Source organism: Eubalaena glacialis, chromosome 5, assembly GCF_028564815.1.
Source record: "Eubalaena glacialis isolate mEubGla1 chromosome 5, mEubGla1.1.hap2.+ XY, whole genome shotgun sequence".
Taxonomy (NCBI): domain Eukaryota; kingdom Metazoa; phylum Chordata; class Mammalia; order Artiodactyla; family Balaenidae; genus Eubalaena; species Eubalaena glacialis.
The window spans coordinates 52,328,499-52,389,446 of record NC_083720.1 but is presented as its reverse complement, the minus strand read 5'-3'; the positions used below and the strand labels follow the sequence as shown (position 1 = coordinate 52,389,446).

The 60,948-nt window shown below is 38.3% G+C and overlaps 2 protein-coding genes across 2 annotated transcripts; both read left to right on the top strand.

Moving 5' to 3' along the window:
- The first annotated feature begins 2,082 nt into the window (after positions 1 to 2,082).
- On the top strand, positions 2,083 to 2,492 carry LOC133092059 (tumor suppressor candidate 2-like). The gene has a single exon (XM_061191285.1). It carries the CDS (start codon positions 2,150 to 2,152, stop codon positions 2,480 to 2,482), a length of 333 nt encoding a protein of 110 aa, XP_061047268.1. The 5' UTR covers positions 2,083 to 2,149; the 3' UTR covers positions 2,483 to 2,492.
- Positions 2,493 to 12,595: 10,103 nt separating this feature from the next.
- On the top strand, positions 12,596 to 46,522 carry SEPSECS (Sep (O-phosphoserine) tRNA:Sec (selenocysteine) tRNA synthase). Its single transcript, XM_061191284.1, has 11 exons — positions 12,596 to 12,778; positions 13,608 to 13,762; positions 15,922 to 16,040; positions 16,369 to 16,527; positions 18,820 to 18,973; positions 22,816 to 22,918; positions 29,071 to 29,200; positions 29,334 to 29,425; positions 42,894 to 42,987; positions 44,439 to 44,529; positions 46,209 to 46,522. Exons 1-11 carry the CDS (start codon positions 12,665 to 12,667, stop codon positions 46,510 to 46,512), a joined length of 1,515 nt encoding a protein of 504 aa, XP_061047267.1. The 5' UTR covers positions 12,596 to 12,664; the 3' UTR covers positions 46,513 to 46,522.
- Positions 46,523 to 60,948: the final 14,426 nt, after the last annotated feature.

The following is a 60,948-nucleotide window of genomic DNA, read 5'->3' as shown; positions in this document are numbered from 1 at the left end:
TAATCATATGCTTTTGGCAACCTGTCCTCTCTCCCCTTCTGGCAATATTTTTGTTACTCCATCCACATCCCATTGGATAGATCTTTGAGGATGCATATTTACCTATCTAAAGCATGGACCATGCAGTGCCTCTTGGCTCTGACACTGTGGGGGGATGGGGGGGGTGGTTGGTTAAGAGCACAGTCTCCAGAGCCAGACAGCACGGTCAGAATCCTGGCTATTTCCCTTGACTACTGGTGCAATCTCACCTGGCTTCTTTGAGTCTTAGCTTTTTCGGTTATAAAATGGGGTGAGGATAATAATACCTGCCTCATAGGGCCACTGGGAAGACTGGATGAGCTACTGCAGGTGAAGTCCTCAGAGCAGCACCTGGCACATGGGCTCGGTGTTAGCTCTTATTAGAGCTAGGGACCAGATGCTTTTGAACTGCCTTTATTTCACTCTGCACCCACGCTAAGAGCAGGATTTAGTGCTTCAAGACATCCCCAAAGTAGATCCAATCCCATAATGGATTAACAAGAAAAGACTATTTTACTAAGTGTTTCACAGGGAGATGGAGGATGGGGGTTTCCTCTAGAATGTACAGCACTTCACCTCAAAATCCCCGTTGAAAATCTGGCCCCTTCTCTCCCTCCCTGGCCACTTGCTGTGTATCTACGTTCCCCCGCTACCCCTCACACTTCATTCTTGTAGTTTCCCTGGTCTTTGGACCTGGACCCTGCTTCCCACCTCATCCTTAGTTTTTTCATAGAAACCATTATTGCTTTTGCTAATCCTCTCTTTGTTTCCTATTTCCTTAATTTCCAGTCTTACCTTTATTATTTCTTTCCTTCTATTTTCTTCAAGTTTATTTTCTATTGTTTTACTAATTCTTGAGATAAAAGCTAAGAAAGGTTTAGCTTTTTTTTTCCCCTTTCTACTATATGCTTTTTTCCTTCCATGCCCCCTCCCTTTTGCTTGTTAAAAAAAAAAAAATTTATTTATTTTGGCTGTGCTGGGTCTTAGTTGTGCCCCCTGCATTGGGAGCACAGAGTCTTAACCACTGGACCACCAGGGAAGTCCCCTCTTTTGCTTTTAAAGTCATATATTTCTCCCAAGCATGGTTTTAGCTTCTTCCCATAAGCCTTGATATGTGGTATTTTTATTATCATTCAGTTCAAAATACTTTCTAATTTCTATTATAACATTTTCTTTGATGTATGGAGTACTTACAATATTGCTTAATTTCCAAATAGTCTTGTTTTTGTTATCGATTCTTAGCTTAGTTGCACTGTGTCAGATGAGGCACTCTGCATGATTTTACTGCTTTGAAATCTGTTGTGACTTGTTTTATGACCCAGGATGTAGTCAATTCTGGAAAATGTTCCACGTGACCTTGAAAAGAATATGTGTGGCTCTGCAGTTGTTGGGTACAGGGCTCTATGAACGTCCATTAGGTCAAGTTTACTAAACATAGTGTTTCTTAATCTTTACTAATTTTTTGTGTTAATTTGACCTATTAGTTCCTAAAACGTGTTCTGTAATATCTCAAAATGACTATAGATTTATCTATTTTTCCTTTTATCAGTTTTGACTTATGTATTTTGAAATTATGTTATTTGGTGTATACAAATTTAGAATTATTATATTTTCCTGGTGAGTTGAGTCTTTTATCATTATGAAGTATTCCTCTTTATGTTTAGTAATGCCATTTACCTTAAAGTCTACTTCATCTAATATTAAAAATCTATGTCAGCTTTCTTTTTGTTAGTATTTGCATGTTATATTTCTTCCCATTCTTTTACTTTCAATTCTCAATCTTTGTATAGTCTTTTGTTTTAGATGTGTTCTCAGTACAAAGCATATAATTGTTTGAAAAAAATTGTCTGATAATTTACTTCACTTATATTTAATATGGTTTCTATGTGTCCTACCTGTTGTTTCTTTTTTCACTCTTTTCTGCCTTATTTTGAACTGATTATTTTTTGTTATCCCACTTTTCCCCCGTGTTAGATTGGAAATTACACACTTTTAAAAACTATTCCTAGGAGCCTGCGGAAGGCGGCGCCGGCGGCACCTGCGAGCGGAGGCCTAGGTGGGGCATGGCGGCGCCGACGGCCCTGTGAGAGCAAAGCTGTCGCGGGGCCCGCCATGCGCCGGCGGCCCTGACATGGGCGCCAGCGGCTCCAAAGCTCGGGGCCTGTGGCCCTTCGCCTCGGCGGCGGGGGGCGGCGGCCTGGAGTCAGCTGTCGCTGAGCAAGCTTTGGTGCGACCGCGAGGCCGAGTCGTGCCCCTCTTCGTATTCACGCGCCGCGGCTCCATGTTCTATGACGAGGATGGGGATCTGGCTCACGAGTTCTATGAGGAGACAATCGTCACCAAGAACGGGCAGAAGCGGGCCAAGCTGAGGTGGGTACATAAGAACCTGATTCCTCAGGGCATCGTGAAGCTGGATCACCCCCACATCCACGTGGATTTCCCTGTGATCCTCTATGAGGCGTGAGCCTGGGGGGTGGCAGGCATAAACACCCCCTGCCCCAGCAAGAAACCCCCCAGGCTCAAGGTGTGGCTTCCATTGAGGAACCTAGGCTGGGGCCACAACCGTGAATAAACTCCACTGGCCCGGAACCTTCAAAAAAAAAAAAAAAACTATTCCTTTATTGGTTACCCTAGAGATTATAAAATAAATTCTAGATTTGCAAAAATCTAATATCAATTGGTAGTTTTACTCTCTTTTTGAGATAATGCAAGCACCTTTGGAACAATATTTCCCAAACTTTAATGTGCATGTGAATCACAGGGGAGCTTGTTAAAATGAAAATTATGATTTAGTAAGTCTGGGGAGAGGCCCAAGATTCTGCTTTCTAGTAAGTTCATGGGCCACTCTATGACTACAAAACCCTCAGAACACTTTAACTGTATTTACTCTATTTATCTCCTCCCTACTTAAATGCCAACTATGTACTTTAATTCTATATATAGTTAAATCCCTCAACACATTACTGTAGTTTTTTATGTAGACAATATTAACCTAGATTCACCCATATATTTACATCCATATATTTTTGTTGCTCCTTATCCCTTCTTGCATCTTTGCTATCTCATCTGTAACTTTTTCTTTTTGCCTTGAGGACACTCTTTAGCATTTCCTTGAGTGGTGTTCTGTTGTTGAAAACTCTCTGTTTTTGCCTGAAAATGTGTCCTTTTTTAAAAAAAATAAATTTTTAAATTTTGGAACAATTTTAGATGTACAGAGATGGATAAAGTTTCCCATATATCCTTCACCTAGCTTCTCCTAATGTTAATGTCTAATATTACCATAATACATTTGTCAAAACTAAGAAACTAATACTGACACATATTGTTGACCACACTTCAGACTGTTATTTGGATTTTTCTGGTTTTCTCACAAATGTCCTCTTTCTGTTCCAGGATTCAATCCAGGAAACCACACTGCATTCAGTCACCATGCCTTCCCTAGTTTCCTTCGGTCTATGATAATTTCTCAGATTTTATTTTTTTCCATGATTATGACAGTTTTGAGGAGTACTGGTCAGGTATTTCCTAGAATGTTCCTCAATTAGGGTTTGTCTGATATTTTCCCATGGTTATAATGGGGTTATTGGTTTTGGAGAAAAATATCGTGGAGCTGAAGTGCCCTTCTCAATTGCAATTGAGGCAGGCAGGGCAGTGGGAAAGCTTTAAAATGGAAAAAAAGAGAAGGCATCAGGTATGCTCCGATTGTAGGCTGTTGGCATGAGGAAGCTAGAGATGGGTTAACTAGAAATGAGGTATCTTATGTGACTGGTGTGAAGAATAGCTTTTTGGAATCGGTCCTGCTTTGGAAGTGGAGGCAAATTAAACGGATGCTTTTGGTGCTTGACCAAGTCCTGACTATTCTAGGATGATTGCTGCAGAGACTGTGGTTTGCCTTCCTGGGCTGGTTGCTGCAAGGCTTTGGGTCAGAGTTCTATCATCATATATGGTCTGGCTAGTGTTCCTTTGTATAGTCAGCTCCTCAGACCCTGCCCTTTTGGGTCATTTTCTCACTTGAAAGAGGTTGGCCAATGTAGGGAAGGCTAGAGATCCAGATCTTCACCTCCTAGGGATTGCTCAGTTGCCTTCATAGTCAATTTTATTGTGAGATCTTCTTAAACTTTTTGTTGTTTTATTATTATGGTAATAATCTGATGAAAGAGTGAGTGTACAGAAGAATTTAAGACTCTACATAGAATGCAAAGACCAGCATCATGACCATTATGACAAAAACAAAAACAAGTAGAAGTTCTTTTAAGATGCTTTAGAACCAGGAACCCAATAGATCCAACTCAGGCCAAGACAGCAAATCCTACAGGCCATTAGTATCAACTCAAGACAGCTAATTAGCTTTTTCCTTAAAACAATGTATAGCCTTTTCTATCTTGGATTTTTTATTGATCTAAGTACAGCAAGAATTTTAGCAATGGCACAGATGCCACCATGACTGGCCAACAAGAAACCTAGAAAAATGCATTTGTCCATTACTACTCATGCCAATGAACTGCAACTAATTTGTATTCCATCTAGGGCAGAAATGGTATCATTGAAAAATTCTGCTTTAGTTAGCAACAAGTTTCTTATAGTCTTTTCTCTTTGTATGATTCTCACCACTGGGGACCCTGCCTGAGCAATGAATCAGTAATTCTCCCAGGTAGAGAATAAGCAAGCAGATAAAAAACAGGAATAGGGCAGGGATCTTGGTTCAATATCTTGGGAGGAAGCTGTATACTATTTGAGGTCATCTGCTTTTTCTGAAGGTCTTGAGTCAGCTGTCAACTTCCAAAGATTGGCTTCTTCTAGAAGATCCCTGAGAATCTTCACTTTGAGCTGCCTTATTGGAGTAATCTTCTAATTGCATGGAATTCTGAATTGATTCTTTAGTTGTGAAACTTGAATCCCATGATTGACTCTCTGGAGTAACACTGTTGTACTTGTTGTTAGCAGTTCCTGATAAGGTCCTTACCAATGAGGTTCAAGAACAGTTTGTCTCTTATATCTCTTCCAATAGCTGAAATCTCCTGGCCAAAGATCACAAAGAGGCTGCTTAGGAAGATGTTGTGGGAATAATGGCAAAATGATCTTGATGATAGGATGGGGTATAGTACATGAGTCCCTGCAATATTTTCTCATGTCTGTGTGCAGCAGGACAGAGACTATTATTAGAGGTGAAATCCTTAAATGCTTGGGCCTTCCAGTTGCCAATTCATAGGGGAATAACTGATGTGATGTGTGATGTGTCCCCAAGGGGATGGACCATATGGCCATAAAGGCTAGTGGGAGTGGGATTACCTTTGGCCAAGTGATGGCAAACATTTCTGAAAGTTTTGTTAATTTAAATTTAAGGATGCTATCGGTTCTTTCAACATTTCCAGAACATTGTAGGTGGTAAGGACAATGTAGTTTTTGAGTAAGGGGTAATGCATTACAGAATCCTTTTATAATGATTACCATAAAGTGTGTGCTTGGTCACCTGATGCACAAATTGGTATGCCCCAGGTGAGAAATAAAAATCAAGCAGATTTTTAGTAGCTGTGAAGCCTATAGCTTTTTGGCAAGGAAATGCTGCAGCTCATCCTGAAAGTAGACATACAATCACTAAAAAATATTTTAAAATAGACATACAATAACTAAAAAAAATTGAAGGTGTTCAAAAGGCTATTGAGGCTTTGGTTCCAGGCTACATCCCACCTTTATGGTTTTTTTCAGGATTACGTTGTTGATTGGTGACACATGACCTGAAAATAACCTCAGCTAACCTTTTAGAGTTTCCTGATCAGTCCTGATTTAAGAGAGCAACTGATCTGTCTCTATCAGACAAATCTATCTATTTCATGGAGAAATTTAGCTAATTTCCATTTGAAGTCATCTGATGCCACCAAGCAGCCATCTTGGGAGTTCCAGAGACTATCTGAGTGAAAGATACAACCAGAGTTTTTCCATTTTTACCTTTCAAAATCAGGGGTTAAACACTGATATTTATAATGGTCTCTTTGAATACCTCCATAGATTGATGCTTTGAGGTTTAGATAGGATCACAGCGTTGGTTAAGGCTGCTTGTTTGGCACAATGATCTGCTAGAGCATTTTCTTTACCATATTATCCCTTTTTGCATGAGCCTCCATTTTCATAACAGCCACCTCTCTAAGATGTAGGAATGCACCTAAAGTTTCCTAACTCGTCCATTTTTTAAATGAGATTTCCAGTATTGTTTTCAAAGTCATGAACTATTCCAAAAGCATACATTCTATCTTTCTATACTTGCTTACTCTCTGGTCTTTGGTTAATTGACTAGCTCCATTAAGTGCAATAAGTTCTGCCATCAGGGCTGATTTTTACTTTGGGCAGAGGACTGCATTCCAAAGGAGAGCTTAAACTAGTGATAGTATATTCTGCTTGATAACCTCCAGTTTCAGTTTTGAGGTATGAGCCATCAACAAATAATATTAGTTTGTGGTTCTCAGTGGCATTCTCTAATACATTTGAATGCGTACACAACATTCCCTAGCAAAGGTAAGACAATTGTGAGGTTCACATTCGTCTGGCAAAGTGGCAAATTCAGTGTTGGAGTGGTGAATAGTTAGCAATGCAAGACTACAAGAGTAACAATGTCATAGGAGGTTAATCAGCTGGCTGAAAAGTGTTACATGTTCTTAGCCAGTAGTAATGTCTGTCCTGTATGAGGAACCATGACGTCAAGCAAGGAGCCTAGAACTAGCTCAGCAGAAACCTCAACAATTATTTATTTATTTATTTTTAGCAGCAGCTATTACTATAAGACATGGGGAATAAATCTTTGCAACCAGGTCAAAGGTCTGGCAATAGGTTTTTGATGGTTCCCATGAAGTTGAATTAAAATCCCAAGGGCTTGTCCAGATCACTTATGCACATATAGACAAAAGGGAATTTTGTAGTTAGGAATGCCCGTGAATGAATCTACTGAAGAATTTTCTTCATGTTACAGAAGGCCTGTTCCATATCTGGGCTCCCAGAAAAGAAGGTCTCTTACTGAGAACTTAGTCAACTCAAAAAGAGGCATTGCAATCTTATAAAAATTTGTCTGCAATATCCAGTTAAACCTAGAAATCCTGTCATACTGTTATTTTGTGAGAGGTCTAAGGTAAGTTTGGATAGTCATTAGTCTATCAAGAGAGAGCGTTTTCCCCTCCTTAGATATCCCATGACCTAAATAATGGACTGTGCTTTGGAAAAACTGCAGTTTATCTGTTGAAACTTTGTCCCTTTTCTTCTAAGACTGAGAGCAAGTAAATGGAATCCTTTTTCAAGTTTTCTTAATCTTTGAATAAAGTAAGGCATCATCTACATATTGTATCAGAACTTAATAACACGGGAAATTTAGATCTGTTAAGACTTGTTTGAGGAACTGAGAAAAATAGGAGGGGGCTTCAGTGAACCTCTGGGGCATGACTGTCTAGGAATACTGTTATCTTCTTCAGGTGACGGCTAAAAGGTATTGACTGTCCTAGATGTGATCTAGAGGCACATCAAAAAAGACAAAGCAAAGGTCCACTACAGTAAAGCAAGTAGCTTCAGGTAGAATTGATGCCAAGATAGTATTTGCGTTAGGTATCACTGGGAAGTGAGGGATAAAAGTTTTGTTGATTGTCCTGAGGTCTTGAAGAAATTGATATCCTTATCCATTTGGTTTCTTTACTTAGTGTTACAAGGGCTAGTGAAGGATATAAGAAGACCTTTGGATATAAGGCATTCAACTACAGCTTTGAAACCTTCCTTTGTTTCTGGCTTCAAGGGATATTGGGGATATTTGGTAGGATCTATTTACTGCTCTAATTAGTTTTCTATGTCAGGAGACTTAAGGTCATAGAATGTCATGTATGATGTCAAGACCTTTATCTGGGATATACATCAAATATAATAGAGAAGGCAAAGGTATATCCAGAACAGACACAACTTGATTATGAATAGAAGAGTCCTCTGGAACTTTAATAGTCGTTCTGTTGTGTATTTAATATTACAATTCCATTTGCAAAGTAAGCCTCTCCCTATTAAATTTGCAGGGTGGTATCACAGAGCAGGAAGGAATGTTTTTTATTCAAGGGCTCAAGTGTTACAGCTAAGGGCTGGGAGATAGGAAATATCTGTGGGTTATTTGAAAGAATTGTCACTTGTGTGTATGGTTACTCTGAGGAAGAGGTTGAGCAAAGATGGTGTTTAATGTAGTAAGAGTAGCATCCCTATCTACCAGGAATTGATGAGGTTGACCATCTGTATGTATTCAACTTGAGTGTTTAAGGGTAAGTCAGGATACTGAAAGTGTTTTCCTTTTTCAGAGCACCCCCACTGATCAGAATTGAGGGATTTTCTTCATCTTGGTTTTTCTTTTATAGGATGGGACATTCTTTTTTTCCAGTGTCCTTTTTGTTTACAATGTCTACCTTGTCAAAAATAGTTGCTTGGGAAGTGGGCCACCTAGCTGCTGAGTCTGCATGATTATAGTTTATTTTGGATTCTGTCTTATTTTTATCTAAAGCTGTTCAAAATGTTCTGACAGGTGTTTTAGTTCAGGCAAAGGAGCTATTTCCCATTCTAATTTCTACTTTTGAATTAGGCTTCCAGTTTCAGGTTTAACCCTGTTGACAAAATGAGATGTAAGGACTACTTTTACAACTGGCACCTTCATTAACTCCTGAATGTTGTCAGAAGGTATTTTCTACTAGAAAATCATGGAAATCTCCTATATTTTCATCATTTTTCTGTTTGTATGGTTCAATTATGGTCCAATAAATTTTTATTGGAAATGTTTGGGGATACTACAGTACTTTTAGGAGACTTTGTCCTGCTTTTCAAATATATATATTTTAGATCCTTTTTTTTGGACAGGTTTATTGTAGAAAGAGAGATTCTGTAGATGCCTTTCTGGGTCAATCCAATCAGCTTTGCCATCCAAGATTTAGCTGAGGTTCTGAGGTTTGGACCAACATGTGTACAAGTTGATATAGGTTAGGTAACCCTGAATCATATGCACCCAAACTAATTTAAAATTCTCCTATGAATAGTTGCTGGTCTTATATGGCAGCAGAGATGCTTAATTATAGCTCTTAATTCATCTTGGGGCCAAAGTTTAAATTATGCAGTTGCCCATGTATCTGGCTCATAGGAGGGATGGATCTTTAGAGGCAACTGGCATTTTGTACTCTGAGAGTTTCTGGGAGTAGGGAGGGGGTGTGGACAAGAGGAAGAGAAGGGAAGAGTTGATGAGGTCACAAGGACAAGGAAGAAGAGGGGCATCTGGATGTAGGGAGGCAACAAGGATGAGGAGGATTTACTAGGAAAGGAGTCTAGTTTATTGTTGCTTAAGTTTGTTAAATTGGGACTTCCCTGGTGGCACAGTGGTTAGCAATCCGCCTGCCTATGCAGGGGACACGGGTTCGAGCCCTGGTCCAGGAGGATGCCACATGCCACGGAGCAACTAAGCCCGTGCGCCACAACTACTGAGCCTGCACTCTAGAGCCCGCGAGCCACAACTACTGAGCCCATGTACCACAACTACTGAAGCCCACGTGTCTAGAGCCCATGCTCTGCAACAAGAGAAGCCACCGCAATGAGAAGCCTCCGCACCGCAACGAAGAGTGGCCCCTGCTCGCTGCAACTAGAGAAAGCCCACGTGCAGCAACAAAGACCCAATGCAGCCAAAAATAAATACATAAATAAATAAATTTTAAAAAAAGATAAAATCTTAAAAAAAAAAGAAGTTTGTTAAATTGCTCGTTGGCTTTGGCTAAAGAATCTTTTAGTGAAATACTTTTCGAACCAGAATTTCCTTTGGAGGCTTCTGCATACTAATCAAACACAGCTGCCCATTGGGCCTGAGAAATCTTAATTCCCTTTCTTTTCTAAGGTGCCTATCAAATAAAATATGTATTATTTTAGAAAGGGAATCTTAATTCCCTTTCTTTTCTAAGGTGCCTTTCAAATAAAGTATGTATTCAAGTCAAATGTTCCCCAGAGTGGCCACTGAAGGCCCAAATACTCACTGCTGAAGTTATGCCATTTAGAGAACTAGGCACCAGTACTAGGATTGTAATAAAAATACACATAAGAAGCAGCCATTTTCCCAGAGGAGGAGAGGTTTTAAGCTTTGATGACCTCAGGAGAGCTGGCAATGGTTGGTTAAAAGTGATGTTTGTTCTCTTCATGTTTCAAGACCCCTTTGAACACAGACCCAACAATCTCTGCCCCTTGGCAGGTGGAAAATTAGAGTGAACTCCCTCTTGATCAAAGGCAAGCTCTCAGGACAAAAAATCAAGAGGAAAGGAGAACCTCATCCAGTTTTACTGGTGACTCGCAACGAAGTTTGTCCAAATGTATGCCGGTCTGGTAAGAACAGCAAACTCATCAGTCTGTGAGGCTGGCTCAAACAAGCCATAGGCTTATAGGGCCTATGCCTGTGTTCTACCCCATGATTCTTCTTCTTATGACCACACTTTCCGACAGCTCAATACAAAATAGAAGTACAAAAGAGAACCAAAAAGCATGAAAAGGAATGGTCTGATTCCACCAAGGATGTCAAACAAAATCGGAACCAATAACAAAACCTGGGTACCAAACTTAGAATAAATAGCTGAGGAATTCAACACAAAAATAGTGGAGCTCAGATTTGGCACTGACTTACCATGTTGGCACAGACTTGACAGCAACAAGGAGCAAGGCACTACGGTCTCTGTGAGAACCTCATCTGGCTGAAGGCTGGGGTCCATGGTGATGGACAGTGCAGTCCGTGTCTCAGTGGAGTCTTCAGGAAAACTGTGGAAAGTAATGAAGACCATCCAAATAACCAACAGAGACTATTTATTCAGAACTTGGTAGCGCAAGAGAGTTAGTTACTACCACTTGCATTTGGCAGACTCAAAGGCAGGCAGGGGAGTGGAAAAGCTTTATGGTGAAAAAGAGGAAGGGTTCAGGTGTGCTCTGATTGGAGGCTGTTGGCAAGGCGAAGCTGTTGAACATCTATTACACAGTGTTCCGTGCTGTGCTTTGAACACAGACGTCAAATATAGTCCTTGTCAACCAGGAGCTCACAGTCTAGTTGAGGAAGACAAAAAATTAACAATTGAAATGGAATTTGACAAGCACTATAAGCTGATAAATGGCAGGATGCCCTGGGAACATGCAGTAGGAATAGTGGTGAGTTGGTACATGTTAAACAACTGAGTCCTAGGGGAGTGGTGTATGGGGGGAAGGTAAGAGCTGGATTTGTAGAGTTTGCTGATTTCCACGGTGTAAATACTCCTACCACAGCCAGTTTCAAGCTACCAACATGATGCCACTAAAAAAGGGAGATGGAAAGAGATGGGCAGTAGGATGCCAATATATCTTATTTCCACTATTCAGGTACAACAGATGTAAATAATCTCAAGAGCAGAGATAATAGTAAAATGTAGTAAAATAATTAGGAAGTGATGACTTTGAGTATTTACTACTTTTGCTTTTAATACAATTGGCTTAATTGTAAAATTACAATTAAGAGAAGCTGTATTTAAAAACCAGCCCACAAAATTACTGAACTTTTTTTAGCAGTCAGCTCTTGCAAGCAAGTATGAACCAGTGCAAGTGGGCCCTAGCATACCGCTAGATAAGAGTGATTTCAGGAATTACTGTAGGCTCACCTAAAGGGAAGATTACGAGGAAATCAAAGGCAGGGAATCTGCCTTTTCATTTCTGTATCTCAGGCACGTAGTGCTGGGTTGTTGAATAGTGAAACTAATTCATTAATTCAATATTAAAAAAAATTTTTTAAGCCCCTATATTCTGGGCACTTTTCTAGGTGTTTGCGGAGTATAGCAGCAAACACCAAGGCCCTACCTTTCAGAGAGTTTACATTCATAGGGGTGTGTGTGTGTGTGTGTGTGTGTGTGTGTGTGTATAAACAAATGTCTGTTATATCAGGAGGTGAAGGATAAGTGCTATGGCCAAAAATTCTGTAATGCAAAGGAGAAAAGGAGTGGGGCACCACTATTTCAAATGGGGTCGCCAGGGAATTGCCTGGCGGTCCAGTGGTTAGTACTCCACGCTTCCCCTGCAGGGGGCACTGGTTCAATTCCTGGTGGAGGAACTAAGATCCCCCATGCCAGGTGGTGCGGTTAAAAAAAAAAAAAAAAGGGTTGCCAGGCAACTGTAAATGTTGAGATGTATGAGGGTAAGGATGAACGGTTCAGGAATCTGAGAAACACGACCTGAGTAAGGCTGAAGCACAGACTCCCAGAGCTCATCATTCAACAGGAGTGGAACACAGAGTAACTTCGGAAATGTTTTCTTCAGAGACGCCACGCACTTGGCCCTGACTCCTCAGCCCCTCCTCACAGAAGAAAAGTCCTTCCTTCAAGAAGGTCTCAGGCACACCAGGGTTTAACTGGACCAATCAGATGCAGGAGGCGGGGCTCGTTTTCTGTACAGCCTGAAGCCCGCCAAACGCCTTGACACCTCTGCGCATGCTCAAATACTTCCGCTCCTGGCACGCTATCTGGAGCGGTTTGCGCATGTGCGAGAGCGAGACGTAGATGTTTGTCCCAAGGCCTTTCCGTACCGTCCAGGCGGCGAGTCGTCTCTTGGTTTCGGAGCGTGGCCGGCGTGTATCAGTTGTTCTCCGGCAGCAGTCGCCACTGCGGACATGAACCGCGAGAGCTTCGCGGCGGGCGAGCGGCTGGTGTCGCCGGCTTACGTGCGGCAGGGCTGTGAGGCCCGCCGCTCGCACGAGCACCTCATACGGCTGCTTCTGGAGAAGGTACCGAGCTTTCGGGTCCCTCCCCAGCTGCCGCGCCCCCCAGGCTCCGGCTCCGCCCAGCGCCCCTGTTAGTTCCAGGACCTGCCTCACCCGCTCGTATTTGCTGGTTGAGCCCTGTCCCCAGAGTCTGTCGCAGCTGGGCATGCCATGTGCCGGCTTGCGCCGCTCAGCTCCTTCTCAGCCTCGCCAATGCTGGCAAAAACCCAGAGAGTGTTATTAGGGGATGTGGGGAGTTCGGAACTTTGAGCCCTTTTTTTTTTTTTTTTCCGCTAACTTCGGGTTGGGGAAGCGAGGGGAAGGCCGGCATGGTTTACTTTTTTGTTTGCGGATAGGGCAAAGTTGGTGTCTTCCATCTTTCACTACTCCTGGGGAACACATGATATTTATAAACTACGATATACTAACTCGAAGCAGGTGTTGCTGAGGAACTTCACAGGTCTCGTTATTGGCAGCATCCTGAATTTTAATGTCACTGAAGTTTGACAACCCTAGTTCTAACACCCTGGTGTGAAAAATCCTAGTTGAAGATAAGGTTTATTCGTTTTCAGTTACTTTTAACTGCAACTTTAAACCTGAGTAATCTCATTGTATGTGTTTATCATCACTTCTCGCAGCATCGTGTGGATAATTGTAATAGTGTAACACAAACATTTTGCCTATTCAGAGTTTCTTCAGAGTGCTGAATTTATGTCTGAATTTTAGAAAACAAGGAGCATGGCAAAATGTGCATGGAAAAGTTTTAAAGTTCATTGAAGTAGGGTTCTGGGGAATGATGGTTTCTTAAATATAGTTATAAGCCTTTTTTTGTTTTCTTTTTTCTTTTCTTAAGGGCAAGTGTCCAGAGGATGGTTGGGATGAAAGTACACTTGAACTCTTTTTACATGAACTTGCAATTATGGATAGCAACAATTTCCTGGGCAATTGTGGTGTGGGAGAAAGGGAAGGGAGAGTGGCATCTGCATTAGTTGCTCGGCGACATTACAGGTATCATTTTTTTAAGTACAAAGCATTTCCTTCCCCCCCCCCTTTTTTTTTGTTAAAAACAATGGTGGCAGTATTAATCATATTAAATTATAAAATGTCCGTTTGTAACCTACTTCTTGTTTAAATGGGAATGTGAACTAGATGCAACAGGGAGATGGAAACAATGTACCTGAGTAGGTGCTTTTCAGGACAATAGGGTAAAAGTTCTAATATGAGGTGGTTATACCCTGTCAGCTTCTGGGTGATTAAGGATACTGGCTGTATGTTCTGTTAAGAATGTTTGTACTGTCTATACATTCTGTTGAGAGTGTTTAACCTAATAAACCTATTTGGTTGTTATGAGTTTAAAATATGCTAAGGTTGTTTATAGTTTTCCATGTTTCTTTTCTAACATGGCAAGTTTATTTAGAGAATGGTATATTTATAGAACTTTAACGTCATTCATCTGCATCTAAACTGAATCCCATTTTATAAATATCTTGCTTTGTTGCAGTAGATGTAGGAAAGGTATATTATAATTTTAGATTATTAAGTCACTTTTTTCTTTTGCATTATTCAGAAAGCTTTTCATCAATTCTGATAACCATTTAGTTGTTAGTGGTTCCAAATATGATCATTTCTCTGTTCTCCAACCTTTCTGCGAAATATAGGTAAACTCTTTCAAACTCCCGTCTTCCATGATTTTAAATCATGATGAAATTTTCCTAGGAATAGTAGAATTTTATTTCAACCGAAACTATTGCAGTCAAAACTAATGATAATGAATGTATGACCTGGATGAAAAACTAATGGTTAAAAATAAGGTGATAACATGGTTGATAATATATGTAAAAAAATGCTTTGTATGTGAGGTTGCAGTGGTAATAGAGTGTGACACGTGTTCTGTGATAATTCCAGTGTGCAGAATTTCTGATCTAGGCAGACAGACAGATTATAAATGACAGACAGATTTTTTTTTTTTTTTTAAATATTTATTTTTTATTTTTGGCTGTGTTGGGTCTTCGTTTCTGTGCGAGGGCTTACTCTAGTTGGGGCAAGCGGGGGCCACTCTTCACCGCGGTGCGCGGGCCTCTCACCATCGCGGCCTCTCTTGTTGCGGAGCACAGGCTCCAGACGCGCAGGCTCAGCAGTTGTGGCTCACGGGCCCAGTCGCTCCGTGGCATGTGGGATCCTCCCAAACCAGGGCTCGAACCCGCGTCCCCTGCACTAGCAGGCAGACTCTCAACCACTGCACCACCAGGGAAGCCCCAGACAGATTTTTGATTTTGAAGTGTATTCAGAGGTGTCTTTAAATAGTGTATAACATGACCAAATTTAAAATGAGTGGATTTACACACTAATTTTCAAGGAGCCTGTACTTCTTCTAAACTTAAGGCAGTATTTGAAACATCAGCTCATCCGTGTTAGAAGTTAGCTCACTGCTCTGATTAGGGAAATGGGAAGAAAGAAGAGAATTTAATGTTGCATATGTCCTGGTTTTCTATTGCTGTGTAACAAACCACCTCAAAACATAATGGCTTAAAACAGTCATTTATTGTTATCTCTGACAGGTTACCTGGACTCAGCAGGTGATTATTGCTTCAGGTCTCTCATGTAGTACAGTCAGGTGTTGGCTGAGAGTTTAGTCATCTGAAGGTTCAACTGGGCAGTTTATCCAAGCTGAGTCACTCAGATGGCTGGGAGCTCAGATGGCCTCTCCAAGTGGCTTGGCTTGGGCTTTCCCCAGCATAGCAGCTGGCTTTGAAGAGAGGACCCCCTGCCCCCCCCCCTCCCCTTGAGCAAACCCTTCAAGAGGCCAGATAGAAGATATAAGGCTTCTTATGACCTAGCTCAGATGTTCCAGACCATCACTCCTGCTAGATTCTTCCAGACCAAGCAAGTCACTAAGGCCAGCCTAGCTTCAGGTAGAGAGGAATTAGACCCCATCTTTTGGTGTGGCAGTGGCATATGGGCATAGGGAGAAAAGGAATTGATGGTGGCCATCGTGAAGACTAGCTACCACAGCATACTTGATGAATTTGTTTTGATTTAACTAGATATTTTCACATTATTAATAGTCAAGTATAGTGTTTATTTGGTTATTGTATTTGTATACTTATACAGTGGATTACTTAGAACACTGAATATTTTTGTCCAGTTGTTGGCCATTTTTTGCTTAGGTTCATTCACGGAATTGGACGATCGGGTGATATTTCTGCTGTGCAACCCAAAGCTGCAGGTTCTAGCCTTTTGAACAAAGTTACCAATTCTTTGGTCCTGGACATCATAAAGTTGGCTGGTATGTACTGTGTTAATCAGAATACTTTTGGCTGACCAGTCACACAAACCTTTGCCTAATTTCTTTTATTATGCTTCTCTCCAAAAAGAGTATAAATGGCTTTTGAAAAGACAAATATATATATATATAAAACTTTTAGAATAAGATAGAAAATCAGAGCCATAAGCCTGGAGGATGAATTTAGCAGTGAGCTTCCTGAGTGTGAGTACAGAAGAATAAGCACTAAGTCTGTTAACTCTTTTTATTTGATAGAAGTATATAATTTCTTTAAGAAGGATGCTGTTTTTTCAGTGGAATAACTAATTTCTGTTTTTCTTCTTATTTGTAGGTGTCCATACAGTGACCAACTGCTTTGTAGTTCCGATGGCAACTGGTATGAGTCTAACCCTGTGTTTCTTAACATTACGACACAAAAGACCAAAAGCAAAGTACATTATATGGCCACGAATAGACCAGAAGTCCTGCTTTAAATCCATGATCACTGCAGGTAAAAGAAGAGAAGTAACATATATGTTTTTCAATGTCACAGAAAATTCAAACTTTTTATATAGAGCTAGATAAATGAAAAAGAAACTAAACCTGTTCCTATTCCTTCTTTTTATTGTGGTAAAAATATACATAACAAAATTTACCCTTTTAACAAACATTTTTAAATGTATAGTTCCTTGACATTAAGTGCATTCCTCTTGTTGTGGACCATCACTGCCATCTCTCTACAGAACTTTTTCATCCTCTGAAACTGAAACTCTACCTATTAAACAATAACTCTCCCCTCCCCACCACCCTCAGTCCCTAACAATCACTATTCTACTTTCTGTCTCTATAAATTTGTCCTTCATATAGGTGGAATTATGGAATATTTGTCCTTTTGTGACTGGTTTATTTGACTTAGCATAATGTCTTTAAGGTTCATCCATGTTATAGCATGTGCCAGAATTTCTTTCCTTTTTTAAGACTCCCATTGTATATATATCCCACATTTTGTTTATTCATTCATTCATTCACTGGTGCACACTTGGGTTGCTTCCACCTTTTGGCTGTGGTGAATAATGCTGCTATGAATATGGGGGTACAAATACCTGTTTGAGACCCTGCTTTGAACTCTTTTCAGTACACACTAAGAAATGGAAGTGCTATGTCGTATGTCCCTATTCGTTAAAATGGGGATATGATTACCTGCCTCAGAAGACTGTTCAGAATTAAGTGGGATGACATATGAAATGCCCAACAATAATCCCTGGAGCATAAGAGGTGCTTCAGGAATGTTTGTTCTGTATACGTGAGTGGAATACACATAAATAATTACCATGAATCAAAGTACAAGGATACAGGCATCATTGAGTATAGATGAGACAAAAACTTTAAGTTGGTATTTTAGTATTTGGCTTGCTTAGGTCAAGTAGAATTTGAGAATTTAAAGTTATTTTTTGAATGGCCTCAGTCTGTTGTATGAAATGAACAGTATTGGGCTGTAATTAAACTACCTAAATAATCCTAAAGAAACTCGTGTAAAGGGATTCATAATAAGGACATATAGCAGAAATGGGTAGACTTTTAAAAGGTTTATTTTAAGTGGCATAAAGCTGTCAAGTCTGTTAATTTGCAAACTATTAACCAAAGAACTGATAACCAAACTTATAGAAAGATTGGCATATTGAAAAACTGGAAACTTTTTCCAAATGATGTTATGACTTGGACTATGTTATGTTCTTAGGAAGCAAGATGGTTGTATTCTTAAAAAAAACCAAAAACTTGCATCATAGTTGTTTGAAAGCAAAAATAGGGTTCAGTGTAGAGAATTTGAGAAATAATAGAGAATTAACTGTCCTTAGGAAGTTACTTATTTAAGTAAAGTTTTCTTTGTTTTAATAGCTGTATAGATATGAAACCTAGAGTTCTGTGGACCACCGTATATGAATTGATGATTTTATAGTGGCTGAAGTTTTATATTTCTGTAGATAGAATGCGGACAACTTGATGTGGATTCTAAAACAGAAGACTGCTTGCCTGTAACTTTGCTTTAAATTGCTGTGTGACCTTGGGGAAGGCACTTAACCTTCCTAAACTTTGGCTCCCTTATCTTTGAAGTGAGTGAGTTGAGCTAAATGGTTTCTGAATCCCTCATAGCTCTTAAATCCACAAATCTAGCCTGCTGCTAGGTCTGGTATTTGAGAAGGCTGAAGATGTGAGTACATAATAACTTGCGTGGAAAACAATTTTTATATTTAAATTATAGAAGGCTTTTGTAAGCTATGAGATGGGTCTACTAAAATGTCTTGTATTCTTCTTTAGAGGTAAAACATTAAGTTGATGATTGTGATTTGTTTCAATACTTGAATTATTATTTTTGTTCATCTCTGAAATAAAGAGAAATTTAAAATAAAACTTAAATGTTGCCAGAGAATGAGTAGATTTACTTTTCTATGGACTGAAATTGAACTGGGCTAAGTGACCCTTTTTGTCATCAGTGACTCTTTTATTACTTTATAGGCATCTATTTAACATTTGCTTCCTTACTTCCCAGAATTAGTCTTTCGTATCATATCAAAATGTTTAGTAGATTTGTGGTCCTAATTGTGGTCTAGATGTCCTTCACAGTATTTTGACCTGCCTTTGACTCATACTGGTATTAAGCCAGGTCTTTATTATTAGAGAAGGGTTCATTGACTAGAATAAATGTTTAAGAGTTTTTGTGTAGAATAGCACTGCTTCCTAGAGTTCACAATCTCCCCTTATTTTAGTTTATACTAACATTTTGGTTTCTGGTTGGCTTGGTTAGGTTTTGAGCCTGTGGTGATAGAGAACGTTTTAGAAGGTGACGAACTACGCACAGACCTGAAAGCAGTGGAGGCTAAAGTCCAGGAACTTGGGCCTGATTACGTTCTTTGTGTTCATTCTACTACATCCTGTTTTGCTCCAAGGGTGCCTGATAGGTAAATGATTTGTGAATATTGTCCTTCAGTGTTCATCAGTCTTTTACATAAAATGCACTTATACTAATTCTCAAAGATGCCTAAATAACATTTGGCAGTAAATACTATGTGAATGGACTGTTGAAGAAACAACATAATGGCTTGGGAAAATAAAAATTAGATACAGAAGAAGGAAAAACAACTAGTACCAAGTGGAGATCCTTTTATCAACTGAGTACATGCAGAGCATCTCTGTTTTCTTGCTCTTCTTTATGTTTCTAGGCATCTTGCATCTTTTTCCTTATTGTTTAATAGAAATTTCTAAGCTAAATTTTGGATTTACATACTTGTTTTTATTGCCATCTCCACTTTGATCTTACAATTAGTTTTCATATATAGGAACTATCGGTATTAACAGATTTTAAATAGAAAATTTTAGGATTATTGTCCTCTAACTTTTTTTAATTGCAAGAGTAACCCAGATATACAGTTAGGTATATAATTGTATTTGCATTTTGAGAAAAATGCAGATATTTAAGAAAAATTGTTTTAAAAAGGCAAACGTTTGCTTTTCTAAAGGATGGCCGCAAATTTTTATTCTGAAAATGTAGTAGGCTTAGGTATAGTAATACATATTTCTAGTTTTGACAGCAACTGTTGGTTTCATTTTAACATTTTGAACAGAAGTGCTAATAATTTGTAAAAAATACTATATTGACTTTGGACTACTTTCATAGCATCAAGTTATACTTTGATTTTAATTCATGGAGTCATATAATTTGGCAGTAATGAATGCATGTTAGCTTTTACTGTAGGCAGATTTTAAGAGACAATTTTAAAACCCTGCTCTTGAAAATTTACCTTGCTTCATTCATGAGTCTGTATTCTATTTTCAGATCATGTTGCATATGCTTTAGTTGTTTATTCATTACTTATCTATCAAATTTTAAATTTGTATTTAAATATTAAATAAGCATCTTTAGTCTTTCTTCATTGATGTTTTTGCTATCTAGAAAAATTTTAATGTGATTGAAATAAATTACATTTCCAAAAACACCATATGGATATTTGTATTAGTTAAATTATTTATCCTTGAGGATATCTTTGTTTTTGTTTCATTTTGACTAACTTTTTTTTTAATTGACGTATTTTTAATTGATGTATAGTTGATTTGCAATGTTGTGTTAGTTTCTGGTGTACAGCAAAGTGATTCAGTTATACGTATAGATACATATGTATATATCTATATGTATATATAACATATATACACACATGCATATATATGTACTTTTTCGTATCTTTTTCATTATGGTTTATTATAGGGTATTGAATATAGTTACCTGTGCTGTACAGTATGACCTTGTGGTTTGTTTATTTTATATACAGTAGTTTGTATCTGCTAATCCCAGACTCCTAATTTATCCCTCCCCTACCCCCTTTCCCTTTTGGTAACCATAAATTTGTTTTCTGTGTCTGTGAGTCTGTTTCTGTTTTGTAAGTTCATTTGTATCATATTTTACATTCCACATATAAGTGATATCAAATGGTATTTGTTTTTCTCTGTCTGACTTCACTTAGTATGGTAATCTCTAGGTCTGTCCATGTTGCTGCAGATGTCATTATTTCATTTTTTTTTTATGGCTGAGTAGTATTCCATTATATATACAGACCACATATTTATCCATTTATCTGTAGATGCACATTTAGGTTGCTTCCATATCTCGGCTATTGTACCTAGTGCTGTTATGAATATAGGGGTGCATGTATCTTTTTGAATTAGAATTTTGTCTGTGTATATGCCCAGGATTGGGATTGTTGGATCCTATGGCAACTCTATTATCAATTTTTTTAAGGAACCTCCATAGTCTTTTCCATAGTAGCTGTACCAGTTTACATTCCCACCAACAGTGTAGGAGGGTTCCCTTTTCTCCACACCCTCTCCAGCATTTATTATTTGTAGACTTTTTAATGATGGCCATTCTGACTGGTGTGAGGTGATACCTCATTGTAGTTTTGATTTGCATCTCTCTCATAATTAGCGATGTTGAGCATCTCTTCATGTGCCCATTGGCCATCTGTATCATTTTGAATACCTGTTTTGGAATGTTTACAGTATGCCTGGTATAGTGCTAAGTACATTTTACATGCATTGTCTCCTTTGGAAAAAATCAAAAAGGTTTTTTTTCAGTCAGTAGAATTCTCGTATACTGTGTTTGGTGGTATTACATAATGAATGTTTCTGATTAGAGTGAACTTGAGGAAAATGATGATGCTCAGTTATTAGTAATATGTTTGAATTTCTGATTTTATTAAATTTAAAAATACATTTTGATTTCTTTAAGTTTAATTCCTTTATAGTCTTAATTTGAACGTATATATTGTCTTTATTAGTTAACTGGACAGAGAGTATTGTGGGGCAAAATCAAAGAAAATGTTAAAAAAAAGAAGAGTATCATTTCTTCAAATTGAGAAACACCTTAAATTGGCTTCTAAGTTAGAATACAATCTGATTTCACATGGAAAATATTTTTTCTGCTTCTCTTTGCCTTTCTCATACACATTGAAAATATTAGCAAATTTGATCAATTCAGAATATTTAAAACTACTCAAGTGATTTTTTAAAAAAAAAATACTTTATGTTATTATAGTGCCTTACTCTCAAGGAAGCTTGTTATTAAGGAATATTAGAACACAAACATGTGAAAGTGCCTTTTATGAAGAAAATACTTGTGTGTATCCCAGAAGGTCCATTTTGTTAAAAACAAAATCTGATTAGTTTTCTGCCTTGATTTGTGAGGTTTATGAAAATGAGTGATAAAATAAGTTTTTAATTCATAAAACTTTTAGGGAAGTAAATTGAAAACTTCTGACAGTTGAATAGAATAATGTTAGTTCTGTTTGTAGTTTAAAAACATATTAATGCACAGCTACTATAAAAGGAAAATGTATTATGTATAAGTTGATAATTAAACCATATAATATATATTTGTAGTACATTTATCTGAGAAATAATTTTTATTCTCTCAAAATGCTTTGCTTCCAAATTTTTTATATTGTAGAGAGAACATTTTTAAAAAATTAATTTTATCAAACCATAGGATTTAGTTTTAGCTTCATAGCGTGAAGACATTTCTGTTAGAGATGACTTCAGTCACAAGTATTATTTGGTTTTGCAAAGGAACATTTATTATACTCTAATTGAAATTTATTACCTTACTTTGCATAAAGTTAGACTCTCAGATTGTTTTAATATGGGGAGTGTCAAATGAAGGAGTACGAGTGAATTTAAAACCAGCAGCTATTTAAAAGATTCTTTAGTATCCAAGTTGTTGGAAAATGTTATTTTGGTACTGAAATATTTTAATGTTCTGTATTTTTTAACACATTAAAGTCTATTTGAAAACGTATTTTTTACTTTATGAGATGCTTAATGTGAGATTTCTTAAGATTTCAAGATATGCTGATTATTTTGCAGATATTATCTTAGAATGATAAGCAACCGAAAGCATTTAAAAATGAGCATGTCAACCTTGTAAGAGGTCTTTATAAATAATCTGCTTCTTGCTTTTTATATAGGAAATTTTCAAGTGATTTAAAAGCTACCATTTTTGTAAGATATTTCTAAATACACATTTTCTTATTTATTGGTGACATTAATTTAAAAGCTTTTTCAGGTTTATCCTTAAATGCCTGCTGTGCATTTCCAAGGTGCCAAACTATATGCTAAAATACTGCTGTAGAAATTTCAGTTTGTCTTTTTTTTCCCCTAGTATACTTTAAGGATAACTATTAAATTAAAAAACTTTTCTCGTAATTTATTAAGGCAGAGTATGAATATGTCTTTCTATTGAATATGTTTACAGATTAGAAGAACTGGCTGTGATTTGTGCTAATTATGGCATTCCACATATAGTTAACAATGCTTACGGAGTGCAGTCTTCAAAGTGCATGCACCTCATTCAGCAGGTAAGAGAGTTTCAAAAGATATGTCAGGGAAAAATGGATTTTAACATATTTGGGATTATTACTTTGTTTTTCTTACAACCTAATACAGAAAAACAGTTAATCTAGCATCTTCTAATTCATGGAGCATTAGAAATTTGCATCCAGTAGTCACTCAGTAAAAGTCATTATTCTTTGCTAGTGTCATTGGACTATAGTTTTGGTCAGAACCAACATGGAAATACTTTAGTAGCTTATTTTTTTAACTTTCTGAGACTGTTCCATTGCCAGTGTTTTCATTTTTCTAATATACTGGATTATAGTGTTTTTAAAACTATATTGATTACTTGTTCTATATTCTATATTTAGTATTTAAGGAATCACTTTACCTTTATATCCTAAACTGAAAATGACTTCATTTATAAACATTCTAGCATATAGCTATGGAGTTGGCAAGTTTTTAAAAACTGTGATTTTATTTTATTTTATTTTTATAAGCATCACCTAGAGCCCAGTCATCTGTTTTAGATTCTTATTTTTAAAACATGTCTGAGCTTCCCATCCCACTCAGAGTAAGAGTCACAGCCATGGCTCTGTGTCCTCAGGCGTCTGCAGCTTCCCTGATTTCGTTTCCTGCTGCTCTCCCTCTTACCCACCCTCCTGGCACATTTGCCTCCTTTCTCTTCCTCTCTTGTGCTACCCGTGTGCACCCCACTCCTGCTCATACCTCTTGTTAGGTTGCTTTTCTGGAGAGTTGCGTGGCTTCTTACCTGACTTTCTTTAGGTTGATGCGACTTTCTCAGACGCCTTATCTAAAATAACACCTTCTTGCTTGCCAGCGTTTTCTATCCCTCTTTTTCTGTTTTGCCATATTCATTGATTTTAAAGTACACATTTTTCCATGTTATATCTCTGAAATTGAGGTGTCTTATAATGTTAATTGGCAATGTTTATTCTTACCTAGTGGTATGTAAAGTAATGGTGCTTCTTGAAATTGATGGCCTCTTGCTCTTTTTTGCCATAGCACTTGTCACCATTTGATATGATGTTTGTTTACTGTTTACTTATTGGTAGTGATTAGAATTAAGGTTCTGTTAGGGAAGGGACTTTGTTTTGTTCACTGTTATGTCCTCAATACTTAGGACAGTACCTGGTACATAATTGACACTCAATAATTGGTTACTCAAACAACTGAATGAATAAATGATGTATTATATTTACTTACAGTGATTAATTATTCACACTATATCAGGATATGGATAGATATTATCTAGGTATGATACGAATTTTATGATTTGCGTGCATAGTGATGTTAGTCAAATATTCAGTTTTGACACACATGTGATTTGTGTTACGTGGATAAGAGTTATTCACAGCTTATCTGTGGCCTTCTGCCATGTGGTGGTGAATGCTCCTTAGCCCTGTAGATCCTGTCTCATAAATTTTTTTGTTTTCTTTTTTGTTATTTTGAGTACTAGTATTATCTCTGATATAAATATGGTTTATACAATAGTATTAGCTGATTTGCTTAATTTCTTTACTCAAAGGTTGTACTGGTTAGAATGTAATTGACTGCAAGTAACAAAAACCCAACCCAAATTAGCTTAATCAATGAGGAAATAGATTAGTTTACATAACAAAAGAAGTCCAGAGGTGGAGTGGTTGTATGCATGGTATGCGAGGGTTTCTTAAAACCTTTGTGGAAGACCATTTACTGTTTCCTTGGTATCCTTTTGCATTGCATTATTCCTTAACTTTTTAAGGCTTATCACAGTTTCAGACTAGATTATATCTAATTTGAATGGTAGCAGAGGAAGGTTGTACAGTTATCTATGCTGGAAATCTTGAAAAACATACTATTTCAGTGATTCATTTTTATTCCTCCTCCCCTTTTTCCTTTCTCCTCCTCTTTAATTTTTAGCAGCCTTAATTCTTTTAAAAGTCAGATATTCTAGCACTCCTAAAAGTTTAGAAAAGTGAGGAAGGGGTAGAAGATCACTCATAACCCTGTTACCCTAACAATTACTCTCAATAATTTGTGTATCCCTTTTTTCTATTTCTTTAATACATATACGTATTGCTTTTTACATGGTTATAGCCATTGTGTACATTTAGTATTAACTTTTTAAAATGTAGTCAAAAGCATATTTAATTTTTAAACTTAAATATAAACTTAGATTATATTTCTATACTCTCCACATGCTTATAAAGTCTTCATAATGATCAGTTTAATGGCTCCTTAGCATTTACCCAAATGTTATGTACTTAACTCAGCAGTGCTCCTTGTTTTGGTGCTCATGACATATTTTTGAATAGTAGAAAATTTGGTGGTGTAATTGAAGAGATTAAGACTCTTAAATGAAAACAAGCTCCAGGATACAATATGAAAGCTGCCCATGGAGTTGTGCATCACGAATACCCTACTTTGTCATCACCTCTCTTCATTCGTGAGGTGGTTTTACTAAAATTTTAACCAGAAAATAACACTATAAGATGGTGAATGAATTCTTATAAGGTAGCTGTTGTATTGTTGCAGATACTGTATTACCTTCTAGAATTGACATTTCTTTAAAAAAAAAAAAAGCAGTACATAAACATTGGCCCTCACAAAAAGAGGTGGTGTCCCTATTGCTTTCAGCCAAATAAATACTTGGGTCTTATTCAGTGCTAGTTGTTTCATGACATTCTAAAAAATTAAAATTAGCTTTAATTTATCTCCGTAGTTTTTATCAGTTATACATACCATTTACTGAGTGCCCATACCCACCATGTGTCAGGCATCCTGCTAGACTTTTAAAGTTTATTAGCTTAATCCTAACAGTTTAAGGTGTACTTCTCATTGTTTCCGTTCTACAAGTGAAGTATTAAGTGACTTGCCTAAGGTCCCAAGCTGCAAAATGGCCCATATAGTTCAGTGTGACTCCAAATCCCTTTATCTTCCTCTAAAAAACAAAGTACTAAAACTGGGAAGCTTTCTTGAGAAGATAGTATTGTAATAATCAAGGAAATACTGAAGAAAGAGGCATAACTAAAATGTTTCAGAATTTTTTTTTTTTTTAGGGCAGTGCCCCAGAATGACTCAGTGCTGAGCATATAGAGCATTCTGATATGCATATGTAGTCCCCAGGAAATTAGCTTTGCAGAACCTATACTTCTGACATATACTAAACTGACTAATTGAGGAGACTCATGGAATATGGATGTGAGGACACATTCATAGAGAGGGTTGTAGTAGAGTCGCAAAAATACATAGAATTAAGGATTGTAAAGTTCCCCAAGTGTGGGAAGCAGCAACTTTGTTTATTGAGAATTTGAGAGAAGTAGGTGTTATACTAGTTATTCATAGACCTAATTGTCAGTTCATTCAACAGATATTTGCAGTGTTCCCACGGATGTGCCAGGCAGCAGGGTAGGCACTGGGGATGCAGTAGTAAATACAACAAAATCTTTATCCTCTTGGAACAGACGCAGACAGTAAACAATAAGGATGACAGGTCTTGATAAATGCTCTAGTATTTGTGGGGGAGGAGTATCAGATGGCGTGATCCAGGAAGTCCTCTCTGAGAGGTAACATTTGAGCAGAGCCCCGAGTGTTATGAAGGAGTGAGCTGGGCAGCTCTCTGGAGAGATTCCGGACAGAAGGTAACAGCAAGTGCCAAGACACTGAGACGGGGGTGTGCTTGGAATGCATGAGGAATAGCAAGGAGGCCAGCGTGGCCGGACCAGGGCAAATGAGGGCAGCAGTGGTCGTAAAGAGATTTGAGGTGTGTTAAAGATTTGAGATTTTATTCTTGGTATGGTCATCAGCCATTGGAGGGTTTTGAGCAGGAGAGTGACGTGTGACGGCTGCGCTGTGGGGAATGGCCTGTAGGAAGGCAAGCGGGGAACGCTGTTGCAGCAGCCCACGTGAGATGTGTTGGTGGCATGGGCCAGGGTGGTTGCTGTTAAGGTGTTAGGAAATGGTTGGATTCAGGTGTATTTTGAGAGTCGATCTTACATGGTATGCGGATGAACCCGATGCAAGGAACGAGGAAATGAGGATTCAGGGACACCAAGACTTTTGGCCTGAGTTGCTGGAAGGATGCAAATGCCATAGGAATAATATTTTATTTTTTAAACATGGGCTCTTCATCCTGATTACCTAGGTTTTTGCCTGGGTGACTTTCAGCAAGGTGCTTTAACTGCCTGGATTTGAATCCCAGCTGTGCTATTAACTACGTTTCTGACCTTGGGCACGTCACTTTAATTTCACTGTGCCTTAATATTCTCATCTGTAAAATAGCTATTACTGTGGCATCTGCCCAGATAGCTACTGCATGGGTTAACTGAGTTAAGAATGTAAAGTGCTTAGAACAGTGCCTGATGCATAGTAAGTTCTTAGTAAATTCTGGCCGTAATTATTATATGAACAATGATCTGTTTTATTCACTGCTGCTATGCCCAGAACCTGGAACAATGTTTGGCAGATGATAGGTGCCCAAATATTTGTTCCCTGAATAAATGAGTAAATAGATGAACTGATAAATGGCAACCATTCACTTCATAGGACATGCTCCTGTGTTTCCTATTCTGTTTAAGCCCTTCCAGCCTTCTGGTGTTTTTCTCTCCTCCTCATTAATGGCCCCAGACTTTAGTGTGGAGAATGAGGTCTATACACCGTTCCTGAGATTGGGTCCAGCCTGTCTGTTTTCTTGCCACAGAATTTGCTACCCTTTGAATGCTTTCTGTGTTTTAGTGATGAAGGGGTTCTAGCAAAGTCTGGTGCACTGATTGCTCTCTTAGTATTCCTCCTAATTTAGGTTCATATTTCTCTCAGGAGACCTTGGGCACTACTTAAATGTTAATAAAAAGGCAACTCTGTTCCACTTTATTTTTATGTGCTACTTTGCATGGTTTTCAGTTATTTATTCAATTAGTCTCATATGCTTCTCTCTGTTTTCCTGTGATAAGGTGAGATTTTCTCTGATCATAGTTTATGAGGAAGTTAGAAAGGAGAATGACAGGGGAAGGTTAAGATTGAAACAGTCATGCGATAGCCTCCAAAGTTGTCTGTGCCCCTTCCCTTTTCTGCTTTTGCTGCTTCTACCTATTGCCTGGATCTGACCTCTTAGATTAGGCTACTTCTGTTCTCTTCTACCTGCTCCTTCTATTCTCCCTCAGCTATGGATGTGGATATAAAGTGGGAGGATGAAGGTCAAATATGGTTACAATATTAATAGGAATGTAGATTGTGAATACAGATTGAAACTCTGTGGCTACAGATAAAGAAAAAAACTTAGTTGAAATTTAGATAGTATCTCAGTTTTTAAGAGGAGGAAATTGAAGCACATTAGGCAGAAGGTTATAGACTATGTCGCATGGGACTAGAACTTAGTTTTACATTTCTAGCAAGTATTCCATTTTTCACCAGAATACGAGATTTTCACTTGAAGTTCATTTGCCGTGGAATGAGATCATCTAAGATTATAACATTAGGAAACGTAAGTTATGTAGAAACTCTTATGTAGGAACTCTTATGCCAAGAGTATACCAAAAAAATTCCATTAGTTGAAGTTAAAAATAAAATTTTTCTTTTCTCCTTTATTATCCAAGTGGTGGTAGGAGCAGAGCTTGTTGCTTAAAGTGGTACGCAGGTTAGTAGATTATCCAAGCATCAAAGAGAGGCACTTAATGTATAACTTATTGATTGGCAGCATGGGTGGCTACAGTCCATTAGATTATGGTGACCACTCTTGAACTCACAGAGGGTGTTTAAAGTTACTTAATAGTTGTAGGACACACTGTTGTTATTTATTGTCAAATAGAAGATCACAGATGAGAGGCATGGGAGGAATTCACTCTCTCTTACCCAATTTTAAGGTGAAAAGTTCTGTTTCAGTGTAGTTCCCACCTGAACTGATACTGAAACTCTGCCTTCCTCACAGGCTTGGTGTGAAGATTAAATGATTTATGTGTGAAAGCAGCTTGTAACTATAAAGTGCTCTTCCACATATAAGGAGCAGCATTTAAAAACTCAGTTTAATGCTTAAAAATATTTTACTGGCATCGGTACAAAGAAAATAAAAATCTTTCATCTGTTTTTTATTTCTGCATTGTTTTAATGGTATTTATTAATAGCAGTTGCTGTCTCTTCTTCTAGAAACTAATAGGTAATACTACATCTTATTCCATTCTAGGGGGCTCGGGTTGGTAGAATAGACGCTTTCGTTCAGAGCTTGGACAAAAATTTTATGGTTCCAGTAGGTGGCGCTATAATTGCTGGCTTTAATGATTCCTTCATTCAGGAAATCAGCAAGATGTATCCAGGTAAATAAATCAGTTGCTCTTCAGAAAAAGTAACTAACAAACAAAAATCCATTTGTACATAGGCTACTGTAATAAATCTTAATTTACAAAGCTTTTTTCCCCTTCTGAATGTAACTTATCATCCTTATTTCAGGAAGAGCTTCAGCTTCACCTACTTTAGATGTCCTTATTACTTTATTATCACTTGGATCGAATGGCTACAAGAAGCTATTAAAAGAAAGAAAGGTAAGCTTTCCTGTTAGGTGTAAACAATACTGTTGACTAAAACAGTACTCCAAAGTATTGGTGTTTTTGTCTATTGGTTTATCCCATTGGGATGTAGATACCTAGCAAAGTCCTAGGGGATTTACTTTGATCTGGACCCTCCCTATGTGGTTTTCAATTAATCATTGTTATCCTGTCTATTCAGATATCCTGAGGAATCTTGGAAAAGTGATTTTTGCTTTTGTGTTTGTTTTTGTCTTAAGAAACTCCTGCATCAGGGATTCTTATTATTTCGGTAAAATTTAATTCATTTATCACTTATAGGTAGAGGCTCTTAAAAGACAAATGGACAAATTTTTTCTTTTTAGTTTTGGAAGCCTGAAGATTTGTTTAGTTGTGACATGTCAGTTGCAGGAGGAAGAACCAGGTCAGATGTTGGCCAGCTTCTCATTCTAAAATAATATCCCTTGGCATTATTGGAATGCTGATGAACTCATTGATTATGTTGGTTATGAAAAGAAAAGTGACATTTGTGCTTTAAAATTGGACTTTGTCTCCAGCACTAAAAACTAGCTTAATTCAGGGACAACTCCAAAATTGTAGACAGAGACAATGTTGGTAGGGCAGGTCAGACTAAGGTGTTTTATTCATCTCCCATCTGGGAGAGCTAGAGGCCCCTGGTGCAGTTTTTGTATCTGTATAACTTTCTAACACTTAGTAGCAATTACAGTCCCTTAGATTTATAATAGTAATTTACATATTTTAAAGTATTTTCATGTACGTCATCTGATGGATCCTCTCAACAGCCTTATGAATATGTAACAGAAGTTTTAACATTTTCTGTGCCCTGTGTTACCCTAGTCCCTTTCTCCCCACTAATTCAACGCATAGGAAAGTAATTATTTACTTTCCATTGTTAGGACATCTCTTAAGATTTACGTGATATAGGAAAAGATGCTCAACCTCAGTCATTAGGGGAATGCAGATTAAAACCACAGTGAGATACCACTACACACCTAGGAGAAGGGCTAATATTAAACAAACAAACAAACAATAAAAACAGACAACACTGGCAAGGATCTCAAGCAAGTAGAACTCTCAGATGTTGCTGATAGGAATGCAAAATGGTACAGCAACTTTGGAAAACACTTTGGCAGTTTCTTATAAACATTTACTTACCACATAAACTAGCTGTCCCACTCTTAGCTGTTTACTCAAGAGAAATGAAAATTTGTATCTGTACAAAAACATTTATGTGAATGTTCATGGTGATTTTATTCATAATTGCCAAAACCTGGAAACAACTCAAATGTCCATCATCTGGGGTATAAACAAACTGTGGTACGTGCATACTCAGCAATAAAAAGGAACACAAACTACTGATATATGCAATACCGTAACAACTCTCAGATGCATTATGCTAAATGAAATAAGCCAGGCTTGAAAGGCTACATAGTGTATGGTTTTATTTATATGCCATCCTGGAAAAGGCAAAAAAATATCAGGACAGAGAAAAGATCACTGGATGCTAGAGGCTTGGGCTGGGGGAGGGGGCTATTAATGGTAGTGAAATGTTTTGTATCTTGATAGTGGGAGTAGTTTCATGACTGTATATGTTTGTCAAAATTCATAAAAGTAGGCACCTGAAATTGTACTATATGTAAATTATGCCTGAAAAGAAATTTTAAGTGATTAGACTAACACTCCAGTTTGATAAACTCCAAGAAGTAATCATCTTGTTCTGGCCAGGAGAAAACCTCAGCAGAATCTTTCAAGGGCCCTTCTCCGTATGACAGATGAAGACTGTTTATAGATGCCGTCATCTCTCTGTATGAGAGTTGAGTTGTATCCGATGTCAGTGGGTCTTAGCTCTCCTGTCACTAGTTGTTTCACTATGGAAAAGGTTCTTGAACTCACAGATTTTATTTCATTACTTGTGAAAGAAACAATTGCTATCTCAGGCCACTTCTAGTTCTAAAAGATTATAGAATATTTCCCGAAATAAAACAGCTACTTTCTGGGCCTTGAGCATTATAATCATGGGACTTGGCCTCTAATTTAGTAATCCAGCACAAATCATATGGGTAATTTATAAATCAAACTTTTTTAAGTTTGAAATTTTTAAGATGATGGTCTCTTCAGTTTCATGGTACCTCCTATCCATTTCCGCCCCTATTAGGCTGTCTTGACCCCTCCCACCCCCCATCTGAACAAGGACAAGCCCATTTAAAATAGCATGGTCTACAGTATGGACTAGTGTTTCTTTGAAACTCAAAGTAGATAAAGTTGAGTGTAGGATAAGTTTCATTGAGTAAATTCTTAATTTACTAAATATCTGTTGAGCATCTGTTATATGTCAGGCACATAATATTGATAGAGCAATCAATAAAACAGACAAAGATACCTGCTCTTATGGAGCTTGCATTTCATATGGAGGACACCAGCAAATCACATAACAAATCACAAAAACATAAATGTTTATTTATATTCACATAAAATATAAATGTTTGTTTAATACATAAATTATAAAGCTGAGGGGCTTCCCTGGTGGCGCAGTGGTTGAGAATCTGCCTGCCAATGCAGGGGACACGGGTTCGAGCCCTGGTCTGGGAGGATCCCACATGCCGCGGAGCAACTAAGCCCGTGAGCCACAACTACTGAGCCTGCGCGTCTGGAGCCTGTGCTCCGCAACAAGAGAGGCCACGACAGTGAGAGGCCCGCGCACCGCGATGAAGAGTGGCCCCCGCTCGCCACAACTAGAGAAAGTCCTCACACAGAAACGAAGATCTAACACAGCCAAAAATAAACAAAACAAAAAAAAAATAAAATAAAGCTGAAAGCACTGTGGAAGAAAAGAATAGAGTAAAACAAGGGGGGGTTGGGGATGATGTGTGTGGGGAAGTGGTGAGAATTGATTCTTTAAATGCAGTGGTTAGTGCAGGCCTCGTTGAGAACGTGACATTTGGGTTGGCTTGAAGAAGTTTGAGGGAGTATACATGTATGATGGAGAAGAGTGTTTCAGGCAAAAAGCCAGCACCAGGAATCAGGGCCGAGTCAGTGTGTTTGAGAAGCAGAGAAGAGGCCAGTATGGTTGGAGCAGCGTGATCAAGGAGAGTTGTAAGAGTTGAGGTCAGGATGGTAACGGGGGTGGGGCCCGTCATGTAGGGCTTTCTAGACCATATAAGGTCTTTGCCTCATATTCTGAGTGAGTTAGATAGAGAACCATTGGAGAGTTTTGAATAGAGGAGTAATGTGATCTGATTTGTATGTCGAAGGATCGCTCTGGCTGCCGTGTTGAGAATAAATTAGGGGGGCAAGGGTAGAAGTTGAGCTTTTGCAGAAATCAAGAAGTGATGTTGACTTGGATCTAGATGGTGCCAGTGGAGGTGATGGAAGTGGTTGGATTCTAGCTCTCTTTTGAAGATTGAGCCAACAGAAATTCCAGATGAATGTACTGTGAGTGAAAGAGAGACATCAAGAATAATTTTGAGATTTTTGACCTGAGCAGTTGGAAGAATGCAGAAGCCATTAACTGAGATGGGGAAGCCCGTGAGTTGGAGGGGAAGGCCAAGAGTTCAGTTTCAGACAAAGTTGAAATCAGGATGTCCTCTGACATCTAGGTAGAGATGTAGGTATGGAGCGCGATACGAGTCTAGTGTTAAGAGAGAGAGCTGAGCTGGACATAAAAAGTTGGGGGAGTTAATTGGCTAAGAGATTAGCTGAGATTTTAAGAGAATGAGTCTAAACAGAAAAGAAGTGCAAGGACTGAGCTCTGGGGCACTCCAACATTAAGAGGTCTGGGAGAAGGAAAGAGACCAGAAAAGGAGACTGAAAAGGAGGGAAAGCAAGAGTGTGGAGTCCTAGAAGCCAAGTGAAGGAAGTGTATCAAGGAGGGAAGTGTGATTGCCCAGTGCCACTGATAGGTCAGGTAGAGTGAGCACTAAGGTTTGACTACTGGGTAGAAAAGTTTCATGTAAAATCATTCTTAACATAGTCTTTCAATGCAGGGCTTGTGTTATCTAGCAGATACCATATATGTGTAAATACACTTAGGTATATATATGAAGTTATAACCCCTAATACTGAGCACTTACCATGTGGCAGGCTCTCCTTGAAGCACTTTGTCATGTATTCATTTAATCCTCACAGCAGCCCTGTGAAGTGTTATCCTCATTTGACAGAGAAGTAATATGTATGAGGTAAATTGTGGGACATGGATTTAAATCTAGGCAGTTGGGCTTCTGATCCTCTATCTTAGAACCTCTAAACTGTACTTTTTTTTTTTTAATACAGGTAAATAATCTAGTTTGGTAGCAATGTAGCTGCTTTAAATAGCTATAAATCTGAAGACCTATGTCTACTAATATCCAGAGGATGCAAAAACAATAATACATTTAGCTGCTTTGGCCAAAAAAGCTCAGTTGTATTTTAGATATACACTATTTGCTTGTGCAGAACCACTGTTGCCGGGGAACTCCCTCTCTGACTCCAGATGGTCCTGGTGAGGCTGTCAATCACAGGGTCCCTTCTCCTCTTTCTTAGGGGTGGACGTGTGATCTGGCTAGCCTCGTTCGCAGGTGGACATGTGGAGATAGAGTCCTTCCAGCAGATTTGATAGTTCATTTAGAGATGTTGTATATGTTGCTTTGCAGATAGTGAACTGTAAGGATGTAATCTTATGACTCTCAGCTGCCAAATTTCTGGCCATGCCAAGAAAGCCTTCTTTAGAGTAGAGAACATAAGAGGGAAAACAGAACTGAGAGTCATTTGAGTCTCTGGATCCAGCCTTACCTGCTTGTAGAACTGGCTGTTAGATGACCAATAAATTACCTCTTTTGTTTTAAACTAGATTTCTAATGCTGATACTTTTTTTTTTTCATTGAAGTATAGTTAACTTACAATGTTATATTAGTTTCTGATGTACAACAGAGTGATTCAGTTATACATATATTATATTCTTTTTCATATTTTTTTCCATTATGGTTTATTACAGGATATTGAATATAGTTCCTTGTGCTATACAATAGGACCTTGTTGTTTGTCCATTCTGTATATAATAGTTTGTCTAATGCTGGTACTTTCGATTCCTCTTATACCCTTCATAATGTTTCAAACATTTCTTCTTTTCCATTGTCCCTGCCATGACTCCCTAACTAAAGCCCTTACCATATCGCACCTGGATGGTTACAATAACTTACTAACTCTTCTCCTGATCCCCAGTCTTGGTCTACTCTAATTTGTCATGTTGTAGAGCAGTGCCAGATTATATTCAAAAAATGGGAAGTCCCTTTTGGTCCAGTGGTTAAGACTGTGTGCTTTCACTGCCGAGGGCGCGGGTTCAGTCCCAGGTCAGGGAACTAAGATCCCACAAGCCGCTCAGTGTGACCAAAAAAAAAAAAAAATTATATTCTAAAAATGCACCTTTCTTCAAGTTATTCCGCTTTGGGTTTTGGTTGCCTGTAAGGCAAAATCCAAACTCCTTAGCCTCCCATTATGATCCATCGTGATCCTTTGTGCTCTGGTCCCACATTGCCTGAGCAGCATTGGCCCCTGCTCGTTCATTCATTCAAGCAAAGAAATGTTTATGCATAGGCCCTAAGGTTAAATTTACAAACAAGACTGACATAGTCGTTACCCTTAAGGAAATTATAGTCGGGGAAGTCTACATATTAAATAAATAATTACAAGTCTGATGAGAGTTATGAAAGAACAAGCAGAGTATTTGAGAGCATATATCACCTAACCCAGCTGGGGTACCTAGCCCAGCTCTCACAGGGTCAAGTGTCACCAGGAGAAGTGACATCTATTCTATGAAAATGCAACTCGTGCACTTATTAAGTGGCCCCCATGGTTTAATTGTAGGCTAGAATTGATGACTAGCATAACTGTAGAATTCTTAAAGGGTATTTTAGACTGAGTCTGGAAAGCAAAGTATTGTGCAATTATTGGAGATTTTGTGATTTAGATCGCTTTCCTTTAGGGTAAGTTCAGACTCAGTAGGTCTGGAGTGGGGCTTAGACACTGCATTTTAACCAAACTTCCCTGATAAATCTGATGCACACCCAAGTTTAAAACCCATTATTTTGGGGCACACAGGTCACTGGTATCTATAACGGAAACTTGGAGAGGAAATATATAATATCATAGCATTTTAATACTTATACATAGATAATATTTCATGGAGTTTGAGATGAACTGCACAAATATTGCAAGTATCGAAGCTTGAAAATATAACTTGTTAGTTTTCTATTTATTTCTGGTATTTTTAGTTGTCATAGTTATAATCTTTTCTTATACTGTAGCTACTTTTTACCTTATATTGATCAGTCTGCAGATTTGGCTAAAATTTCATTTTTAAACTAAATAAATAGACTATGTTGTAGCTCAAACAATAAAACCATTACACAAAGTTTTAAGTTAGACATTTTAAAACTATACTTTATTATATAGATACAAATTTTTAAAATTTTTATATGCTGTTATTATAATATCAAATAAACATACTAGTTAGTTTTTCCTGTTTTTGTTCTTCTTGAATTGAAACTGTAAATAATAATAGCTAATAATATTAAATATTTGCTGTATAAACTAATATAAGTCTTGAGTAATTTTATAGTAAACTTATTTAATTAGCAAATTAAACTGACTGTTTGAATGCACATCCCTGAAAAATTACCATCAGGTGTCTGAAGTGAAACTTGGTCCTTGATTTTGGGTAGTCTAGTAGATTACTGCCTACTTTGGAGTTTGCCGATTGATCCCTGTATTCTTAGCATCCTTTGCTTGTTATATAGTAGACGCTCATCAGATGTTTATAGAATGAACTAATGCAGGGCATTTGGGAACACATAGGTCCACTGTTGTACAGTCTTTTCTTGTTTTACACAGAATAAGTATCTTTCTATAAAATTAGGCAGAAAGCAAATAACATTTTGATACTGACTTGTGTTGTGACCTAGATGTTCTTATAGAGACATTTCTCCATATGGATGTAGTTGAAAACTTGTGAAAAGGAGTAAGTTAAAATGGTGATTACCTGTTGTATGTAACAGGCACTGTACTTCTGGGAGTAGGGCTTCCTCCCTAGTGGATACTCCTCTTCCAAAAGTACTTTTCTTACCCCTAAGGATTTTGGAATTGTTGATATTAGGGGTGTTCTGTCATCTTTTTGGAATCTAAGAATTTCTTTTATGCCATGCTTCTTCTGACCATTGACATTTAGGGTTTGACTTTAAAATTTTCATCTACTTTTAGGTGATATCAAAGGCCCATGCAGGTGTACATTTTGCTTAGCAAGAATGAAAATCCACCTTCTTTGAGACTGGCCTGCAGCAATATGTAGCTCAGCTGGTGAATGGATCCAGTAGGCAGCCCAGCTCTGCTTTTCATTGTGACTTTGTCCTTTATGAATCACTGGGTAAATATTTTGTGGGGATATTTTATGTTTTTAGTGTTATGAATTGGATGACTCCATTTTAGATGTCAAGCGGTAACTCGCTTTGTAACATCCAGAACTTTGTTCTTTTCCTTTTTCTAGATAGTGTAGAGTGGAATGAACAGGGACAGGACAAGAATAGGATTATAGCTGCAGGGTATTAGCATGTGTCTGTAGGAGTCCTGCTAGCTAATGTTAGTTATTTCAACCTGAAAACTATTTTAGGCTAAGGGAAAAGTTGGTGGGTAGGAAGCTAATATTTTTATGAATGTCTGCTGTATGCCGGGAATTGTGCTAGGTTCATTATATTCATTATAATGAATTCATTATTCATTTCATGTACTACTCAGAGCAAGTTTCTGAGGTAGGTATTATCCCCATTTTACAGATGAAATTGAGGCTAGAACAAGTATACTTACCCAAGGATCACATATAAGTGCCAGAACTGCCACTGAAACCCAAGTCTAGGTGATGCTAAAGCCTCTGCACTTTCTGTCTTCCCACTCTTCCCATTGCTTCCAGTCACCCATCCACTGTTGTGGAAGTGTTTACCTGCTGTGTGCTAAGTATTTGAGCCATCAAAATGATAATCTCCTGACCTCTATTCTTATCTAGTGGAGGTGTGTAAAACCCCGAAGGCTCTAATGTATTCATTGGTTTTATTTAAAATTCTTTGTATAGAACTTACTTAGAACAGAGACTGTCTATAGTAGTAATTGTCAGAGTATAAAAATGCTCATTTGAGAATTTTGAGAACTCTATCATTGTAAGAGCATAAAGTTTGCTTTTTAACAACTTCATTCAACAGGAAGGTCTTTTTGTTGAAAAATGTGGATGTCCTCCATAAACCATAATTGCATATATGTAGCATAAATATTGTTTTTTTATTGGATTTGTTGCAGAAGTAAAGGCCTCTTTTGTTTAAATGGACTTGCTTTTGAACTGTGGAAATTTAATCGTGATAGTTTATTGGTTTAGCTCTGGAGAAGCTGAGGCAAAGCTATTTTGCTCCAGCCAGAGCTATTTATATACCATCACTGAGAGTTCCTCTTTATATTATTGGTGTTATTGCCTACTAAAAAAGGAATGTTAAAAGACAACTTAGGATTTTTTTTTTTTTATTCCTTGCCCTTATTCACCACAATGATATTTTTAGAGTTTATTTCATCTAGCTCTGCATCTTCCAAAAAGGGTTTATCTTTTTCACAGTAGAGGCAGACAAGAACTCAGCTTGAAGCCATTCCTTCTCAAGCCTTGTTTTTTTTTTGAAGGGTGAAAGGATCAAAGAGAGTGGAACTCTGGGTGTGAATTGAACCTCTTTGCTCTTAGCCCCTTCCTGACCAACACATCTGCTTCATTGAGGGGAGAAGTGACCAGCAAGTTTAACCGAAGAGGCCTTTAAGAAAAGGGGTGAAAATTGAAGAAACTATTTCTTTGAGTTGCTCTATGTAGAAGGAAAGATCAGTCTTAGACGTTCATCCTTACTTCACATTTGGTTCTGGAGAAGATGATTATAATTCTGCTTAGCTTTACTTTTAGAAGAGTGCTTTGCTGAACAGGGCAGGCAGATAATCATTCATTGTTGCAAATATCTGCTGAATTGGACCAGCGCAGGAGAGGAATGACAGAGGACTGGCTGCTCCAGTGGCTGGAAGTTGTTAGCTGCAACTTGGAGAACATAAGACATACAGCTTCAAACAATGTCCTATAATAAAGCTAAGTTGGGAACTTAGAAGATTTGCAGCGCTAAAAGTAGAGTAGTTGAATCTCAACAAAAGTGTCAGATTTCAGGCCTGGATATGGGGCTTCAACAGAAGAGTTTGAAAGCAGTGCTTTAGCCTGTGATGCAAGGAGTATGCCTGGACACTGTGGCCTGGCCACAGGCATAGATAGCAGCATCCCTCATTTAGTACTGTTGTCTTCACTTAAGGACATCTGTGTGTGTGGATACGTACCAACAGTCCATTGTCCATCCATCCTTCCTGTTATCAATGAAATACCAGACTACTTGTTATGTTTCCTTTTTTTTATATTACCCACCTTATGAGGCATATTGTAATAATATGTGAAGTTCTCTTTTATCTTATCCTGTAGTATGAAGCAGTATAAGCATAAGACCTTTTTCTTTAAAATTTAGTGAATTATGCACATCTTTGGGTTATGGGAAGGGATAAGCTAGACGCTGGGCTTCACAACTGCAAATCAATTTGCAAAAAAAAAAGACTGTACGAAAGATAATGCTTAATATAATTCAACTTCTCTTCCATTAACATCTTGAATTATGGTGTAAGGTTTTGTATTTTTATTCTAGAAATGTAGCTGACATTAGCATTCAGGTATACAGTTCAGTTTATCTCTAGTGAAGAGTCTTTTAAAATTAAGTTAAATACAGCACAAGAGACATAGAAAATCGATAATATTTCATTTCTTTTAAGTAAGATCTTTCTGTATACATTTGCTTGGGGTGCTTATAAATTTCTCCCTTTACGGAAGTATTTTATAATAAATGTCAGTTATAGATCTAACTGTAGCAAAAATAGTGCAGGTTCTGGAGTACCTTTGATATATCAGATAAAAACTGCTTAGCTAAGTATTAGTGTAGGAAATAGTGGTACAGTCTCTTAAATGATATTTTTAAAGTGTAGTGATATCAATGGGAGAGCATTTAGGACCTTAATATGAGAAATACTGTAGGATTCAGTACATTGAGCTTTAAGATATTGTAAACTGCTTTGCTTATTGGATTACCTATCATAACCCTTTCTGTGGAGTAGAGATACTAAAAATATTTGCAGATGGATGTGAACTTGACTCACTAATATATTCTTTTTTGTTTAATTACTCCCATACTAGTGATATGTAATTGAGTTAGTATTACGTTCATACTCTGAAGATTTTTATCCTAATGTTAGCTACAGTTCTAGTGGCATTAGCAAGTCATTGATAGAACTGGTTAGAACTAATTTGTTAAATATTAGAAATTGAACATGGGGAAAATGTGTTTTTTAATAGCCACGTATACATTAGTAAATTTAAAAGCACCCTCTAGGGGTGTTACTAAGGAAACATTTTTTTTTTTTTTTTTTTTAGAAATAGCTAAGTACAAATTAAGGACAAATTAACTACTCATCAGGTTCCTTTCACTCTACAAGTGTAACCGCATTGGTGATTACTGTGAGCCATGACTAGATAGAATAATATTCTAAATTGGCCCTCACAATTGAAATAAGTTTTTTTGTTGTTAGGGGGGAAAATGTAAGAGTCTGTAAAAGGCATTTCCTGGCTATCAGATTTGTTTCTGCTTATGAGAGGTTAATGAATTTGAGAGTAAGAGAGAATTAGATGCAGATTAAGACTTTGGTGTATAATATAATGAAGAAGAATCAACAGTTAATATCTAAATTAAAATATGTGACTCCTTTTTTCTGTTTTAAACAACACTGAGCATTTATTTTCTTTTCTTTTTGGCCTCGCCACGCGGCTTGTGGGATCTTAGATCTCCGACCAGAGATTGAACCCAGGCCTTCGGCAGTGAAAATACCAAGTCCTAACCACTGGACTGCCAAGGAATTCCCAACACTGAGCATTTAAATTATGACCTAGTTACTTCATAGTAGATGAAAATATATAAATGAAACCTAGGAATTCTACTCTTCATTAACTCTGGTGTGGTACTAAAAGATTATGAATTGTTTCAGTTGCAGGAAAAACTTGATTTTTAAATTTCATTTGATTTTCTTATTGTTTCACCTTCTGAAGTGAACATCGATATTACTTTAAGAAGGAGGGGCCAGGAAATCTTTATATGTCTAAGAAAAGATGCCCACTCTTTTTTCTGTTTCTGCAAATGGTGATAACATATGCATCCTTAAGTATTTCTATACACTTTTTTTTTTTTTTTTTTTTTTTTTTTAATTTTATTTATTTATTTATTTATTTTTGACTGTGCTGGGTCTTCGTTTCTGTGCGAGGGCTTTCTCTAATTGCGGCAAGTGGGGGCCACTCTTCATCGCGGTGCGCGGGCCTCTCACTATCGCGGCCTCTCTTGTTGCGGAGAACAGGCTCCAGACGCGCAGGCTCAGTAGTTGTGGCTCACGGGCCCAATCGCTCCGCGGCATGCGGGATCCTCCCGGACCAGGGCTCGAACCCGTGTCCCCTGCATTGGCAGGCAGATTCTCAACCACTGCGCCACCAGGGAAGCCTCTATACACTTTTTTTAATGACAAAAGAGAAAGGCTTATTACATATAATAGTATGTTTACATAGCTTCATTCGGCATGACAGATGTGGGCGTTAACTTTTTGAATATAAAAAGAATCAGTACATTTTAGTGATCTAAGATTTCATCATTCTGGCATGCTGAGAATTGATCTTATAAAATATCCCAAAAATTTAAGAATGACTATTAGTTAAAGTTTTTTTAGTTCAGAATATAAAATATACTGTGTTGACAAGGATAAAAATGTTTGTGGTATTAAGGAGACATTAATAATTCATAAACCTGGTAAGAATTTTCCTCTTTTTTAAATCTTTACCTAACAAAAGATGGAGTTAGTCATCTACTACGTACTTTAGACATGAAAAAGCTACTCTGGGTCTCAGTGTGGGATCAGACTATCCAACCCTTACCTTAGAGAAAACTGAAGCCGCTTATGTGGCCTTTGAAGTTGAAGTATCATTTCCTCCTGTCTCCACTTGGGTACTCTGTTGGCCCTTGGCTCTTTGGTGCATCATTAGAGTTTATATGTTTTGACTGTGGCTGGAGGAGGTCAGTGCAAATGGATTTTGTTCAGCTGCAGACTCACTTGGGCAGATTTTCATTTCAACACTTTTTAAAGTGCTTACTAGGAGAAGAAAATACAATTTTAGGTCAAACAGTTGCCAACTTAATATTTATTTGTAGCTTCATTAAATTCTCACATACATGTGCACATGAGATTTTGTACTTGTAAAATATATGTATTTTTATTTTTTACTACTGGGCATACACTGTTTTTCAGAGTAGAATCAAGAATACAATTTTTAGTTTTTAGTTGCTGTATTCTTTTAATTGAGTTAAGGGAATTGTTAATTTTAAGTTTATAATATTTAAAGGAAATACATTTTTAAACTGCCTCTTCCTAAGTCTGGCACATACTAAAAGTCTGGCACGTTTTTCTTGGTGTTGGGAAAGCAGTGGTGAAGAAGATAGAAAGTCCCTGCTTTCAAGGAGTCTTTCCATTCTAATAGGTAGTCATAGGCAATATTTACTTAAGCAAATAAAAGAGAAATTTCAGACTGTGATAAGTATAGTGAAGGAACCAAAATAGGTAATGGTGTTGGAGGGAGATTGGGAGTTGGGGGTGGGCAGAGTCGGAGAGCTACTTTAATAGGGAAGTAATAAAGAAAGGTCTCCTTACATTGTGACAAAAGGGACCACTCATGGAATCATCTGGGAGAAGAGCTTTCCAAGTCCAGGGGAAGCAGGCACAAAGGTTCTGACATGTTCAGGGACTGGAAAGGAGGCTGATGTGGCTAGCATGTAGTGAGCGGAGGGAATGACTGTCACTGAGTTGGGTGTGTTGGCTGGGGTGGGTCACGTGGATGAAGAGTTTGGTTTTTTTAACACTTAACAGGAGGAAGTCGTTGGGAGGGACATGATCTGATTCATGTTTTTCAGAGACCACTGTGGCCTCTGTCTGGAGGGGTGGGAACGTAGGCAGAGAAGTCATTTAGAATCTATTGCTGTGGTCCAGGGGAGAGGTTGATGGCTGCTTGGACTAGAGTGGTAGCCCTGGAGGTTCTGAAAAGAGGAAGGATTTGTGATAGCTATGTGATAGCCCCAGAGCAGGAAATGTGCTGGTTCTTTACCTTTAAATCTTGTGGTTTCTGGTAATTCTGGCAGCTTTAAATCTTTCTATATTGTGGCAAAGGAAAAGAATTGCTCCTAGGGCATATGAATGACTTAATTTACAGCATAGACTGTACACCAATCAGGGTTGTTTTATTAAATCTAGCAAGTTGCAAGTGAGTATTTATTTGATTTTCTTTAAATGTGACATTTTGTTGTTGCAGGAAATGTTTTCATATTTGTCCAACCAACTAAAGAAGCTGTCAGAAGCCTACAATGAAAGAGTGTTGCATACACCTCACAATCCCATATCTTTAGGTAATTTTTTTTCTTAAAAAAAAGATAGTACTTCTGAACCATCCCCAGTGGGAAGCTGGTGTTTCTAGAAAGAGTATGAATTCTTTCCGGTTACAGTGATGTTTCTAATTTCATTACAGTGCTAATTTGTAAATTTTAAAAGTTTAGTCAGCCTTTATAAATGCTGTAATGTATTTCTAAGATAAAACCTATACGCTGAAGAAAGAATTCAAATCTATGTTAAGTGTTATACTGAATATATGGAAAATAATACTTTTAACTCTTGCTTCTCACCAAAATAACTTGGTCACTGATAAGGACTCTATATAAATATTTTAAAATTTCTACCAGTTAACAAAACACCATAACATTAAAGATATTCTTATAATTTTTAATGCTATTATTATTTATTTTCTTGAGTATGCCTGTGTTAGAGAAATCTGTATTTATGATCATTTCATTTTGTCATGTAGTACAAGAGCTACTAAACAGGATAAAAAGAATGTTGACTTTTATGCATTTAACTAACTTTTAAACTTCATGATTACCCCTTTTAATTTGTGAATATATATAGTATAATATGGTTCATATTTCATGTATATCTGAGGAAAGTAAGGAAATAATAATTTGTAGTTGAAGCCTTTTTCAGGAATGGGCTTCCTTGGAAAACCATTTGGCCACTGATAGTAATAAAATCACCCCAATCAGTCCTTTGTTGGTTTATAATCTGTGTAGATGTTATAGAAGGTGATGTGGTATGATTTGAATCCCAGTTCTGCCATGTACTAGCCTCTAACTTCCTTTTCCCTAAGTAGAGATAATGATCCCTCACATACAAAGTTGTTAAAAATGGTTGAGATTATATTTGTAAAGTATCTAGTATGGTAAGTCATATTATCCATGTCATTGTTCCATTTATTTAATTGGAAAATTCACTTTTTGGATGGGTGATATGGAAATTCTCTTCTGATTCTGAGCATTTTTATGTTAACATATTTTTATCTGATATGGAAACAAATCCTTACTATAATTTATTAAATGCATTAAAGTGAAATGGTGCCATGTGACAGTGAATAAAGAGTGATATCTCCATGAAATAAGACAGTCACAAAAAGACAAATGCTATATGATTCCACCTATATGAGGTACTTAGAGTACTCAAAATCATAGACAGAAAGTGTAATGCTGGTTGCCAGGGGGAGGGGAGAATGGGGAATTATTGTTTAATAGGTATAGAGTGTCAGTTTTATAAGATAAAGTTATGGGGATGGATGGTGGTGATGGTTGTGTAACAAGATTGAATGTATTTAGTACCACTGAACTGTATACCTAAAAATTGGGTAATATGGTAAATTTTATGTTATATGTTTTATTAGCGCAATAAAAAAAGTGATGTCTCCGTGATTGTTTGTTTCTTAAGTGGTTTTGTGCTGGTGAACCAAGGCTTACTGGAATACTTTTTTCTTTTTCAGCTATGACACTTAAAACACTAGATAAACACTATGACAAAGCTGTCACTCAGCTTGGCTCCATGCTTTTTACCAGACAGGTTTCTGGAGCCAGGTAAGTATGTTTAAAAGAGGATTGGATTTATTTCACTTTTCAAAATTAACACTAATAAAGCACCTTTCTTTAACAATAAGTCCCCCAAGTATGTGCTGAACTGCACCTGAGAATTCATCGTGGAGGAAAAGAATGATGAGGTAGAGAATCTGTAAGGCTGTCACACAGTCAGTCACCTGTGGAACGTGAAATAGTCACAGGAAAGATATGAATTTTGTTTGCTTTAATAGACATACAAAAACAAAGTTCATTACCCCTCTGTACAAATTTTTGTCTTTATTTTCCTTTGTTAGATAATCTTCAGTGGTGTCACATTAGAAATAAGTTGTCTTCATTACTAAGTTTAAGTGAAAATGTTTTTAAGGAAAAGTCCATTTCCTAAACTGAAAATGCTATGCAGTTCTTGTCTAAGTACTGCCTTTGAAAAATCTACTTTTTGCTTTTATATGTACATAGCTTAAGATGAATTTCATTTTTCATTTTATGTTTGATGAGGTCAGAGAAAAATGACTTGAAAAGTACCTTGCTCTAAGTACTCTTCTTTACGTGCTTCTGCTAAAGAATTTCTCTCTGACTACCAGAGGTTAGAGATTTCACATCAAAGAACAACTTTTTAAAAGGAAAAAAATCTTAGATTAATTCACCTTTTACCTTGATGAGCTATATCTATATGCAGCGTAGTTTTGACGCTTCTAAAATGGTTTTCTTGGCCTTGCTTTTTAGTGTTGCCACTATTTGTCTTTATGTTTAGGTTGATCTTAATTGAGTTCTTAAAAAAAAAAAAGTACTGTTAGAAATCTGCTTATATCAAGTATGACAGTGAAATCAAGCTTTAAAAATGCATGTACCATTGCTGAATATTACTGATTGCTGACCATCAACCCACTGTAAGCAGTTATGTAATTTCTGCTGGATCCTGGCTTTAAAACCCTCCATTGCATAACATGATCAGATAGGTGTAATTCTAGTCCATTGATTACTTGAGACGATACACGGCAGTTAATCAAAGGGGTTTGATTTACAAACTTAAATATTCCATTAAAGTGTGTATATGTGAAGTCAGATTCTGGTATTTGATACAAAAACAGAAATAACTTTCTTTTCACCTTTTTATTTATTTTTATTTTTGGCTGTGTTGGGTCTTCGTTTCTGTGTGAGGGCTTTCTCTAGTTGCGGCGAGCGGGGGCCACTCTTCATCGCGGTGCGCGGACCTCTCACTGTCGCGGCCTCTTTTGTTGCGGAGCACAAGCTCCAGACGTGCAGGCTCAGTAGTTGTGGCTCACGGGCCCAGTTGCTCCGCGGCACGTGGGATCTTCCCAGACCAGGGCTCGAACCCGTGTCCCCTGCATTAGCAGGCAGATTCTCAACCACTGCGCCACCAGGGAAGCCCTCTTTTTACCTTTTTGAAGATGTAAAGGTGTTTTTGATTCCTAGAGCTTGTAGCTCTTTAATAGAAGATAAGTAAATGGTAAGCATCAGGTAGTACTTTCCTATGTGAAGTGCATTGTATAATTTTATTTTAAGGCTGCAGTCTGTTTTCATAGGCTACGATTTATGGCTGTTATTAAACTTCTTACTAAGTAGGTGTAAGGCTTAGTAACACAGCTTTCTTTTGTTTATGGGTGATAATCTGTTAACATCACCAGACATACTAAATTGGTAAATCTTTTCCCTTTCAGGGTTGTGCCTCTTGGGTCTTTGCAGACTGTGAGTGGCTACACTTTCAGAGGCTTTATGTCACATACAAATGATTACCCTTGTGCTTACCTCAATGCCGCATCAGCCATAGGTATGAAGACACAGGATGTGGACTTGTTCATAAAGAGACTTGACAAGTGTTTAAAGGCAGTAAGAAAAGAACAAAATAAAGAGAGTGATGTATCTGGAGTTGACAATTATGATAAAACTGAAGATGCGGATATAGAAGAAATGGCTTTAAAAATAGATAATGTACTTCTTGGCACATGCCAGGATTCTTCCTGATGACATGTGAAGGGTTTCTTTGTGATAATTTAAAAAAAGTGATGAGGCTACAGTATCAGCTAGCAGTTTAAAGAGAAGACTTGAGATTTTTGAATTGAGAATTTCATGGAGAATATTTGGTCAAGGAATAGAACATGGTCTGAGCTAGCCATTGACAATTGTTACATTTGTTGTTCTTAGACTGCCTCAGTCATTATCCTTAACAGGTTATAATGTGCAATTAGCGTTTTTCTAATTGTTAAATATTTGCCAAATATTATGATTCAGATAATTCTTACTAATATAATGATAGTAAAATTGCACATTACTCTAATTCTCTTTGAAATGTGTAGACTGCTTCCTTCTGACCATTCTCTATCATTCACAAATTACTTATGTTTCTGACCACACAGAATTTAGAAAGATCGCTAATGCTACTAATTACTTGTATTAGTAGCATTACTACTAATACTACTTGTACTTATTATATTGTTGATGTGTGTAAGTCACAGTATGCCTGTAAAATGGACATTTCCCAGGAAAGCAGAGTCAAGGTCAAGGTGTAAGCTTTAATTTTTGCTCAGCAGAAATGGATCTCAACTGGGGATGATTGGCTTCTTATATCTAAGTAACATCTGGAGATTTTTTTGGGTTTTTTTTTGTTTGGTTTTTTTTTTCGGCCATGCCACACGGCTTGTGGGATCTTAGTTCCTCGACCAGGGATTGAACCCTCGCCCTCAGCAGTGAAAGCGTGGAGTCCTAACCATTGGACCACCAGGGAATTCTCTGGGGATCTTTTTTGATTGTCAAACCTAGTAGGATGCTATTGACATCTAGTGAGGGGAGGCCAGGGGTGCTGTTCAACATCCTACAATGGACAAGACAACTTCTCAAAACAAAGATTTATCCAGGCCAAAATGTCAGTAGTGCTGAGGTTGATAAAAACTGCTCTAAAGTAAAAGAACTCCTCAGTAAAGAGAAGTTTTCCATAGCAACTTTAATTATTCAGTAGTACTTCAAAGAAGGTAGCTCTATAAATGTTACCAACTACACAACATATAGATTCTTTTTTTTTTTAACATCTTTATTGGAGTATAATTGCTTTACAGTGTTGTGTTAGTTTCTGCTGTATCACAAAGTGAATCAGCTATATGTATACATATATCCCCATATCCCCTCCCTCTTGCGTCTCCCTCCCACCCTCCCTATCCCACCCCTCTAGGTGGTCACAAAGCACCAAGCCGATCTCCCTGTGCTATGCAGCTGCTTCCCACTAGCTATCTATTTTACATATGGTAGTGTATATATGTCAGTGCTACTCTCTCACTTCGTCCCAGCTTACCCTTCCCCCTCCCCGTGTCCTCAAGTCCATTCTCTACATTGTGTCTTTATTCCTATCCTGACCCTAGGTTCATCAGAACCATTTTTTTTTTTTTTTTAGATTCCATATATACGTGTTAGCATTACAGTATTTGTTTTTCTCTTTCTGACTTACTTCACTCTGTATGACAGACTCTAGGTCCATCCACCTCACTACAGATAGTTCAATTTCGTTTCTTTTTATGGTTGAGTAATATTCCATTGTATATATGTGCCACATTTTCTTTATCCATTCATCTGTCAGTGGACACTTAGGTTGCTTCCACAGCATATAGATTCTTAAGTGAAAACTGAGGTTACCATTTCTAAATATGTAATTATAAATTGTTAATATGGCATGTGTGCATTCTTCCATTTGGGAAAGTAAAAACTTTATTCCATTGTTTTGCTTCAAGGAGTCTGTATATTTGGTTGGTTTGTTCAGGTGTTTTGCACAGCTGTCGTCAAGAGTGGTTAACATGGGGATTCTGAACATATTTTTGCTGGGGAGGTGAAAATGATGGAGTATGAAGAACAGGTGTATTCCCTTCTCATTGCCCATATGCTTACTTTCTGAGTCTGAAATTCCAGACTTACTGGCTATAACTATTAACGTTTGTTGTTAATTTTAAGAAATAGACTGATGTCTCATAGCCTAAGGAGTTAGTGAAGCCTCTGAATGCATCAAAATGTCAAAGCTGTATTTCTCAAGACTTGCTGTGTGGAGCATTTATTCCTAAGAGATGCTCATGGGTATAAAAGGTTCCACGGACAAATAAGTTGGGGACTTTGCAAACCTGCCTATTGGCATATTAAAGTCTCTAAGAATTCCTTCTATTCCAGTTTGAATGTATCCTTATCTAAAGATGGAACCCGTTTTTTTAATTAAATACTTACTGACATCCCATTGAACATACTTTTGAAAACACTACAGTAGAGAATGCCATGTTGCTTTCTGGATGGTGTTTTTGTCTATTGTTTTGGCATTGTAAACTATGTTAAATGTGAGCTCAGACAGCTGCCACTCCCACGGGTAAGTTAGAATATTTTGGACACTGGCTTGACAACCTTGGAAGTCAGCTGTGTTGAGATAAAGTACTTAATTACAAATATTGTGAAGATTACTTTAAAATTATTGTGTCTTTGGGGTTCAGATATTTGAAGTGGCTGGGTTCTTTAAATAGCTATAATAACTTCTTTCAAAGGAGTAAATCCTGGATTAAAAAATCGTATAATTTTTTTATGTGAATTTGAGACTGAATTGTAGAACTAACAAAGCTGAAGAGTTGCTGTAGACCCTCTCGAATCTGTGAAAGGAAATGAAGTGACGTTGCAGATGTAGATGCTGGCAGTGCAGCGTACCGTCCACGTAAGCCAAGATTGTTTTATAGAACGAGTGATCTATATTGTGTGATCATCATTTAGTTTAAGAAAGGCCAGAGCCGAGAGACCAGCAAATGTTTTCTCATCTGCAGTGTATCAGCAGTTCTTGGGCTTCAGCTGCTGAATAGATAATAATTCTAATTGAAGAAAAATTACATGAACCCACATGTGAATGATAGATATGTTATAACATTTCATTCCTGGTGCATAAAAATCAGCTGCAGTTTTTATTATTAGTCCTTTCTTTTCAGAGGTTTTGGAATTCCAGCTCTATTCCTGCTGGTTTCAATTTGACCTTGAGGTTGGAGAAGTCACAAGAATTTTTGAAGGGATGTTGTAGGTTCTGCATATTGAGGCCTTCCTTTGCCACCACCCCAGTGTCCTTTGACTTGCTGTCTCTCATCTCCACATATGAGTATAAAAAAGCATTTACATACAGTTATTTATTTTAACCTGCTAGTAATGATTGGTAAGCCTCATAATTGGCCTCAGTTATTCTCGTACTGGGGCAGAGGGGCAACGGATGGTATCTTTTCCAGTCAGTGACTAAGATGTCCTTTTCTGTCTTTATGATCCAACTGCACTTATTAAGACTATCAGGTAGAATTTTGGAGTTTGGTTTTTAAAGTCATTGGGCTGTGGTAGTCTGCCCAGAAAAGAAAATTGAGTAACATGAAATATTCTTTAGGTCACCGAACGTATTACTAATTATACACACAGCAGGGAAAGGTATTTTAAATCCAATTCTCAATTTGGCTCTTAAGTTCTCTGCTGACAAATTCTCCCTCTGTGTGATACTAGCCTTAGGAACTCTGTGTTCAACTATAAATCTTTTTATTTAGCTTTTTGCATTAGTTGACAAGTTGACCGAATATGAACTATTGAATACAGTTATGTTCAGCCAATAGGCACTTGATATGCAGAATGATAACTTTAAGTTTTTTCTAATATTTTGCCGTAGCACATACCTCTATTGTGGTTCTGTTTCTCTAACCACTATAATAAGAACTGTAATTGAGGTCTAAGCTACGGGATGTGCTTTTATTTTTAGACTATATGGCTATGATACTTTTTAGTAAAATTAAAATTAAAACAAAGATAATTTTTTTAACCAGCAATGTTACTTTAATATTGAATTAGTAGCTCATCGTGAGTTAAATTCTTGTGTTCTTTCATAGAGGAAAATAGCCAACAATTGACAACAATGACAAACCCTGATGAGTCTCATTGATAATACACTCAGAGAAATTTTTTTGAATACATCCACATTTGGTGCATATGAAAGTTGGGTTTTCTTTCCCACTGTCTAAGATGTGCTAATTTCTGCCAAGCCCTTAAATGGTTTTGTTATGTTTTGCATTCATGAGGCTGACCTTATTTTGTAACTGAGTTTGCGTACACAGAAGTTTGATCATTTCAGAAGTTTGATACCCTCTGAATAATCTGATAAAAACAACTGAATATGCTGTTAACATAGAAAGAAATCCATCGAACAGTTCTTTTCCTTGTCTGTCAAACTGTGTTGATTATTTGTCTCTTGTGGCAGCTCAGTGTACAGGTCTAAGACTTACCCGCTGCTTCCTTCCGTGCCTTCCTTTTTACTTGCATGCTCTTTGTTGGCCATTATGGTAATATACACATGTAAGATGATGAGTTCAAGGCTAATGAATATATCTTTATAATTTTCCACCTAATATTCTACAGTTCAATCTAAGACCTTAAGCAAAATCTGGAAATGTTTATATGGTCTTGTTTTTTCAAGTGGTATCAACTTGAACTTTTAGAGAAATGTGAGGAAAGGCTATATTCTTCATATTTATACATATAAATGTATAATTGTGGGGGATTTTAGCTATTAGAATTGAAGCTGGTGTCAGCCTGCTAACCTGTATGTTAATACTAAAAGAAAAAGATGTTTCCAAAAATATTTTTGGTGTAGACTATGTATAAATAAAACTAAATTGTATAATTTATTACATGAAATAAATTTGTAATAAATCATTGATAGTGCATTATATTATTTTACCTAATCACTGCTCCAGATACAATTTGAAAGTACAGATAACTAACATTAAATTACTTGCCCATTTTTTGATTCAGTCAACAGTATCGACTTGCCCAGAAATCAGCAAGAAAGGCATACTTTATAATGAGAATCATGAGTCACGGGGGTGGAGGCTAGATTATTTAAAAAACAAAACAAAACAAAACCCAGCAACCATTTCCCAAAGGATCTATTGACTATAGAAAGTTGGAGGCTTAGAAGTATTGAATCTTTTCTAAAGGAAACACCTTAATTAAAAATAAAATAGTGTCACTTCCTTCTTCAGCAAATTTCATTTTTAAATTGTACTATCTGAATTTTACATGTAGTTCTCATTTGATTTGGAATTAGAGCTCTGCGCTGGTACTTACTGACCATGTGAGTTCACATATTTAACCTCTCTGAACCTCAGTCTCATCATATGTGAAATGGGTACAATCCTATAGGATTGAGAGTTAAATGAGATAACAAGTAAAGTGATTAACTCAGTGCCTAAAACATAGCACTTGCCATTAATAACTGCTATGGTGGTCTGCATAAAGCTATAATGTACCAATTTGTACTAGATTTAAATTAAATTTCAAAAATTAAAATTTCTTCATTAGTTTATTAGTAGAATGTTTTTTGAGAGGGAGTCATCAATGAATTTTGTTCATCTCCAGTGGAAATTAAAAAGTATGTACTTGATTTTAGATGATGATCTTTTTTTTTCTTTTTCCAGAATTTTTCTACTTTCCTTTTTATGAGTTTCTTTTTGTTTTGTGTTTACACCTGAGTATTCTTTTTAAGAAACATATTTAAAGTGCATTAACTATTTTATGTACCTGAAATTTCAGATCAAAACCCAGCAAAAATGTACAGAGAAAGTTCATTCATTGTGACTTCCACATCAATTGTATTATCTGACCAAAGTTTTTGGTATAGTCAGCAGACCCGCAAGCATAGTAGTTTATTATATTTAGCCCTATTCTTAAATGACTTTATAGTAGAATGACATCATGGCTCCCAAGTTTACATCTTTAGCAGACCTCGTTCCTGAACTCCACACCTTGGAATTCTCCTCTTTTCCTCTCTTTCTCACATCCTACATCTAATCTATCAAGAAAGAGCTACCTTAAAAAGTTATCTAGGATCAAACCTCTTCTCACCTCCTCCGCTGCTACCAGCCAAGTCGCAACCACCAATGTTTCTTGTCTGGATTATTTTGGTGCTTCATCTCCACCCGCCCCCCACAAGAAGTCTCCCTGCTTTCTCCTCATGTCCCATTACAGTCTATTCTCAACACAACAGCCAGGGTGATCCTTTTGAGACATGTATTGTGGTCTCTTACCTGCTCAAACTCTTGCAGTGACTCCTCGTATCATTGAGTATAAGCCAAAGTCCTTGCTATGTCTCCAGAGGCCCTACAGCATCTGGCTATCCTACTCCCACCCCCTTTATCTGACTCTTTTCTTCCTACTCTTCACCCTTGCCTCCTCCAGCCAAACTGGCCATCTTGCTGTTCCTCAAACACGCTAGCCACACTTTGCCTCGGAGCCTTGGTTCCAGCTGTTCCCTCTGCCTGGGAACATCTCAACCCAGATGCTTGGTTAACTCACCTCTTTCACAGTTTTAATCAAAGTTACCCTTTCCGATGAGGTCTACCCAGACTACCCTCCCTTTTTCATACTGGTAGTTACCTCCCCCACTTTAACATTGTTTAAAAATTTTCTTAAAGTTGAAAGTGGAGCCTCAATTTTACTGTGCCTAAGAATCACATGGGGTTCTTGTTAAACTGCAGATTTGAGTTCAGTAGATCTGGGGTGAGGCTGGCATTTATAGCCAACCCACAGGTGTTACAGATACTATTGGCCCATGGACCACACCGAAGAGTGAAGATCTAGCATACTATGTAACTTACATATTTATTACGTTCAACTGTTTATGTCTGTCCCTCTGGCTAGAACATAAGCTCCCACAGGGCAGGATCTTTGTCCTCTCACATATTCCCAAGTACCTACGTGGCACCTGGCACATGACAGACAAGATATTTGTTGTATGAATGAATCAGTAGGCATTATTAAATATATAACTGTGTATGAAATCCCATCATGTCTGATTGAATCTATTCAGTGGTTTTCTGTTGCTTCTAGTACAAACTCCAAAAATCCTACTTGGTGTGGCAGACACAAAGAGGTCCTGCTCCAATCTCCCCGTCAAGAAAAGATTTGCTACCCAGCTGCAGGAGAGTGCTTAGCAAACAACCTCCCTGCTGTTTGCTCCTTCGAGGTTAGCTCTAACCTCAGTTTTTGAGACAAAGTCACACCCTTTGGACAATTTCTGAGCAAGGCGGTAAGCACAGGGACCTGGCTATTTCCACCCCAATCAGGACTCCTCTAAAAGCCACTCGTTGCTTCAGGGCCCACGATGGGGCTGGCTGAACTTTGTGGTGTCTGCATCACAGCCTGATGGCTCCCCTGCCCCAGGCTGCTTCCTTCCTTTTCTTTTACAAGCGTTATTTCTCCGTAAACTTTGTGAACCCTTAACCTTGTCTCAACATCTGCTTCCTGGAGAATCTAGCCTACGACACTCGTGGCCTCCGAGGTGGGCTGCACTCCCCTGCCTACCTTTCTAGTCTCCTTTATCTCCCACTCCTCTTCTCCCTTGCTCCAGACAGACCCGCCAAACCCCAGAGTGCACCCACTTATTACTATTTAAGTAATAATGTTTAAATCTAATTTATAGTTGCTCATTAGCCTAATAAATCTTTCATTTGTTGGCCATCAGAGATTATGATGTGGTTTTAGTCTGGCGTAGATTTTTAGCATTTCAGAATTTAAAATCCTAATTACTAATTACTAAATTTTAAATACAGGGCAAGACTGATTTAGCACACCTTCGGTAAGTGGTTCGTATACTGTGAGAGAAGTAAATCATCCACTGAACTTTTAGGAAGAGTTCTGTTCCAGGTACTATAGCGACCGTGACGTAATTAAGAGGCCAGACTTCCACCTGGCCTGAGTGACAGTACACAAGTTACTTTTGACTCATCTGTAAAATGGGAATAATAATATCTAAAAAAGTTGAAATAAAGATCAAATGTAATCATGTGTGTGAAGTACCTAGCAAGGAGTCTGATAAACAGCAAGTGCTTTTGAGAGTAGGTATTGCTACATGGCAGTTAGCAACAACAAAAAAAATGGAGAAGACTTTCAATAAAGTAGCTCCAGAAATAGTCTTTTAAAAATATAGCTGTGTTAAACAGAGACAACAAACTTATGGTTATTAAAGGGGAAGGGGGAGAGGGATAAATTAGGAGTTTGGTATTAACATATACATACTACTATAAAAACCAACAAGGACCTACTGTACAGCACAGGGAACTATACTCAATATTTTGAGTATAGGGAAAAGAATCTGAAAAAGAATATATATATTATATAAAACTGAATCACTTTGTTGTATACCTGAAAGTAACACAACATTGTAAGTCAACTATACTTCAATTTAAAAAAATGTAGCTGTGTTTATTGGCCTGATCGTGATTAAATCCTATTAGGTCAGATGAAAAAAAGAAAATTGAGACTGGAACTGTATTGAGTTCTTGGTTCAAGTGGCTGTTTTCCTTGTGGCCCCTTCCCTCCCTCCTCTCCCCTTTGCTCCCGTCTTATTTGCCACTGTTGGATTCATTTCTTTGTCTTAAGTCTTTCTTTCTCCTGTTAAAATGTAGATACATCAGGAAATAGATAACTGCTATTTATCCTTATCAGTTAGTGACATCTTAGTTTGTATGAGTTTATCAGATGTTTCCCTAAGAGTGGGTTATTAAAAAAAACTTATTATAGAAAATTTCAAACATATACAAAAGTAGAGCAAACCATATAATGAGGCCCAGTATTCATCACTCATCTTTGGCACTTGTCAAGTCCAATTTCATGTCACCTCTACCACCCTCTTATTTGAAAGCAAATCTCAGACATTTCAAGGTGTAGCTCACATTTCAATATGGATCTCCTAAGTAAAGGACTCATTTTTTAAAAAGTCACAATACTATTATCACCCCCCCAAATTAACATAATATCTTGATATCACCAAATATGCTATCATTGTTCATTTCTCTAATTACCGTTTTTTTTTTACATTTGAGTTATGATCCAAATAAGATCCCCTAAGGGTAGATTTTAGTGGAAAAGGGAGAAGAGGTGAGAAACAGATGGCTTGAGGAACCAGAGAAAATTAGACAAGTGCAGAGAGAAGAAGGCTTGAGATGGTGTTTTTCTAACGACTTTCCCATGGATTAATAATACTGGATTTATGAAGGATGTACTCCAAATGGGCTCCTAAAGGTCTTCCAGGGTGCTGGAGAAACTCCCATTTGACCTGCTCCAGGTTTCACTGGTTATCGTAAGAAATGGACTTCAGTCCATAGTCGTGTATAACAATTCAATTTCAATGCCAACTTCCTTAACATAAGGCTGCGAATTAGAACCCCAAATTAGATTCAGCCTATAAGGCAGTGAGGGTAATCATTCTAGATATATAGAGGGAACCCTTATTCTAAATAAATGTGTTGAAGGCTAATTGAGTCATTGTGTTGGGCTCCAGCCAGCCAGGTTTAATGAGCAGTGGAAGGTTAAGTACCATCTCAAAACCAGTTTTCAGAGAAGGGAGGCAGACAGGGCCCCCCTCCGGGATGGATCAGAGGAGCTGAGTGTGGTACTCAATGGGAAGAATGTCTGATGTATCTCGTGGACCACTTTAGAGAGACAGGAGCTTTTAGGAAGTACTTGGGGCTTTTGACCAGATAAAAAGCTGAGAGAGTGTTTTTTCCACACTCCCCCCTCCAAAAAATGTGTTCATAGGCAGTAAATTGGTCCTTTACACCATAAAGGCAGAAAGTACTTTTAGCTAGAAAGCTGTCAAAAAACAAAAACAAAAAGAGAACAGAACAAAACAAAACAAAAGCAAAACCTCTCCTTGAAGAAGTTAACCTGGAAATGAAACTCCCCCTTTTAAGCTTTCCCCAGTAAGAACACAAGTTCTGAGAATGGCTGACTACCCAAAGTCACACAGCTAATTAAGGTCAGAACTGAGGCAGGAGCCACCTACCGGCCTATGTCAGGGCAGGGGCAGGTCTGAAGGAGGTGAAGAAACCCTTTGCAAGATAAAAAGTTGATCCAGAAAACATTGTCACAGCTTTTGGGTAAACTTTCTTTTCTTTTCCCCTGTAAAATGCATCCGTTTCTCTTTGTGCCTTCCATTTCCCACGCCTGCTCTCACCATGTTCAATGTATGCCCTATTTGTCATCACCTGGTGACTCAAACCTTCTGGGGTGGAGGTGGTGGCAGGTGGGAGATAGGAGCCTTTTGCACAGTGACCCCTGCTAAGTTTTCTTGAAAGCCAGTAAAAATACTCATTAGTTTTAATCTACTAATTATAAGCAAATGGACCTTTTAACATTAGGAAATTCAGCATTTTTGTTTGCATTTATGATCATTGTCTATTTTCCATTTATTCCCATCTATTTGCAATAAGTGCATTTTGGGGCCAACTTGGTTTATGCTGTTCCCCAGGAAACAAAAAGAAAAAAAGAAAACCCACAACCGACCAAACTGCTTGTATAGCCATTCCCATGGAGCCCAGTGCTTCCTAGGCATGAAATTGACTGACACACAAAGGCAGCAGGTGCGGGGCCACATGCCACTTGCCGCTTTTTTTTTTAGTGTGTATTTATAATCAGTAAATGGCTGTGGATGTTTAAATGGTTCCCTAATCCTGATGGAGAGCGGATGCCATTATAACTTGAACTTGTATTGCCACGCAGATGGTGGAAATAAACATCCAATTCTGCACACAGTTTTGTTTGCCTCTTACTTTTAAAAGATCGGCTGAGCATCAGGCATCCTCGGTGCCAGCAGGGACTCTTGGGCGGGTCGGGATATAGGCGAGCAGGGCTGCCGTCCGGTTCCAGATTGGCTTTTGTGTTGAGAGCCCCGAGGACAGCAGGTTTCCTGTAAGTGGTTGAGGGGGTTCATTGCGGCAGTGGACCCCAACCCGGAACTACCAGGCGGCAGCTCCAAATATCCCTTCCTACTCGAGACGTGCCTCACACCTTTAATCTTTTCTGTTAGACAAAACTGTTCTATACCTCAGGAACTCTCGCTGTACCTTCCTCTCCACCTTTCACTTTTTTAGACACTTTGAAAAATGGAGTTGGTTCAGTACTGTGGTGATGGCACCAGCTTTAATTTCACCCTCCTAGCTTCCCCTGCTGGTCCCTCAAATTGCCTCCTTCCTGGGGGTCATCGATCTACGTACTATATTTTCCTCCCTTGGCACGTTGGAGGACCTTAGTAAATATCTGTTGGTCCAGTGATCAACTAACTTGTTCACACTATAGAAAAAACCAGTAGGGTTTAATGGCAGCCTATTCCAGAAATATTTAAACAAATGTTTTAAAGAGTTCAGAATAAAGATAGAAATGAATCTCTGTGATCTTTTGCAAATCAGTGAGCAGAAAGAACAGGGCGGATGTGGGGATAGGGAAGTCTTCCTAGCACCCTGAGATTCCCCGGGGAGGAAGCCCGCTCCTTGGGAAGTGGGTCAAACTTGGGAAGGCCCGGTAAGCCACTTCTCTGGGGCAGAAGCACTGGCCAAATAGGAATATGAATGCTTGAGGGATGATTCCTCTCTGCAGGGCCAAAGAAACTGCTAGATGAGCGAGGGGCACAGGGTTTACACCAAAGGCCATTTCTAGCAGGTTTGGTCTGTTTCATTAACGAATCTTGCAAAAGCAAAGCAGAACTCCCCCTCCCCCAAACTGGCTTATTTTCCTCATGCCAACCTCCTTTCTTTCCATCAAATAATTTAGTGATCCTTCCCATTTCTATAGAGTGCTTTCCGGATTACAAAATGCTTTCACATACACTATTTTGTTTTCACCTGCTGTCAGTCTCTGGAGCTGGGCAGGGCGTGATGATGATGTGTATTTTGCATTTAAGCCCCAGAGAGGTTTGGTGATTTAGATGGCTTGTCTGGCCTCATTCCAAGGGGTAGGAGGGTCTAGAAACCCTGGCACTCAGGGTTCTGATGCTGGCCTAGGAGCTTTCTTGGAAACTTTGGAACAAGGATTAAGATCCTGTGCTTTGGAGGAGGGATAGGCAAACTTGTCCTGTAAAGAGCCAGGTAGTAAATATTTTAGGCTTTGTGAGCCACACGGCCTCTGTTGCAACTACTCAAAATCTGCGCAGACAATATGTAAATGAATGGGCATGGCTGTGTTCCATTAACACTTTATTTATGGACACTGAAATTTGAATTTCATATAATTTTAAGAGTTGTGAAATATTCGCCTTTTGATTTTTTTTTCAGTCATTAAAAGTGTGAAAACTATTCTTAGCTCGTGGGCCACACAAAAATAGGAGGCTGGTTCGGTTCTGCTTATGGTCCATGGTGGGCTGACCCTCTTTTAGAGCTGGTTCTGCCATTTATTAAGCATGTAATTTGGGGCAGATTACCTAGGTAAGCCTCAGTGTCCTCAATGACAAGATTGGAAAAGTCATAATGATTTCTACCTGCAGGGACTAGAGGATGGAATGCAATAATTGTAAAGTGTTTGGCAAATCACTTATACGGTTAGCCCTCAGTGGATGGGAGGTGTCATAATTTGATGATGCTACATTCTAGGGAACCCACTAGATGCTACATTCTAGGGAACCCTCCCAAAATATACTGATAGGGGATTCTGCTCTCTCTCAAACGACCTCAGCCTCTTCCACACCTGGTCCTAATGAAAATTTGTGTATTAAAGGGAAATCCAGATATGTCCACAGGACAGAAATACTTTTTTTTTTTAAGCCAAAGATAAACCTTTAAAAAATAATAACTCGTGGTGACAAGAAAGGCCCAAACGAAATGAAAACAGGCTGCATGTTTGGCCTGCTGACAAAATCAGGATAAGGAGCTTCTGCTTTCCGGCCTTAGTTTCTTCATCTGTAAAATAGGGATAATAACAATGGTCTCTACCTCATAGGATGGAGGAGAAGATGAAATAGGATAATAGGTGTCAAGGGCATAGCACGGTGCTTAGCCCGGGGTCAGCTCTCCTCCAGGGCAGGTGGACTTCATGTTCTGTGCCTCACTGGCGCCCCCCTCCAAGCTCAGGTTCTGAAGAGACCAATGTTGATGCTGATGGTGGTGCTGAAGTGGGGAGGGAATTGCCTGTTAGCTGAATATGCACCTTTTATTCCTGAGCATTAAAGAAACGGAGATCTTTGGCAACCCTTTGCTCCAGGCACCTAGAGGATTCAGCCCCAGGACTAGGGTCATGGTTCTGCGGGGCCCCGGCATCACCACGGGAGGCTGGGAGGGCAGCAGGAAGAAGACGCCTGTGAGCCCAGAAAGCAGCTGAGGAGCTGAATCCAGGAAAAAATGCCGAGTCTGTCCGCTCAGAGTGTGCCAGCCTGGCCTAGATTTGCCCAAATCTGGCTCCCTGCTCTCCCTCTTCAGAAGCAGAAGCTTGTGACTTGGCACCTGCTTCTGGAAGCCTCCATAGACAGACCTTCTCAGATGATGCTACACCCTTGAGGCAGGAAGGGTAGGTCTGGAGGCGAGAGCAGGGCTCTTGAGACCCAAGAGGCCGAGTTGGGTGTCTGCCCTCTTGGGCCTGAAGTTCCCTGTTCGTCAGTGGGAATCTCGGCCCGCACCCAGAGGACTCCTGACATTTGCACTGACCATGCTGCAAGGTGACCTTTTGCATCCTGCGGTGATGGATGGTGAGGACCGTTGGTAACCAAGCAGATGAAGTCCTGGGAGGTACAAATGAGGAGGGTCAGCCCTGTCCTTGGCTGTCCCTTCAGAGAGCTTCATTGCCGGCCAGTCATGCCTTCTGGCTGGGGGGCTGCACTGGCAGTGATTTGGGGCCTGCATAGGGGAAGGGGGGGTGCTGCAGACTGAAGAGGAGCTGCTTTTCCCTGGCCCATCCATCTCTCCAGAGCCAGCATCCCACCTTCCCACTCCCACTCAGTCAGTCTTATATAGGCAGGGCTGGCAAAAATTACAGGTCAACTGGCCTTTCAGTTCAGGGGGACTCCCCATGGCACAGTCAGAAAGGGCAGAGGCCCTCTCTGGACCATTTATCTGTCTGAGATTTACCGAGCCCTGCTAGTTTCTTCTCAGCATTCCCACCTCTCCTCTAGAACCCTGACTTTAACTGGGAATAACGGCACCTTTCCAATGGATTAAATTTCCCAGCTTGCCTTGGAGTTAAGTGTAGCCACCTAGTAAGGTCAGGCCAATGAAATGTAAGCTGAGTTATTGTGTGGGACTGCTGGAAAGTTTCCTTAAGGGAGGAGTAATACACATGTCTGTGCTTTCTTGTCCTGAATGCAGAATTCAGACGTGATAGCTGGAGCTCAAGCAACCGTCTTCAACCATGAAGTAGACACACTAAGCCTAGTGGAGTAACTAGGTAGAAGGAATTTGAGCCTCTGATGATGACAGTGCCACAAAACTTTCCCTAGGTTGCACACCTGCAGACATTTTTCATGAGAGGTAGATAAACTGCTACCTTTTAAAACTCTTGGGCTTCCCTGGTGACGCAGTGGTTGAGAGTCTGCCTGCCAATGCAGGGGACACGGGTTCGAGCCCTGGTCTAGGAAGATCCCACATGCCGCGGAGTGACTAGGCCTGT

What these genes read in the sequence shown, in the direction of transcription:
- LOC133092059 (XM_061191285.1), top strand. Translation starts at nt 2,150, where the DNA reads ATGGGCGCCAGCGGCTCCAAAGCTCGGGGCCTGTGGCCCTTCGCCTCG.
- SEPSECS (XM_061191284.1), top strand. Translation starts at nt 12,665, where the DNA reads ATGAACCGCGAGAGCTTCGCGGCGGGCGAGCGGCTGGTGTCGCCGGCT. An exon ending in GGACATCATAAAGTTGGCTG is followed by an intron (nt 16,041 to 16,368) that starts GTATGTACTGTG and finishes TCTTATTTGTAG; the next exon opens with GTGTCCATACAGTGACCAAC. An exon ending in GCTCCAAGGGTGCCTGATAG is followed by an intron (nt 18,974 to 22,815) that starts GTAAATGATTTG and finishes ATATGTTTACAG; the next exon opens with ATTAGAAGAACTGGCTGTGA.